The 72,089-nt window shown below is 38.2% G+C and overlaps 1 protein-coding gene across 2 annotated transcripts; it reads right to left on the reverse strand.

Moving 5' to 3' along the window:
* Window positions 1-7,332: 7,332 nt before the first annotated feature.
* On the reverse strand, window positions 7,333-52,749 carry kcnh5b (potassium voltage-gated channel, subfamily H (eag-related), member 5b). 2 transcript variants are annotated; one of them, XM_051918088.1, is made up of 11 exons: window positions 52,392-52,746; window positions 51,171-51,294; window positions 50,393-50,499; window positions 49,579-49,707; window positions 45,989-46,107; window positions 41,753-42,145; window positions 34,718-35,147; window positions 28,849-29,048; window positions 28,507-28,759; window positions 23,296-23,492; window positions 7,333-9,338 (listed from the first exon to the last, which is right to left on the reverse strand). In XM_051918088.1, exons 1-11 carry the CDS (start codon window positions 52,462-52,464, stop codon window positions 8,325-8,327), a joined length of 3,039 nt encoding a protein of 1,012 aa, XP_051774048.1. In that variant the 5' UTR covers window positions 52,465-52,746; the 3' UTR covers window positions 7,333-8,324. The 2 variants fall into 2 exon arrangements, with proteins under 2 accessions (XP_051774048.1, XP_051774049.1); XM_051918089.1 differs by lacking the exon at window positions 7,333-9,338 and adding an exon at window positions 20,968-22,853 and having other exon boundaries at window positions 52,392-52,749.
* Window positions 52,750-72,089: the final 19,340 nt, after the last annotated feature.

Genomic DNA, 72,089 nt, shown 5'->3' on the forward strand with positions numbered 1-72,089 from the left:
AGCCTGTGAAGAGCCTTTGTTTGGTAGTGCTGGTGTTAAGGCGCCCTATAGCGAAGCCGTGAGCTTCCTTGAGCTATTATACAGCTCTCAACTGCTGTTTTCACAGCATTGTTTTTTGCCGTTTGGTTTGCGATTTGGGCCGGTTCCTCTGTGCGTGTGACTGTCAGGCTGCGTTGTCCTCCGCCCCTGCTAAGTCTGCAAAGCAGCATCCTACACTCGCCAGACAGCAGGGAGCCGGTCGCGGACACGGCGCCCAGCCCGCTCAGACCCCAGCCGAGCCAGGTGGCAAGAGAATGAGGAAGCGGTCCTGAGACGGGCGACCTGGAGAAGAGGATGTCAGCTCATCAGGAGATGATGCCCGCATCTCCCCCTCCCCTGGAGGGCCAGGGGGAATTTGTGTGTCCTGTTGTCCCACCGCTGGCTCTCCGGAGTCCAGCGGTACCCACCTTTTCACAAAAAGAGCTGTTTCCGAATCCTCCAGGTCCCAAGAGGGCGCGGCTGGCAGTGTGCCGTCGCCCCATGTCTTTACCAAGGTTGCGGAGGCGGTCATTGTTCCGCTCAAGGAACAGGGCGTTCGCATTCTCAACTACCTCGACGACTGGCTCATTCTGGCCAGCTCGCAAGAGCAGTTGTGCGAACACAGGGACTTGGTGTTAGCTCACCTCAGCCGGTTGGGTCTTCGGGTCAACTGGGACAAGAGCAAACTCGCCTCCGGGCAGAGGATCTCTTATCTCGGTATGGAACTGGACTCGGTCGCCTGGACAGCACGCCTCACTGAGGAGCGTGTCCAGTCATTGTTGAACTGCCTGAGTTCGCTCAAGCGCAGGACAGCGGCCCCACTGAAACTTTTTCAGAGGCTCCTGGGGCATATGGCATCCGCAGCCGCAGTCACGCCACTTGGATTGCTTCATATGAGGCCGCTTCAGCACTGGCTTCACGGCCGGGTCCCGAGATAGGCGTGGTAACGCGGTACGTTCCGTGTCCCTGTGACACCGAGCCGCCGTCGTACCCTCAATCAGTGGTCAGACCTTTTGTTCCTGCGGACTGGAGTTCCCCTCGAACAAGTGTCCAGGCATGCTGTGGTCTCCACAAATGCCTCTGCCACCGGGTGGGGAGCCACGTACAATGGGCATGCAGTGTCGGGTCTGTGGACGGGGCCCCAACTGCATTGGCATATCAATTGCCCCAAATATGCGTTTCCCCCAGTGAGCCTTCTCGCACAGCTCCTGTGCAAAGTCAGGGAGGACGAGGAGCAGGTCTTGCTTGTGGCTACGTATCGGTCCACTCGGACCTGGTTTTCGGAACTGACGCTCCTTGCGACAGCACCTCCTTGGCCCATTCCTCTGAGGAAGGACCTTCTGACTCAGAGATGGGGCACCCTCTGGCACCCGCATCCCGACCTCTGGAAACTCCATGTCTGGTCCCTGGACGGGACGCGGAGGTTCTAAGTGATCTCTCCCAGTCGGTTGTAGACACTATCACTTCCGCTAGAGCTCCTTCTACGAGGAACCTCTATGCGTTGAAGTGGAACCTGTTCATCGAATGGTGTTCCTCTCACCGAGAGGACCCCCGATCATGTTCGGTCGGGTCAGTGCTTTCCTTCCTGCAAGAGGGCTTGGAGCGAAGGCTGTCTCCTTCCACCCTCAAGGTGTATGTTGCCGCTATTGCCGCACATCACAATGCAGTCGATGGTAAGTCTTTGGGGAAGCACGACCTGATCGTCAGGTTCCTGAGGGGGGCGAGGAGACTGAATCCGCCTCGCCCTTTCTCTATACTCTCTTGGCATCTCTCCCTGGTACTTACATCTCTCCGGGGTCATCCCTTCGAGCCTTTGCAGTCAGTAGATTTAAAAGTACTGTCCCTTAAGACCGTCCTCCTGGTTGCATTGGCCTCGGTGAAGAGGGTAGGGGCCCTGCATGCATTTTCGGTCGACGAATCGTGCCTGGAATTCGGGCCCGGTGACTCTCACGTTATCCTGAGACCCAGGCCTGGATATGTGCCCAAGGTTCCTACCACTCCCTTCAGAGATCAGGTAGTGAACCTGCAAGCGCTGCCTTCGGAGGAGGCAGACCCAGCCCTGGCTTTGCTCTGTCCCATCTGCGCTCTGCGCCTGTACGTGGATAGAACGCGAAGCTTTAGGACCTCAGATCAGCTCTTTGTCTGTTACGGAGGCCAGCAGAAGGGAAAGGCTGTCTCCAAGCAGAGGATGGCCCACTGGATAGTGGACGCCATCGATTTGGCTTATCAGTCCCAAGGCGTGCCTTGCCCGCTCGGGTTAAGAGCTCACTCCACTAGAGGAGTTGCCTCTTCCTGGGCGCTGGCGCACAGTGCCTCGCTGACAGATATCTGTAGAGCTGCGGGCTGGGCGACACCCAACACGTTCGCTAGATTCTATAGCCTTTGCGTGGAACCGGTATCTTCCCGTGTACTCGCTTCCAGTAGCCGGTAACACAAAGAACCCGTTCTAGTGTCGGCTAGCTATGCCACTCCCGGCCCCTGGGCCGCATACGTGTATCCATTGCTCAAGTAGAGTTCCCCGCTTGGTAAACCCTGTCGAGCTCCTCCACCTCCCCTTGCGGCTCGGACATTGCGGAGCGTCTGATGCCAGGCCAAACGTCCGTCTCCGATGTTGATGTTTGGCTGGGTGCCATATGTTGTGACCCCTCCACGTGAGTGGTCCCATATGTGTATTGTCCATGGTCAAACTCCCTTCGGTGAGCCCATGTCTTTCCCTTAGCAGAGTCAGTTCTGCTGTCACCTGTCAGATGAATCTCCCCCTATCTCTAGGCTGGAGCCATCCCAGGGACTCCATATGCGTACTGCCCACAGCCAGTCCATATGTGCATTTCCACGTAATTCCTCCCCTGCAGGGTAGGTTGTGGCCTCCGCAGTGTCCCCTATGGGTTTGCTTCCCCAGTGTTGTCTAAGTCTTACTGTTGTGGGTCTTGCGGAACAGCAGTAGACTCTCTCAGTGTAAGCTAGCCCCCTTCTCCGCCCCCCAGGTGCGCCGGGTGGCTGGAGCTTACGCTGGGCGCTGGAAGGGGTCAGTAACTGTGGCGTTTTATTTGGGATCCCAATTCGTCAGTCACTACTGACGTACATCGAACGTGACTGACTGAAAGGGAACGTCTCGGTTACGTATGTAACCCTCGTTCCCTGAGGGAGGGAATGGAGACGTACGTCCCGTCGCCACAGTTCCTATGCGTTCGCTGTAGTGCAGACTCAAGGTTGTCTCCTCAGTGAAAAACAGAGTGCGATTGCATCCGCTTCCCTATTTATACCCACCTGGCGGGGGCGGTGCGCATTATGCAAATATCGCACGCCAATTCCATTGGCTTGTTTAGTCTCACTCGAAGCTGATAGGGCTCTCTGGCGATATCCCAATTCGTCGGTCACTACTGACGTATGTTTCCGTTCACTCCCTCGGGGAACGAGGGTTACATACGTAACCGAGACGATTTCAGTTATTTTGACAATTACAAGATACACTGTAAAAAATTTAATCCGTAAAATAATGGAAAAAGTACCGGCAGCTCATTACCTGGACATTATCCAGTAATTTTACGGACATTTCCCTAAAACACAACTCAATGAGGTGCAAAATTCTAAATACAGGTAAAACACCTGTAAAAAATAAATACGGAAAATTCTGTTAAATTAATATAGTACATTGTACCCTATTTTTACAGATTTTTTTTTAGAGTGTACCATTTTTCCCTTTTTTAACTCCCTGGCAAAAACCGTGTGTGGGGTTACAAGAGGGGGCCTAAAAAGAGGCTGGTGCCCCGGGGCCTGGTAGGACCATAATCCGTCCTTGCTTTTGATCAATGCTGTTCCCACTGATTTTGTTGCTACGGTAATGTTGGCATGCACTGTATGCAGCATTCCCAGAAATGTCAAACCTCCCCCAAAGCTGCCTTTGTTCCAGATTAATTACGAAAATTACCCTTCTGTCAAATCACTTCCATTCAATTAACTGTCACATAAACAAACTCTAAATCTGGCCCAACTCATGGACAAGACAGGCTCTTTCAAATGGCTCGAGGCGTCTGAGCTGACAGGTACAGATCCAACCCAATGAGGTTCTAAATATAAGCAAGAGAAAATTATAGGAGACACTGTTCAATCTTCTTACATAACTCACTCTCTCACCTTTATGTTCATTTTTGGTCTTTTTAGATACTAGTATTTATATCTGCACTATAAGGTCACTAATCTACGATAGCTTGTTTCAGTCATGGAAAATAAATGTAAAAGATAATTGCAAATTTTTTTCTCAAAGTTTATAGGCTAAAAAGTTGCAGAAGTTTTTGTATTGTGAGAAAAAAAAAATCAGAATTGTGAGATAAAAAGTCACAATTACAGTAAATTTTTTATTTTTATTCAGTGGCAGAAACAAGCTTCCATACATACTAATGCAATAAGTAAATCTTATGGGGGGGAAAAAAAAAAAATCACTGGACAATGAGATATCTTCACAATTCAAATTTAGTCCACAAAATTCTGAACTTCTATAAAACTATATAACCAGGGTCAAATGAAAGGGTCATGATTTTATCATTACTTTTCTATACTTGATGCTCTCTAAGGTTATGCTGATCACGCAGTTTCAGTACGCTCTTTCAAAAGGTATAGAGATTGACAGAAACAAAGTAATAAGAAAGAGAGAGTTAGGTCACGTGATCTTGTAATATTAGCTCGTGTGAAATTCGCTACAGAGAACTGTCTGATTTCTGGACAGTCGGATCAATAAGAATCTGATATCATTCTCATTCATGGCTTTCAATGCAGAAAGATTGAGCAGCAGAATGATGTGACTGTATTTTCCAGCAGGGGCTAACAGAACCAAAAAAACCCTTGACCCCCTGGTCTTTTCCCAATTAAATGTGTCTAATAACCTGTAAAACGACAGCTCACTGAAACCTTAAGACCAGCTAAAAACAGGACCCATTAGTACACAAAAGGCAGACCTCGTGTTATATTTAATACAGTACCAACTTTTTGATTTTACATTCACTAACACATATTACTGCTAAAATGGACTTCTATCTGTAAAACAACATTAATATGTTTGTGCGTGTAAAGAGAATATAAAAGCACGTGCTATTGCCAAACCAAGCCAATCCCAAATCTTTAGCAAGCTCAGCAAAAAGAAAGAGTGAGAGATAAATGGATTGTAATAAAAGAATCTTGAGGGCTTAGTGCCAAACTGCAGCTCCGCTACCTGAAAATTGACTTCGGCCGAGAGCTTCATCTGTCTTTCTTTTGTAGAGAACAGGATCAAACCAGCAGGACCACAATACAGAGCTGCACTCTTAACCTGTGCAGGTCGTTTTAACTCTCTGCTGCCTGGAAACGGACAGGGAGACAGGGCAGATGAAACCTGTGATTATAAGAATTGAATTTATTAAAAACACACAATGTTACTTTTAGAAAAAAGCTGCAGAAATTCTGAACTTAAGCAACATTATTTAAACTCAATAAAATAAAATATATAATATTATTTTACTTTATTGAGTTTAAATATATATTAGCCTATATATATATATATATATATATATATATATATATATATATATATATATATATATATATATACACATATACACACACACACACAGTAGTCTGTATATGGCACACCAAAAATGAAAATCAGGGCTGCACGATATGAAAAATAACATTGAACTTAAACGCGATTTAGTGCGATTATGAAATCACAAAGGCTGCGATTATTTTTTTTTATGTGCAGCTTGTCAATGAAGTATGGCTCCAAATGCTAATCCATCTGAAAGCACTGCGCGTTTGAGTCGCTTATAATGAACATTTGAAAAAGCAACATGCGTCAAACATCTTTCCAGACATGAGAAGCATTTATTAACATCTTGTCCAACAAAAGACAACATTTAATAACATGTTTTTACTCCAAACTCACTTCATTACGACAGTTAAGCATCCTTCTGTGAGATGATGTGGCTTCTTACACAAAATAATGCAGTCGTGCGATTATTAGTCGTGTTTAATCAATTTAAAGCGTTTCAATCTTGTTTATTCAGCTACAGTGATATGACGCCTTTTATCAACTTCTGCGGCAGGGCATATTTAGAGTTTCTGCGCAAGAGCGCCCTCTGGCTTTCAGATGGAGAAGCATTTACTACTGATCACAGAGCCGTACAGCTCTGACAAGCTGCGCATAAAATAAGCGTTTAATCGCGATAAATCGTGCAGCCCTAATGAAAATTATCCCATAATTTACTCACCCACCCTCAAGCCATCCTAGGTGTTTATGACTTTCTCTTTCAGCTGAACACAATTGGAGTTATACTAAAAAATATTCTGGCTCTTCCAAGCTTTATAATGGGAGTGAATAGTAACTTAGATTTTAAAACTCAAAAAAGCGCATCCATCCATCATAAAAGTAATCCATGGGGTTAATAAATGTCTTCTCAAGCAAAGCGATGTGTTTATTCATAACTTTATAAACTTTAATCACTAGCTTCCGGTAACGTCTGTCCACGTGTCACGTGAGAGTCGAGTTCCGGCATATGACATAAGAGTAGCGTAAGCTTAGGTGAGGGTAGACATCTCTTGCATTTTAAACAGTTGTTGCTGGGCAACAAACTCAAGCTCCTCCTACATTTCTCTTTAAAAATTCTCATTTTAGATTTCTAATTCATCATCAGTGTTTTGTTTTGCTCTATCCTCTGCGCTTTCCGTCAGTACGTCATGCGTTGGGTCAGAGTTCACTCTTCAGCCGGAACTAGACATTGTGTTATACCGGAAGCCAGTGATTAAAGTTTATAAAGTTATAAATAGGATATTTTTCTTACAAAAATGCATTGCTTCGCTTCAGAAGGCCTTTATTAACCACCTGGAGCCATGTGGATTACTTTTTTGGGCTTCAAAATCTAAGTTACTATTCACTCCCATTATAAAGCTTGGAAAAGCCAGGACATTTTTTTAAAATAACGCTGATTGTGTTTGGCTGGCAGAAGAAAGTCATATACACCTAGGATGGCTTGAGGGTGAGTAAATTATGGGATAATTTTCATTTTTGGGTGAACTATCCCTTTAAGTAAGGGTACAATAATACCTTTAAATAGTCCTTATAAACAGTTTTTCAGATTTGGTTCCATTTTACTGTCATTGTGGAGTCCTGATCTACAGACTGGGCTTGATCTACTGAAGAGACGGTCAGGATGTGTTTCAGGTGTTTCAATTCGTGAGGACAACTCTGGGCATTCCAGTCCTATGATTAGGGACTTTGTTTGAGAGATCAACAAATCATAATGTTGTCTTGCATACGAGAACAAAATATTGTGGCTGATCCTTAAAACTGGAAATATTTATTTACCATTTTTTATTAAGGTTGCATATAACACAGTTGACAAATATGCAATGGTGAAGCTGCAGTCACCAAAAGCTGCTATTGGTGCAATATAAAATGAAACAAACCCCAATAACATTGAGTGGTACATAATTGAACTGCAAAAAATCCTACACCCTCCAAAATCCTTGAAAATTTGCAAAAAAATCCAAAAAATTAAAAAATGAAAGCTGACACATGATTAAAATGTACAGAACGACAGACACAAAAAAACACAGATCTGTCCTATACTGATAACCACTGCAGGTTTTTCCTCTCCAGCTTTATCTCAAGAGTGATGTTAAGGTCCTTTAAGGCAAAGTTCTTGAGTGCTGTGAAAGTCATTCATGCATACGTAACTGTTTCAAAAAAAGTCACATTCTCCCTCAGTGATTTGTCATGCTACGTGTTGTTAAAAACCTGAATGTACATTACGGTGATATCAAGACAATCAACAGTCTCTTTCATTTAGACATTGAAAATAAGCATTCTGTGAGAATAAATAGATCTGCATGCAGTTAACTGCATAATATACAAGCATTTAAATATTTCAGTTGTATAGACATCATCAGGGTTGTACATTTTTGGCAAGCCAGAACCCAGCTGGACATGCAGAATATATACAAAAAAATATGGGTGGAGAGATAGTTCCTGCATTACTTCAGTGTGCAAAAAGTGCTGATTGAACATTAAAGCACTAAAACTAAAAATCCATTTATTTTTTATTTAGCAGTACTTGCCACTGTACTCTGAGAGGGTTAGAGTTCTTGGCAGTTATTTAGACTCAAAAACCAACTCCTGCTCCCATACAGATGTTCAAGTGACAACTATATCCTCTAAAATCACAGCTCCTATTTAGGACGTTCCTCTATGAGCTGCAGGTATAGGTGCCAGATGTGGATGCACCATAAAAGTGATGCTACAAATGCTTCATCTCAAATGCTTAGTGAATTCAAAACTCTTATGGCGATCCCTCATCCTTTTCAGAATCAGGTGTAGTGAGTGTGGACACTGGGATGCTGCCCTGTGCTTTAAGTTTGGGTCTATGTGTTTTCAGATTTGAGTCTTCACTAGATGAGGCCTTTGAAGTCTCTAAAAGTAGCCTGAGAATTTGTCCAACCCGTTCTTCTAAAGTCGCCATCCTTCCGTTCAGAGCCTGGATCTCTGTCCTCAGCTCCACCCTGGCCTCCTGCAGCGAGGCCAGGAATGAGCTCTCGCTACTGGGGTAAAAATCACGGGCTGGTCCTTCTCTTCCTCCAAGTCCAGGTATAGGGCTCTGTGGTTCTGAAACCCTATCCAGTCTCTGGTCGCTGTAGGTCAGGCCGCTATCCCAAGAGTCCGTTTTGCGGAGCGAATTCTTCCTGGATTCTCCCACCACCTCAACACTCTCTATCTGAACTTTGACTTCTGGTGAAAGGCGCTCCATGGACACGGCCTTAGCTGCATTGTTTAATCCCTCTTTCCTCTCCTCCTCTGGAGGTGAACCTGGGGCAGCCATGTTGTTTTTCAGTCTCATCCAGCCACGGCCGGTTCCTGCGGGTTTGGTCCGTGCCGTGTTATTCACTTTGAGCCGGTTTGCGACTTGGTCACCGCTGGCCACAGCAGGCTTGAGTTCCATGATGTCGCGGTTGATCTGCTTGATGGAGTCGCCCGCTTTAGGATAGGCCAGACAGTTCTGGATGGGTGTGATCTGGGAGATGGTGACCACGCTGCTTGTGGACCCGTTCTGAACCGTGTGCAGCGAGTTCTGCATGAGGGAGGTGTGTGGTTTTGGCATGCGTGTGGGCTGCTGTTGATTCTTCTCCAGGTCGAGCTGGGCCGAAGCACCCTGGTTACGGAGCTCCTTCTGCTGTTTAAACTTCTGGAAAAGTTTTCGGACCGGGTGGTCCACAGGAATGGAGAGTGGGACCTCATTCTTTGAGCGCTGCCTCTCCTCTTCCTCCTTCTTCACATCGATTATTTTACGGAATATAAACTGAATATGGAGACAAGAAATACCATTAGTTTGATTGGAAATGGCATCTACAAAAATTTTGGAATTAACATCAACTTTCACTTGAAGATAAATAGACTATTGCTGCATTTTGACCAAATTCCATATTTATAAGACTTTTGATGCAAATTGAGATATTACAATTTCCATCTCTATTATTTAGAAATTATAATTATGAAAAACAGTATCAGAAAGATTTATTAATGTTTGAATACTAAACATAAAACAGCAACATCAATATCAAAAAAGAAGTGCCGCTCCTTGTATATAAATGAAACATTTACCATGTAACATCATGAATTTCAGCATAAGGGATTATCAATAATGTGTGCTGTGTTGGGAAAGAAAAATGTAAATTATACATGTTTTATCTTCCTCTAAAGCAGTCACTTCTTTTTGTGTCTTGCCATGGTCTGCCAACAGATTACCTATGCTTGGAGATTGTCTTAAATTATATCTTTTGTTCTCTTCACCCCCCACTTTGTCTCTCTCAGATCCCACTTTTTCTCCACATAATTTTTTCATCACGTTTCATCACATTCTTTACTGAAACTGATTTGTGGTGCTTGATTCATTTAGTTCAGCTGATTATATTCATTTACTTGTGTGTGTGTCTCTCTCAAGATACTGTAAAAGACACGAACAATGTCAGACTAAAGGCAAAACAGGTCAACAAAATAGCTTCTGATAACCCATTTAAGTACATGAACAGGTTTTTATTCTGTATATTATTCAATTAAATAGACCTTAATATTTTTAAATGTCTAAAATGTTCAAGCTATGTAACAGTTTAAAGTATAAATTCTGCACTACTAGCATCATGAACTGGAATTGCAAGAAAAATAATAATCACTATTGACCATTTAGAATTGCCTATGACAAAATATATTTTTACATTTTGCATAAAATGATTGTGCTAGAAAACATTTAACCCAACATATATATATATATATATATATATATATATATATATATATATATATATATATATATATACATACATACACAGTTGGTACGGAAAGTATTCAGACCCCCTTACTCACCCACTCTTTGTTATATTGCAGCCATTTGCTAAAATCATTTAAGTTCATTTTTTTTCTTCATTAATGTACACACAGCACCCCATATTGACAGAAAAACACAGAATTGTTGACATTTTTGCAGATTTATTAAAAAAAATCTGAAATATCACATGGTCCTAAGTATTCAGACCCTTTGCTGTGACACTCATATATTTAACTCAGGTGCTGTCCATTTCTTCTGATCATCCTTGAGATGGTTCTACACCTTCATTTGAGTCCAGCTGTGTTTGATTATACTGATTGGACTTGATTAGGAAAGCCACACACCTGTCTATATAAGACCTTACAGCTCACAGTGCATGTCAGAGCAAATGAGAATCATGAGGTCAAAGGAACTGCCTGAAGAGCTCAGAGACAGAATTGTGGCAAGGCACAGATCTGGCCAAGCTTACAAAAAAATTTCTGCTGCACTTAAGGTTCCTAAGAGCACAGTGGCCTCCATTATCCTTAAATGGAAGACGTTTGGGATGACCAGAACCCTTCCTAGAGCTGGCCGTCCGGCCAAACTGAGCTATCGGGGGAGAAGAGCCTTGGTGAGAGAGGTAAAGAAGAACCCAAAGATCACTGTGGCTGAGCTCCAGAGATGCAGTCGAGAGATGGGAGAAAGTTGTAGAAAGTCAACCATCACTGCAGCCCTCCACCAGTCGGGGCTTTATGGCAGAGTGGCCCGACGGAAGCCTCTCCTCAGTGCAAGACACATGAAAAAACACCTGAAGGACTCCAAGATGGTGAGAAATAAGATTCTCTGGTCTGATGAGACCAAGATAGAACTTTTTGGCCTTAATTCTAAGCGGTATGTGTGGAGAAAACCAGGCACTGCTCATCACCTGTCCAATACAGTCCCAACAGTGAAGCATGGTGGTGGCAGCATCATGCTGTGGGGCGTTTTTCAGCTGCAGGGACAGGACGACTGGTTGCAATCGAGGGAAAGATGAATGCGGCCAAGTACAGGGATATCCTGGACGAAAACCTTCTCCAGAGTGCTCAGGACCTCAGACTAGGCCGAAGGTTTACCTTCCAACAAGACAATGACCCTAAGCACACAGCTAAAATAACGAAGGAGTGGCTTCACAACAACTCCGTGACTGTTCTTGAATGGCCCAGCCAGAGCCCTGACTTAAACCCAATTGAGCATCTCTGGAGAGACCTAAAAATGGCTGTCCACCAACGTTTACCATCCAACCTGACAGAACTGGAGAGGATCTGCAAGGAGGAATGGCAGAGGATCCCCAAATCCAGGTGTGAAAAACTTGTTGCATCTTTCCCAAAAAGACTCATGGCTGTATTAGATCAAAAGGGTGCTTCTACTAAATACTGAGCAAAGGGTCTGAATACTTAGGACCATGTGATATTTCAGTTTTTAATAAATCTGCAAAAATGTCAACAATTCTGTGTTTTTCTGTCAATATGGGGTGCTGTGTGTACATTAATGAGGAAAAAAAATGAACTTAAATGATTTTAGCAAATGGCTGCAATATAACAAAGAGTGAAAAATTTAAGGGGGTCTGAATACTTTCCGTACCCACTGTGTGTGTATGTATATATATATATATATATATATATATATATATATATATATATATATATATATACATACAGTATATATATATATATATATATATATATATATATATATATTTAAACTGTTACATATATATATATATATATATATATATATATATATATACATACACACACTGTATACACAAATGTAGTTTTTTTTCACTACTATAAATATATATATATATTTCACTGAAATAATACATTAAGTGCAATGTAGTGTTGTCAAAAATATAGATTTTTCGATACTGAAATATCTGAAACGCTTCCAATACTCATTTTCCGCAGAATACCAGCTGCACTTTCTCGCTTTCCCAATAATATATATATATATATATATAAAAAGTCAAGCCAATGAGGTAGGATGGTCAAATAAATAGAGTAATGTTTTGATAGTGCCACAGTTTCAGTAGAAATCAACATACAAATGGTTAACTTGACTATTCACATTAAGCCAGGATAGGAAAAAAGACATTTTAAGATCAGCAGAATTACACACATCACCTTTTTTTCTTGATTTTCTTAAGAATCTGTTTTGAAGAATACCGAGTGCAACTAATAGATCTGAACACAAACACACAAAAATGATGGATTTGTTCAGACACTGAGCTCACAGACAGAGAAAGTCTGTCATTCTCTTTTGCCCTCTTTCTGAAAGTCAGCAAAACAAGAGCTGAACGCTGCAACATTCTCTGTTTGAACATTACAACATTTTTTTGTCCCACGGAGGCTTTATTTGAGATCACACACACACAGTTCCTGGTACAGCTTAGAGTTATTCACACAAAACCAACAGAAATTACTTAATGAGTTCCAATCACAGAGGGAGCTGCCGGCATTTGTGTTGTTTTTAATAACGTCGAGAAATGAAAGCTCATTAATAACTAATTCTTCTGACCCCTTTCAAGGCAATAATCCTTGTTCGCCTTTTCAGCACATCTACAAACAAAGTTTTATGAAGAACACTTTAAATTTGATTTCACTACCTGCAGTAAAGTCAGGGATGAACTGGCCATAGGGAGCAGAGGGATGCTGGGACCATCATTGTATAGGCTGGCTGTCAAACTTCAAACATACAAAGCAAAAACAAAGATTTAACGGGAGAAAGGTTTCCTCTGGCTAGTCCATTGTAGCCAATGTTGTGGATTTGGGCACTGGCAACATTGAAAACTGTCTAAGACTGCAATGTTCTCTAGGGCAACATGGGACACAAAGCTCAGACACACACTCCAATCTTCAGTCTTCTGCAAAAATCCAATCAATTGCACCTCTTCTACTAAGTTCATTGAAAAACTACAAATCCTTTCGAATTTAAATAGAAGACATTTGTTCTAAGTCTCCTGTCTCTTTAAATAATTATTTGAAGGAATTCATTCTAATTATATACTTCGAATTATTTAAAATGTACCATATAAATATAAATGTATCATAAAAATATAATGTATAAAAATAAAAATATATATACAATTTAATTATATTTAAGTCCCAGTCCATCCCATATTAAAGCTTATTCTTAGATTTTCTGCTTGTAGGTTCAACTGGTTTTTCTGCCTTTCTTCTCCACTGACCTCCATCACTCCCTGTGCTGTGACAAGAGTCCTCAGAGAAAGGTTAAAATTAAGGCAGAATCTCTTTCATGATGTTGTAAGAGGACATAACCTAAGCAATTAGTCCATGAAGAGTGATTAGAAGTGATTAGAAGAGAGAAGCTCTACTCAAATAAATCTGAAAAACATGAACTCAATTAATGCTGTTGTGGTCCAAAAGTAATGCAACCAAAAGCAATGGAGAAGATATACTGCAAATTCTGTAATTCTCAATAAGAAAATGATATTGAATGCTGCAAAAGATGAGATAATTGCACATTATGACATTGTAACCGTGAACCCTCTTGCATAAAGGACACGATGCAAATTTGTACTATGCATATTCAGATTTGAGGAACGCATATGCTAATATTAGAGAAATTAACATTGCCAGAAGGCATATTGTATAAACAATTACCACATAAAGAGGTGCAAGGCTGAATCATGAAAATCTGTAAATACTTTTGTGTCAGAAGAAAGAGACAGAAGAAGAAAACTCCAGCCTCATTCTAGGGCAGAGCCATTATCACATTCTTTACGGATCCTAAGCAATGATACGGTTCAGAATTTTCAAATGAACCGATTCACATTCACCTCAAAGGACTTCAGCGTCTCACTTTTTCTAAACAAGAGACAGCTGACCTGACTGTCCTTCCCTGAAGGAATACCACACAATGCACATCATAGCAATATGCATCACATTTTCATGCTTTTTCTTGGAGTATTAAAGCACTCTGAAAATATCTGTTCCATACTGTAATGGCTATGTTAAGATTCCACTTCTGATCTCAGAGCGCCGGAGTGAAGGCTCTGTGCACTAATGTGCAGTCATCTGCAACTGCCGACAGAATGAGAGATTCAAAAACTTGTGGTTGCTAAGAAAAACCAGCTGTCATGATGCATGTGAGTGCTGAGGTTTTAGGTCAGCGGAGCAATCAAAATACTGCATTTGCAACCTTAAGACAGACACCACTTGAGTAATCACACAAATGATCCAACAACAGCTAATGCATTCAATTCTATGGAGCAAAGTTCAAATCACTTCAACTTTGACCTTGTTTGCTGCTGACCTGCTGATGCTTGTGTTGAAGCCTGCTGAAAATTCAGCTTTCTTATCAAAGGAAGAAAAACCTACCACTAAATTGTAATACTATTTCACAATATTACTGTATTTTTTATTAAATTAATGCAGCCTTGGTGAGACTTTTTACATTGTTACAAAAAATTCAACTTCATCAAAGAATCCTGAAAAAATATCACAGTTTGCACAAAATCACTAAGCAGCAAAACTTCTTTCAACATTGATAATAATAAAAAAAATGTTTCTCGTGCATCAAATCAGCATTTTAGAATGATTTCTGAAGGATCATGTGACACTGAAGACTAATGATGCTGGAAATTAAGCTCTGCCATCACAGGAATAGATTAAATTTTAAAGGGGTCATGAACTGAGAAATCAACTTTTCCTTGAGCTTTTGATATATAAGAGGTCATCATACTTGAAAACTTCATTGTTAGTCCAATAAAAGCTTTTTTTGACACCAGGCCCATTGAACAACTGATCCTGGAATGTGCTTATCTAGATAGGAGTGTTAGTGAGATGAGGAGGAGAGAAGAGTGAAACATGACTAAAAATAACATTACCTTTCAAAGGATCCTAATGCTAGGAATATGGTTATTTATTTTCAATAATGTGAATGTCTCAATTGAGCATTATTTATTTGTATTCGTTATATATTCCACTATGGATTCTTTGGTAAATCAATTGCATTTTTGGCGCAGGCTTTGCAAACAGACTTGTACAATATGGACTCAACAGTAATGCAACAACATGTAAGTAACTGTTAATTCTAATGCCTGATCTGATATGTAATGATTCATGTACAATCAGATGTTCTTTGTCTATGTGTCAGTAAATCAAACCAGTTACTAAACAGTCAACTTCACGTTGTTTCTCTTAGTAGGATGAAAATAATATGTTATTTAAATGGTGATTATATATAGAAAGTGATCAAAGAACGCTCCCTTTACAGTCTCTGGAACTGTCAATCAAACAGAGCGCACTGGAGCTGTCAATCAAACAGCACGAGTTTATCAGTGACTAAGTTCTGGACTCGCGCCAAAACTCCCGTTTATTCAAAAATCTCTTAGTTACATCGCGTTTGCACTGTTAGTGATGATGAAAGCATTTGTTAGTGTGCAGAAATTGAGTTGCAATGACGAGATCACTGCTTTCATGCGCTCAACAACATGTTTGTGATCGGCTACATTGTTCATCACTGCAACATTTCATGCCACAATCTAAATATAATGCCATAGATCTAAATGTAATGCTATAATTAACACTTTTCACGATTAACCTTGAGAGTTGTAATAGTAAAAACGTGCTAAGCTTTCAAGAGAGTAATACTTAGCTATTTTATATGCAAAGATGTTAGCCAATCACAGCAGTGGGCGTTTACACTGAAGTCTCACAGCAGACACGCCTCTTAAAACAGAGCGTTCAATTCAGAGGGCTAAAATCAGGGTAGGAAAAATGACTTTTATATCTAAATTATGACAATTTTTGATGTAAAAAGGATACTAACATTATAAGTGCACCCCAGGAAACATTATAAAACAATAAAACAACGCAGTTAATGTCCCCTTTAAAATACATTAAAATAGAAAACAGTTTATTTTAAATTGTAATAGTATTTCACAATATTACAGTTTTTACAGTATTTTTTTATTAAATAAATGCAGAAAGAAATACTGATATAAAAAACAAAGAAATATGGACTCTAAATAACTAAAATATTTCAAAGTACATCTTTGGTCATTCTAAACATGTCACTTGTCAGTCCTTTTCCAGTTTTAAAGTTTATTGTGTGTGTGTGAAGCATTGAGGCTTGAGTGACTTAAAATGACAGAGAAGCCTGTTAGCAAAACAATTACATAACACATCTTGGACACACACACACGCACAAACCGCCATTCCGCAGTGGGGAAGCGTCTTCTCTCTGACGAGAGGTAATTGGCTCAAAATGTGTCCAGAACGTTTACTGCTGAGAATCACTGACAAATGCTTCAGACCCTCTTACTGTCACATTACAGTTAGAAGGAAACCAGGTGTGCTCTCTCACACAACTTCTCCTCATTATATACTAATAGACAACGTAACCCCATCTTAAATATAAGAATCCCCACACAGGTGGAGAAAAAAAATTAATTCTCTGACATTACAGGAGCAGAAATATCACAAACACAAGCTTTCAGATTTACAGCTGCCACAACACTCCAAGTCCCTTTCACATATTATTGCCAGCAAGCAAAAAAAAAAAAAAAAAAAAAAAGCAGGGCTGCTCCTCTCCACCATCAATCTCTCATTCTCTAGAATGTTCTGGAAGCACTCAAGAGAGAAGCCATTATTCCAAAGAGGAAATCGGCAGGGGAGTCTCACCATCTTGCCAAGGTGTCGCTGTGTGTATCCACGACTAAATGGGTCTGACTTTTTTTCTCTGTAAGAGCTCTTGGGGAAAATCTGCCCGAGGTGAGCGAATGGAAGCATTTTATCGTTATCCACTTGTTTTATTTTTTGTAACTTCTTTCTTTTCGTTTTCCATATATTTATCATGTAGTGTGCCTGAACTTGTATTTGTGTATCTCTGTACTCTCCTGAGGCCTGGCACTACAGAGAATAAACTTAAAAACATCACTAATTAGACCACTAAACAGACCAAATGGAGATGAAGACAGGACTGAGAGTGAAAACTAACGAGAGAGAGAGTGTCTTGGGGGGAATTCACTAAATTAATGGCACCAGTTGCTAGAATTGTTAATGTGCTTATGCTGTCCACGGTAAGCTCCCGATTCACTAAAGGAACTGCAATCAGGTAATAGTGCTAAAACTTGAAAAATATATTATATTACATTACATTAAAAATAAATGTATATATATTAATATTAATATATATTAATATTTATATTTAATATATTCATATATATATGAATATGATCAAAATACTTTTTCTTGCAACTGCATATTATATATATATATATATATATATATATATATATATATATATATATATATATATATATATATATATATATATATAAATATATATATATATAAAAAAAAATAAAATACAGGGGAAAAAATGTCTCTGTAAATATTTGTTCTCATCTCTTTCTTTCAGCTTAACCCTGTGGTGCCATTGCTCTACCGTACCTAAACCTCTCTCTCTCTCTCTCTCTCTCTCTCTCTCACACACACACACACACACACACACACACACACACACTGAGGGAGAGTGTGTCAGTCTCAGTGGGTGATTAGGTGACACATTAGGGCTGTTCAGGTAATCCAGCCTGTCACCTGCAGTCATACACACACCTCTAAGGCAGCCATGCACTGAACACACGCACTGAAAGCTGTTCTAATTCAGTGACACACAGACTGATGAGATACGAGATTCAGTCTTCTATTCAATTTACTGCTTAAGAAAATAATTCTAAACCTGTCCGTATCTCTTTGCCTAAGAAAACATGTGACTCCCGGAGGAAATAACACACCCTTCACAAACATTTGCCATTGCTGCATGGTGCCCAGAGTTCCACAATAGGGAAGAGTAAATAAAGAAAAACACTTGATATTTGAGACTATGTAGACACAGTCAGGAGTGCTTTTGGCAATTTTATTACAATAAAATTATCTAAAATTATTAACTTGTATAAAAATTCACTTATTAAACTGTATTATTATTATAGTTGTTGTTGCTATTGTTGATATATGTTTATAATAATAATTATTAACAATAATAACAACAACAATAACATAATAATAATTCTATTATTGTTCATTCTATTATTATTAAAACCAATACAAATAATAATAGTAAACATATGTAACAATAATAACAATAAAGTGAGTTTTAGAATATTATTATTATTTTAAAACAGTAATATAACAGCGATGCAGTGCCTCCAGAAAATCACATGATCTCTGAGGCTATGTATACACAGTCGGGAGTGCTTTGGTCATTTTATTAACAATAAATATTTATTTAAAATTATTAACTTGTTAAAACTGTATTAGTATTATTATTAGTAGTGTATATATATATATATATATATATATATATATATATATATATATATATATATATATATAATTAATAATAATAATAGTAATATTAATAATAAAGTGAATATTAGAATATTATTGTACAATTATTTTTATGTCAATTTTTTTTCTATTTCACGGGGCAGTGCAAAATGATCTGCTTAACTAATACGTGTATGATTCTCATTGTCATTATGTCATTAGAATTGATGTTTGCTTGTAATGCTAAGATAGAACTTGTGAAAATTTGATGTGGTTTGGCAGTAGTACTGTTGTAGTTTAGGCAAACAACCAGTCTCAGAATTTGAAAGTTAGTGCCAGACACACTCTTATTCTGGGTCACATCATTAATGCAAAAGCCTTCTGTAAGAAGTGTGTCTGTGTGTTGTGTGTCTGCCTGAAGGCCCACAAGTTGACTTTCCATAGACATATGGATTTTTATACTGTACAAACTGTATATTTTATCCCCTAACCCTAAACACAACCCTCATAGAAAATGTTCAGCATTTTTAGATTTTCAAAAAAAAAAAAAAACAAAAAAACAATTTAGTATGATTTATAAGCTGTTTTCATCATGGGGACCAAAAAATGCACCCACAAGGTCAAAAATTACTGGTATTACTACACGCATGCATGCACAGGTCAGCCATCAAACACAACATACATGTGAGAATATTCTACAAACCTTCTTAAAATACCATGAAATAATCATCTCACACTTCTGCCCTACACACACAATCAAAAACATCAGTAAGTCTCTTTTCACTCTTTCCTTCTCCAGAGTGATGCCATCCTTGCCTCTCTCTCTCTGTCCTCTTTTAAATGGCAGATGCTTGAAATCTAAATCTTTCATTCTGTTGAGACCCTCAGGCTCATAAAGACACTAAACAAGACTGGTCTTTCATTTGACCACAGAAGACATCTGAATTCACTATGCTGCCGTTTTGTTTCGATATCATATATACTATAAGGATTAATTGCTGTTAAATGAAGAGAATTATTAAATTTTTCTCATTAACCATTAAAAACTTTTTGGCTGTTGAGTCATGGTGATCATGAACTCAAGCTTGCATGAATGATCCTGATCATATTCCACTAATTATCCTTTTCACTTCATTTCCTATTCCCTAAATTTGTCTGTCCTCTATTCACTATTTATACAGTAGAGAAAAGACTAAGAATAACATTTAAAAAATCTAAAATATATTGAAACTGTTTAAAACAGTGCTGATGTGAATTTTTGTTTTGCTTCAGCATAAATGTAAGACTCTTTGACAGGGTAAAAGCAGGCTGGGAACAATCAGGGTGGAAAAAAGGAATAACATTAGGGAAAGAGGGAGAGAGAGAGAGAAAGTGATAAAGGGTAAGTATGTATGAGAAGAGCTTTTTCTGTGTGTTTTGATTTATTCATATCTGGCCATTAGCCTAAAAATGTTGTTTGTAGGTTTAAATGTGTGTGTGTGTGTGTTTTTTGTGTGTGTGTGAGAGAATGAGTGTGTGTGGGTTAGTAATTGTTTAGAAAATATCGAGGGAAGCAGCAAATAATGAGCTTATAGTCAAATTCAAGGCTGGTGATAAAGGAAACAAAAGTGGAAATGAAGACTGAGTAACAACGAGAAGAAAAAAAGATAACAGTTGAACAGTAGAGGGAAAAGGACTGAACATGAGAAAGAAAGAGGAAGGAAGAGAGAGTGAAAATCTTAGCTCAAAGATACACACCAACATACTGAAAGATGTTTTCCATGGGTTTTCCCTCCTTGACACTACTGACCCAGTTCTAACCATAATTCCATGATGGCCATGACACATCTTCATACTTTGTACTGTATCCAATAAGATTAGGGGAATTGATGGCAATTCTGGCTTATATCCAATCAGAGCTCTAACAGCTTAAAGGGTTAGTTAACCTAATTATTTACCCTCATATAATTTATTTTTGTTTACACATGATGATTCCCCCCCCCCCCCCCCATAAATTCCAAGTCTCAACGGATCAAAATTGATCTTTCCCCTCCGCATGGCTCTTATCTAATCACTTATAAAGAAACTTGTGGACTACTTTGATGATAACACTTATATTGCATTTTTCCCAGTAAAAATATCCATCCACTTTCATAGTATAAAAAAGAGCAGCTCAGACACACACAAAACAAAGAAGTCATAGTCTACATGTTTGGAACGACATGAGGGCCAAATAACAGAATTTTCATTTTTAGGTGAACATTGTCACGGTTTGGCTGTGTAGTATGATTCAAAGAATGATGTGTGACGCAGAATGAATAAAGATATACTTTAATGAAAGCCAAGAGATAAACGCATACAACACTACTAACATAACTTCAACACAAGACAATGAACCGAGGAGAGCTAAAAGGCATAAATACAAAGAGAATGATGATTAACAGAATGGGGAACAGGTGAGGACTAATCACAAACCAGAGTAACAAACAAGAACTCAGGCAATGATAATGACAATGAAACTAAACAAGACTGATATTAAACACAATCTTGTTTAGCATGCATCCTCGTCCTGCCAAACAGTCCAATGGGAGGGAGGAGGGAGGAGGGAAGGAGGGAGGGAGGGTGGTGGCTCTGGAGGAGGATGAGATGCAGGCAGAGGAAAACACCATTGAGACGACGACCAGGGAGGAGATAAAGGTGGAAGGAGTCAGGGCGGAGACAGGAAGGACCAGAGCATAGACAGGAGAAGCAGAAGGATGACCCAGAGCCATAACATGAAGGACCACGGTGGAGACGCTGGAGGGAGGAGCCATGGTGGAGCCTTAGTAGAAGTGGCAGGCGGAACCAGGGAGACGACTGACTGAGGTGGAGAGTGTGGATGTGAAGTTGAAAGCGGAGCTGAAGAGCGGGCATGACAGAGTTAGACACGTTGTCTTGACAGATGAGGGCGGAGACAGTGGGAGTGAGGACAATGATTGACCTGAAGGGAAGGAGGAGCCCGGCGGAGCCAGAAGGGTGGAGGGACGAGGCAAAGCTGCTGACTCAGAAGTCCGTGGTGGAGCCAGAGCGATGATAGACCAAGGTGGAGCCAGAGGGACGAGGGAGCCCGACAGAGCCTGAGGGATGGCAATCCATGGTAGAGCTGAGAGAGCATTGAGCCAAAGTGGAGCCAGTGGTTTGGAGAGCCAAGGTGGAGCCGATGGTTTAGAGGGGCAAGGTGAAGTCCGAGGCTTGCAGGTTTGAGGTGGAGCTGAGGGATCTAGGAAGCCCCTGGTGGATCTGTGAAGCATAGCAGAACCTCTGGAAAAGCTGAGAGGCTGAAGGGAGACAGTGGAGATGAGGTAGAGAAACTGGATGGCTTTAGCAGTTGAGGAGGGAGAAGGAGGCTGGGCGGGACCATCCGCAATGAAGGAGACTTAATACTGGGCATAATCAGCTATGAATTGGAGCTGGGCTTAACCAGTGATGAACTGGAGCTGGGCTTAACCAGCAACGAATTGGACATATCCAATGATAACTGAGAAAATATGGCACTGGCTGGGACCAGCGGTGACTGAAATGCAGAAAAAACCTTATCCAGCTCATCATATTCCATATCCAGTGATGACTGAGACAATATGGAACTGGATGGGAACACCAGTGACTGAAGTGCAACAAAAGCCTCCTAATCCAGCTCATTACACAATATAATTCACCCAGCTTTGCTTATCTACCTTAGCCATGGAAGGGTGGGTGGTGCTCCAAACCAAACCATTTCCACAAACTCCACTAAAATGCCCTTGACAACGGTCATTGTTTCCGGCTCACACAGCCTATGGCAATCACTCTGGCTCGATCTTCGTGGTAGGCTCTGGCCCATCCGAGGTGGGCATGGCTGACTGCTGGCTGGGCTCTGGGTCTGGAGTGAGGCTGGCGATGCTCTCGTCAGCAAGGCAGATGGTAAACAGAGTCATTTTGGACAAGCACCCATTCCACAAACTAGGCCAATGACCCTTTAGGACCACCTCTGGACAGGCGTGCCATGGTACGCTCATTCAAGCTGGCTTGAAAAAACACAGAGGGAGTGATCCGGGGAGTGGGTAAGGCACACCAGGTCTAAAAAGTCTCTTTGTGTGGTCCTCGAGGGAACTGTTTTCCTGCTCTAGGCAGGGCATTTGCTGATCAAAATCTTCTTATGGTCTCGTGTTCTGTCACAGGTTGGCTGTGTAGTATGATCCAAAGACGATGATGTGTAAAGCAGAATGAATAAAGATATACTTTAATGAACACCAAGAGATAAACGCATACAACACCACTAACATAACTTCAACATGAGACAATGAACTGAGGAGAACTAAAGGCATAAATACAAAAAGGATGATGATTAACAAAATGGGGAACAGGTGAGAACAGGTGAGTTAACGTTGTAATAAATGAACAAAGAACAGAGCTCAGAAATGGACAGGGCAAACAATAAAGAGCCTCCTGACTGACATGGGAAAGCACAATATTTCAGCATTAAGAAAAAATAGGACAAGTAATTTGACTGAATTAAGCTGAACACGGACAAACAAAGGAGTCTGAAATGTTGGTCTATGGAAACACTGACAACCCTATCAAAAATAAAGAGATATACGAGAAGTGTACTTGCTAATGTTTCTCACCCTTTTGCGTAGGTTGCAGGTGAGAATGAGGTTTCGGGAAAAGGAGTTGGCAAACGCTGTGTAAAAGTCCAACACCTTCAACAGGGCTTCTCTCTTTATGATGTGAAGATCACAGTATGTTAACGCTCGAACATTAGCACATGAATGGGCCAAAGTCGTCTCCTTCCAAAACACATCACCAAACACGTCCCCTTTACCTGAGAGACAAAAGGACAAAAGGATCAGAGAATATGCAAAGGGAAGATTATAAAGATATTTAAGAGAGCAGAGAGTTACTGTGAGATCAGACTGCTTTAATTGGTGCCAATCAAATGAATCATCTCGCAGCAGGGATAAGCAGCAGAATGATCAAATCTGACATTTCAATTAAAATTTTCTTCATAGATCGAGAGACAGGCACCGACCTGAGCAGGAGAATTACTTGACTGTACTGGGAAAAGTTTAGCTTACTCCACTTAAAATGGGTAATTAACCTAAAAAAATGACAGTTTTGGATTACTCACTTTCCTTTCATTCTGAACTCATATGCATTTATTTCTTGAGTGGAGCTGAATAGAGCCAAATAATAACTTTGCTTGATGAACAGACTAATAGTTACTAACTAATAGTTCCCTCAAAATTCTGTTATCATTTACACCCTCATGTCATTACAAATCTGCATGACATTCTTTCTTCTGCAAAAGTAAAAAAAATACCAACTTTTGTTAAATTAAAAAGAGCAGCTCAGACATTCTTTAAAACATCTTTTGTGTTCTACAGAAGAAAGAAAATCGAATGAGTTTGGAACAACATGAGGGCAAGTAAATGACTGAATTTTCATTTTCTGGTGAATGGATTAAAGTAACGGAATTAGCGTCAGATCTTTTCATCCATTTTGTGACGTATATCTGAGTGAAATGGATTATCGCAGTGTGTGGGCTTGGTTCAGTTCATCAGCTGTTGACTGGATGGAGGCAGATTTGAATGTGGGCTTGCAATCGATTGTAAGAAAGGGACTGGGTTTTTGAAGAAGTCCAGCATACGTCACCAGAGAGAAGAAAATTACAACCTCAAAAAAAAAAAAAAAAACCATGATCAATCGCTCACAATAAGATCAATAACATGCATTTAGAAAATAAATGGGGTGGATTACCATTTCATGCCAACTTCAAATTTTAAGGCCAAAAGGAAATTAAAACTATTCAGAAAGGCAATAAATGTGAAGCACGAAAGTCAATAAACTTAAGGCTTAAGTATCATTCTTTAATTATCTTTTATCTTCAAAACTGACAGAGACTGAGTAAAAGAGCCAAGAATCATTGAGAGAGTAAGAAAGCATGGATAATTGCTGCATTAGATGAATGTGGTATTATCAGAGAGGAGTGTAACTGTCTCTACTCGTTTGAGATGCCGAAGATCAATGGCACACTGATCTCTCCCATCACTTTCCACAGATCCTCGGCGCCAGAGACCCAAAATAGACCTTCAACCTTCAAGTGCCAACCCTGCACTGATTCCATAGGACGCAGCAGTGCTGAACATGCAGTTGCCACAAGAAATCTGGGCAAATCAAAAACCTTTTTGGCTGGTTCAAAAAGAAGTTTCTTGTTTTCAGGATAATATTTTTGATGCTGAGCTCAGCATAATCTCACCACTGAGATCATCTGTCACAGGTGTTTGTCCTGCCAATTAAAGACTTATTTCTAGTAGCAAAAAACATATTTAATTGGCTGCACATGCCAGACCAATTAAACCACAATTAGCAGCTGCTTGGAATGCATGCACACATGCGCTCTAATTAACCTTTCAAAGCAAAACTGAAAAATCCTCTTTTGCTGAATATCATTGTTCTGGTGTCATCTTTATAACAAAGAAAAACACTCATGTCAACCCTAATAACAAGTTGTAGATTGCATGCACAAGAGCTGATAAGTTGCATTTAGTACAATTATATATATATATATATATATATATATATATATTTTACATATATAAAACTTAATTTCTACCTAACTTATTCCAAATTGATTCATGTAAACAATATTATGGTACAAAAAATAAGTGGTGTTTCACATGGACAGGGTGTTTATTTTGATTCAAACATACTGTGTGCAGCAGACCTGGTCTGCAGAGACTGTCAAGGGCTCTACTGAGAGTTTGAAGACAGTCATAGTACCCTGAAGAAGCTGTGGGGATTCACAGTTTATCTCAGACAGAAGCCACCAAACATGGTCTCCAAGGAGTCATTTGTTACCATGGCACTCTGTTGCCGCATGGGGACAGTTAAACCCATACCTTTATGATCTGTACTGTAATATTCTATAATACTTTTAAAGTATGTGTAGAGGTTGAGAATGTTACAGTAGGTGGAATATGCAAATAGGCAAATATGCAGCGGACAATGAGGCTCTGAAACCAAACAAAATTTAAAGGGATAGTTTACCCAAAAGTGAAATGTGTCATCATTTACTCACCGTCATGTTGTTTCACACCAGTATGACTTTCGATAGTTCACTTTAGACATTCTAATAATTATAAGTAATTTTGCAACTACGTGTCAACTAACTCTCATTAGATTATTAATAGACTGTTAGGTTAGAATTAGAGTTAGGGTTAGTAGAATAAGTTGACCTGTACTTGCAAAGTTACTTATAGTCAGTAGAATGTCTGTTGGGGACTGTCAAGATAAAGTGTTAGCAGATATTAAGCTCTACTCTAATTACTCTAATGAGTTGCAAAGTACACCTAGAGTACATTAATCCAGATACATTTGAAAACACTTTATTTCTACGTTTTGGCCTTCCATCCACACTGAGATGGCATCCTGCGAAAACAAAGCCATTTGAAGAGGCTCTCTGAAGTGGATAAATTTGAAAACCCTGTTTTTATGATGTAGTGTGGACTGTGAAAACAGAGGTATTTGAAAACAATGACACATGTTTAGTCAAGTGACGTATGTTGCACCCATAGGTATCTATGGTTATATACCAGCATTGTTGTGCCTGCTATTCATTTTCATAGCGTTTTTAGAAATAAATGTTACTTGTGCAATCTTCACTGCTACAAAGATTCCAGAAAATAGAGTGGTGGAACTATGACGCATTTTTGTAGGCCAAAACCCTGAAGCGAGTTAGCATTTTAGCACTTCCGGTTGCTCCAATGTTTTTTTTTTAATGGGTTATTGGTTAAATGGCTGAAATAAGGTCCGTGATTAACACAAGCTTAAGATACTTTCACGTTTTATTCTATGACATAAAATACATCAGTTTTAACTGCCTGTGACTTTTTTAAAGCTGTCTTAAAAATGACGGTTACTAAGAAGTGGCTAAATCAGACTACAGAGGCTGTCAGTGACATTAAACGTCATTACACCGAACAGGTAAGCTCAGTCCACTTTTACAGCCTCATTATGCTTCTAATTGCAAATTATTCTAACTCAAACTTTCAGAGAAAATGTTTTTAGATCAAGACTGAAAGAGTTGTCGGAAGCTTAGTGGTGGTGACGTTCGTGCAACCGTGAAGGCGTGTGATCGTGGTGTAGTTCGGTTATAGCCTATCTATACCTTTTTGCTTCTGGCGACTGCATTTAGGCTTCAAAATTCATAAAAGTTGTGTTCATCTGTAAAAATTATTTTGATGGACAAAACCTGTAAGTATCAAACTTTTGTTGATGAAAGAGCTTTTTTTTTTGCGATAATCTAAAAGCCTATGAGAAAATCCTATTGTTTTTTTTTTTTTTTTTCGAGGGAACCAGCATGATGGCCTAAAACGTGACGTCATAGTTCTACCGCTCTACTGCTGTCCTGTGGAAAAACATGAGAGAAATTGCATGGAATAGTGATTTTAAGTGCGACCTGGACGCACCAGTACAGTAAGTTGTGGGATATTTCGCTAATAAAATGATCATCCCAGAAGAATAGCGCGAGATCTTTATTATGTCTGGTCTCTCAGCATCATCTTAGTGATCTTTTATTACATTTACACATATGCAGTAAGATAATTTAAACGTTATCTGATATTTCAGTGTGGAAGAGCAACTGTTGGAAAACACTTGAAAACACTAGTGTGGACGGAGAGCGTTTCTAAATGAAAACGTTGTTTTCAAATGTATCCAGATTAATGTAGACAGATACTTATTGAAATATCTTCTTTTGTGTTCCACAGAAGAAAGAAAATGTTGATGGTGAGTAAATGACGCCAGAATCTCCATTTTGGGAGAAGAATCCATTTAAGTAAACAAGTGACTCTTGGGTATGTTTTTCCTTTATTACGCACGTGTTGAAGACGGTCCAGCGAAAATTGTTTTGGATAAATGTGACTAATGACTTAATTTCTTCTCATTCGTCTCCTGTAGAGTCGCACAGCTCCACACCTCGCTAACTCAGCTCCCCAGGAGCCCATCCTCCTCTGCCCAGACACCCACCACCCTCCTGGGCACACAGAGACACTGTACGGTCCAGGCCTCCTGCCGAGCTGGAGGAGAGACAAGGCCTCAACTTAGCTGCCATTAGAGATTAATGATTAATGGCACTGTATGGTTCCGTTGCTGTGACGACTCAAGGGAGACTGAAAATGCGATAATGTGACCGTCTAATGCGATTTCAGTGAAGCAGCTGATTGAAAGTTTGAAAGTGAGATGGAGTTTGTAATGGTAGTCAGTCTGATAGCTGGAGATTCAATCAAAATCAAATTAATGATGTCAAAAAGATATCATTTCATCTCTGAGAAGCATATGCTGGTTTTGTTCTGTGGTGTCACAAATCACTGTTCCTGCTTTTTAAAATAGTTTCTCATCACCATGACAACCAGAATGCATTTCTAATCTAGAAGTCAAACTCTGACAGCAAGAAATAACAGATACTGAGAGATGTTAATACATGGACAAGCATGTATTAAACCGGGTACATGCTGTATGATATATAATAGTCCTTTAGGACTGTTGTGTGTCAGACTGTACGAACATGATCCCCGCTGTAAGCCATGTCACACTGTAGGATCTCAGTAGTTATTAATGTCAGACTGTACGGTAGTCAAGACGTGTTAAAAATGGACGCACACAAAAAGACTCGTCCGGGGTTTTATATCATCAATCCGTGACACATTCGATGACTGTGAGCTGCATTTATATGAGTAAATCTTTTAGGATTCACAAAATGTATCAAATCATGGTCAAAATTGTACAGTGTGAACCCGGCTTAAATCAGTGCTTTTAAAAACAGTTACCAAACTAACCCAGTATAGCGATGACCTCGTCATCCTGGATGACCTCCAGTGATCCTGACACCACAAAGCAGAGCAGGTCCACGCTTTCACCCGCATGGAAGATGAGGTCACCGGGGGCGGAGTGTATCATTTGGAACTCCACAGCCAATGAGCGCAAACATCCGTCACTGGCCAATCGGAACGCTGGGTGCTCGTTGAACACCTTCCTGTTCAGGTGCACGCAGATATCCGCCCGCATGTCTTTAGGGCAGATGGAGAGCACCTGTGCACAGATGAATTCCAATGTAGAATTTTCCAAGAATAATATCAAAAACTTCAATCATGCAACTGTCCTATCTGTTTCAGTCTCACCTTCTCTGTGTCGATGCCTTTGGACATGGACCACGTGGAGACGATGTAGTCCATCACTCTCTCACTGAGGCCTTTGGGCACCTGGTAGAGCTTGAGGAAATCCCGCACGTTATTCAGCATTTCGTGGTAACGGTTGGTGTTTGCATACATCTGCTGGAAAATGGTTGTCACATTACCGAAGATGGTGGCGTAAAGGAGAGCTACAGGACAAGAGGAGAGAAAAAGACAAATAGATATTGAAATGGAAAAAGAAAAATGAAATATACTTTATTGTCCCTGGTAGGGAAATTTGGAGTAGATTAAAAAACAAACATTCCAACATCACCTGGTACACCTAAAAATATTAAAAATACTATACATACAATAGACATTCATATCCATATACACCATCACAAATACCAGTTGGTCAAGGCTGCTTTGGAACAAGAAACCATAGTTGGCTTTGGGAAGCGCAACTCAGACCAATTTGATATGAGAGAGCATATTAACTCTGGTCAAGTTGTAAGAATATTACACAAAATTGTTCATCTTTGGGGGTCTGAATATGTGGCAGACTTAAGTACCTAAATCAATCCTTCAATCAAGCAAAAATTGTATAAATAAATCAAATAAATAAATTTAAATAAACTGTTAAATATACAAATACAGTTCATTTGATATCCTCTTTTGTCTTCCACAGAAGAAAGAAATACATACAGGTTTGGAACGACATGAGGGTTCATGAGGGAAATTTTGACAGAATTTTCATTTGACAGAAGTTACATTTTGGGTACACTACCCCTTTCAATCAATCAATAGTCAATCAATCAAAAATTATTTGTACAAATTAATTTTTTAACATTTAAATAAACTGTTAAAATGTAACAAAATGTATATTTTGCTTTAACTGAAACACAGTAATTGTTGTTTCAAATATTTCATAATATGCACTTCTACAATTACAAAATTGAGTCTTTTCAAATGTCACTTTTAATAAGAATTCATTTCCAAATAACGCATATTGGACAAATTATGTATTTACCCAAAAAGCTTGTAATAATGGAAGGCACTGGATGTCATTTGTAAAAACATTTTTTCATTATGAACAGAAAATTACTTAAATATGGTGCTAGAACAAGTACAAACAATAATTGTTGTTTTTTTTTTTTTTATGTTTTTTTGTTTTTGAGTACTTCAATTTAACAGTGGGATGTCTTTTATAGAAGAACTGAAAGACAAACAGTGCGTATCAAACCCTCTCTCCCAAAAATGAAAATTCTGTCATTAATTACTCTCCGTCATTTCATTCCATACCTGTAAGACTTTCATTTATCTTCGGAACACAAATAAAGATATTCCTGTCTCTCCATTGACAGCTTCGCAACTGACACTTTGATGCTTCAAAACATTCATAAAGAGATCGTAAAACTAACACATATAAATTGAGTGGTTTAGTCTAAATTTTCTGAAGAGACACAATCGCTTTATACACTGAACAGATTTAATTTAGTCTTTTATTCACATATAAACATTCATCAATGCACACATCTGAAGCTCAAGCATGTTTGCTTGATTTGTGAGAACCAGTGAGGTTCATTCACGTGTGTTATGAAGCACGTTTGAGCCTCCGCAAGAGGTTTGCTCTCAAACGTCAGGTTCGGTTAAACTTCTGTTTATGTTCGCTGATCAATGTTTGTTTATATGTGAATAAAAGTCTAAATTAAATCTGTTCATCATATGAAATTAGAGTCTCTTCAGAAAATTTGGACTAAATTTATATGGATTAGTTTTACGATCTCTTTATGAATGTTTTGAAGCATCAAAGTGGTAGTTGTGTAGCTGTCAATGGAGGGACAGGAATTTCTCAGATTTTAATAAAAAAGGTCTTCATTTGTGTTCTGAAGATGAACGTAAGACTTATGGATTTGGAACGACATGAGGGTGAGTAAATGATGACAGAATTTTCATTTTTGGGTAAACTATCCCTTTAAGTGCTAATCAAAAGCACTTGAATTAGTTAATTCAGAATGATACCTTGATTATATTTAGACTAGTTATGACATTGGTGTTCTGTAAATCCTTCAAGACAGAAGTCGGACATTTCTCTGTATGTACACAATTGTAAACTTCTGCTCCTGTTTTTATTGCCTTTCTCATGTGTTACCACGGTATCTCCGCTCCTCATCTCTATGGCAACCTTCCCTGAAATAGCTTTCCAAATACTTCCACTCACAACCAATAAGAGAAGAGCGGGAACAGAGAAGAAAGCGAAATAGATGGAATATGATGAGATAAAAATGGATGATGAAAAGCCAAAGAAGTGGCCAAGTTAGAAGAGGAGAAGACAGATAGAGAGAAAGAGGGAAAACAAGAGGGAGTCAGAAGGCTGAAGAGAGTGAGTTGAAGGGGGATTTCTTCTCTTAGTGTCTTTTCTGACCAAAATATTAACCTCATAAATACACAAAACATATTTTAAAAGAAAGAATTACACATTAACACATTAAAGATGAATTTCCATGCATGTGAGCGGATCGTTGAATCAGTAATTGTATGAATCAGTTCGGTGAAACAAGATGTTTGAACTGACTCGCGGAACTGAACTGAACTTAGCAACTCGAATGGCATTTTTGCTACTGAATTTTTAAATTAATGCTATGCTATTAAAGCATATCTTAACACTGTCATACAAGAAACGCACTGAAAAAAGTTGAATAACTCTTTAATGGCCAATCTAATGTGCAGTAAAATCATTACCTTAACTCGCCTGCAAGATATCATGAATATTTGATATATTTTCCAGCCCTAACTGGATGTGACAGTTCCTCACAATGACTTCAGCATCAGTCAGAGATGAGGACTAAGAACTTGTGATCATCAAAATCTGCTTGTTTTGAACAGTTTGGCATAAATAAATACATTAAAAACTAATCAGGGATTTATCTGATATTTTTGAGTACAATACAACCATATTCCACCTCACATCACCCAGTGAGATTTGAAACTTTTTATCCAGGTGTAACTTTGGGGCAGGAATAGAGAAAGTTGTAGAGCAAATGGCACGGATGGTGCATGAGGAAGAGTCTCAGGGGAGCCTGTAGAAACCACCACACATAATGAGGCCTTATAGGACCTCACCACCACAGAGACAGACAGAGATGTGGGCAAGACAGGAATAAAGAAAGATAAAGGAAGACAGGAGATTAAGATCTTTAGCGAAACACGGAAACAAAAGAAAAAAAAATCTTGACTGAAGGATCTGGAGATGAGAACAATGCGTTCAGATAATTACAGATGGAGAAAGAGAGAATGGGGCTCTGCAAAAGAGCCTCATCAAAGAGTCATCAGAACAGCTAACTACAATTATTCTCTCCATTAATTGTGTACTGCTGTTTTTATTGGGCGTGTGTGATCGTCTCCCCTGGATCAAACCAAAGTGTTCTGAAGACCTTTCAACATCATGAGCAGATCAACAGAGCCCTGTTAAAATGCTCTAGGCCCAAAACATACTCGTTTCTGGCCTTACTCTGGCATTAATGTCATTACAGGGAAAATCCCTTGTTCTTATGTCATTCTGACATAAGTATTTGCTTGTATCACACTGCTTGTGTCACACTGAAAGCTGTGTCTTGCTGTTCCTACATTTCATGCGTCAGAAACCAAACTGGCATCAACAGAGCTCATTTGAGCATCCTCTTAAAGGTTCACAATGACCCATTAGTGTAATGAGCTTTTAAAATGATTTCTCCACCTGAGTGATGTTGTTAGTGAATATTACAGGTCAGGGAAACCGCTAGGTCAAAAGCAATAAAATACCTTTTGACTCACAGATCTAAGGGGGGTTTTTACAAAAAGGCAGAGGAAATGAAGATGATGAGTGGGAGGCAAGTCATATTTGAGTCAAAAATGCATTGTAAGCCACAAGTTATCATATTTATGCACATAATATAAAATAATATAATATAATATAAAAATAATTATAACTCTATTATAAAATATACACACATTAGCATTCAAAAGTTTAGTTATTATTTTATTTTTATATTTATTTTAGTTTTTAAGTCTCTTACGCTCACCAAGGCTGCATTTATTTGATCAAAAACAATAGTAAGTAAAACAATATTGTGAAATATTACAATTTAAAATAACTTTTCTAATTTTTAACATTTTAAAATGTAATTCATTTCTGAGATTCAAAGCTGAATTTTCAGCATCATTACTCCAGTCATAAGTGTCACATGATCCTTCAGAAATCATTCTAATATGCTGATTTGGTGTTCAAGAATAACTTATTATTGTCATTGTTGAAAACAGTTGTGCTTAGTATTTTGTGGAAATTGTGATCCTTTATTTTCAGGATTCTTTGATGATTAGAAGGTCCGTATATAGTCAAACCAAGATTTATTCAGACTCCTTGAACATTTCATTCATTAATTCAGTTTATTCAATCTAGTTTAAAAAAATGGTAATAAAATATGACAAGATCTCAGAGATAAACTGTGTCAGAAAAAAAAAAAAAAAAAAAACTTAATTACGTCAGATAACACTTGAGCAAAACATGGTCAGGTCAAAGTGTCTGAATAATTTTTGGTTCCAAATTTTTATCAGTTTTACTGGTAGTCCACTATATGAAGAATTTTTGGGTATAATGTGTCACAGTTTACTTTATTTTGTTATCCTCACTTACAGTACATAAATGAACTATAGTGTCCTGCACCCTCTAGTAAAAATATATCAAAAATATAAAAAAATTTATATATGGTCTGTCTGAATACTCGATTCTGATTGGCTGAAAAAAAGTGCAATAAGAGTTTAATGCACAGGTAGTTCAAAGTCAGTTTAATCACCGTTCTGTATTAATGCGCTGTTTTCATTGAAGCACACACGCGTCACTTGCACACAGAGATCGGAGATTGAGCTGCGCACACATACAAACATTCAGAAGCACAGAAACTTGTTGTCAATGCTGCCCCGTGACTTATAAATGTAATCTTATGCACACTACTTTATGTCTGTGTCCGATTTTTTGACCCTTCCAGTCAAATATTACACTGCAAACATCAATCACAGCTTTAACTTGTCAATGCTGGCAAATAACCATGATATAAGTGGGATAATCCAGGGCTAGCTGTGCATTAAACAATCTGAAGAGGGAACCACCCACTTCGCATCGGACAGTACTTTGTCTCTGAGGAGTGCAATCAAATTGTTTAATGCACAGATAGCCGTGGACTCTCCCTTACATATGTATGCATGAGTGCGATTTGAATGCACTTCATGGAAGCAACCACCCGCTTCACGTCGGGCGATTATGTGTGTTTTGAACCTAGGTTTTCTTGCACACTAAAGAAAAAATGTAAACTTAAAAAAGCCTGCTGAAAACATGTTTGCATGAGGCCCCCCAAGAGTCAGTGCATGCAGGGGTCAGTGAGTAGGTTTTCTATATGTGTGTTTGTGCGGTTCAGCAATCACACATGCTGATAATTATGACTGCATATCTGTTTAGTCTCCAGAGTGACTCCCCACTGCACACACAGATCTAGAGAAGGACATTAACAATGACTGGCCTGGTTCCTTCATTCTGGCCTGTTATATGTCCCTCTCTCCACCAATCTCTCTCTATTACTGTCTCTGAGTTTTTTCTGAAGGAGATGTACTAGAAGCAAAGCACTGCTGTCTGGAGGATAGAGGGGCCAGATGAGATTAGTCTGAGTAACTCTGACAGAGGAGAGAATAAACAAAAAAGGAGTAAAGAAGAAAGAAAAGAAAAGAAAAGAGACCCTGTTTAACCTGGTATTGATATTTACTTCGGGAGATCTGATTTATCAGGTAATTTATCTCACCTGATCATTTTGTTCTGAAAAAGAAGACATTAAAGAAGACAATCACTCACATCCGACCATCATCATGGCCACAGAGAAGATCTTCTCTCCGTCTGTAGTTGGCGCAATGTTTCCAAAGCCAATGGTGGTCAGGCTGGTCATGGTGAAATATAGTGACGTTATATACAGAGAGTCTTTCCCAGGACCGCCCTCCCATTGGCCAGTTCCACTGGCATTGTACCGGTACGGGGATCCAATGCTGGTGGCTAATTGGTAGAGCCAGCTGTCAGTCTTGATGGTGTTGGTTTGTTCATCGATGACCTCATAATCTCCAATGCTGTACCATATGCAGGCAAGCCAGTGGGCCACCAATCCAAACACACAGACCAGTAATACGAGCACAGCTGCGCCGTACTCCAGATAGTGGTCCAGTTTACGTGCAACACGACCCAATCGAAGCAGTCGAACGACCTTCAGAGAACTGAACAAGCTGCTGATGCCCTGGGAAAAAAGCAAAATAAAGATAGTTTATAATATACTATGGTTACACTTTATTTTGATAGTCCACTTTATACATTTTACTAACTTTGCTACCACATGTCAACTAACTCTCATTAGAGTGTTAGTAGACTGTTAGGTTAGGGTTAGACATATACTTGCAAAGTTTCTTTTAGTGGGTAGAATGTCTGTTGGGGGAGCATCAAAATAAAGTATTAGCAGATATAGAGTAGTGCAGGAATTACGTCAAAACTCGGAAGTCTAATTTGCCGCTGGTTCCCTTGAGATTTTCCTATGGGGTTTTATAATGACGATACTTTGACGTTTTGTTCTACAATGTAAATCACACACACATCCATATGAAAAGCAAATTTTAAAGCAGTTATGTTTATTTTTGAAAATATATGTTTCTAATAAGTAACTTTATAAGAATGTCTGGGGTGTGAGTGTGTGCAGTTTACACTGTAGAACAAAATGTCAAAGTATCATCAAGCTATGTTTACCACAGGCTTTATTTTACTCATAAATTGAAAAAAAAAAAAAAAAAACATTATAAACCCCCATAGGAAAATCGAAGAAACCAGTAGAGAATTAATCTTCCAGATGTTGACATCATCCCTGCACCACTGTATTAAGCAGACAGTCTACTAATACTCTAATGAGAGTTAGTTGACATGTAGATGCAAAGTTACTTATAGTTAGCAGAATGTCTAAAGTAGACTTTTGAAATAAAGTGTTACATATAATATAATATAATATGATATAATATTTTATAATATAATATAATACAATATAAATTATTTTTGGTATTGGTACTGTATATTACTTGTATTTTACTGCATATTTGTCATATGTAAATGTTAAATCGAAAATGTTTATCTTCAGATTTGTACAAAAAAATACAGAAGAAATGTTTTTATATATATATATATATATATATATATATATATATATATATATATATATACACACACACACACACACATATACATATACAGTTGTGGTCAGAATTATTGGCACCCTTGATAAATATGATCAAAGATGACTGTAAAAATAAATCTGCCTTGTTTATCCTTTTGATCTTTATTTCATAAAATTAGCAAAAAACTAACCTTTCATTGAAGGAAAAGAATTGAAAGTGGGGGGAAAAAAATCATATTATAAAATAAATGTTTTTCTGGTCACAATTATTGGCACCCTTTTTTATTCAATACTTTTTGCAACCTCCTTTTGTCAAGATAACAGCTCTGAGTCTTCACCTATAATGCCTGATGAGTTTGGAGAACACCTGACAAGAGATCAGAGACCATTTCTCCATACAGAATCTCTCCAGGTCCTTCAGATTCCCAGCTCCATGTTGGTGCTTCTTCTCTTCAGTTCACTCCACTCATTTTCTATAGGGTTCAGGTCAGGGGACTGGGATGGCCATGGCAGAAGCTTCATTTTGTGCTCAGTGACACATTTTTGTGTTGATTTTGATGTTTGTTTTGGATCATTGTCCTGATGGAAGATCCAACCAGCAACCACGGCCCATTATTGGATTTCTAGCAGAAGCGGTCAGGTTTTGATTTTTTATCTGTTGGTATTTGATAGAATCCGTAATACCATGTATCTGAACAAGATGTCCAGGACCTCCAGCAGAAAAATAGGCCCACAACATTAAAGATCCAGTGTTATATTTAACCGTGGGCATGGGGTACTTTTTATCCATGTGTGCACCAAACCCATCTGGTGAGTTTGCTGCCAAAAAGCTCTTTTTTTAGTTTCATCTGCAAGAAGCCGGTCCCGTATGAAGTTCCAGTCGTGTCTGACAACTGAATATGCTGCAGATTGTTTCTGGATGAGAGCAGAGGATTTTTCTTGAAACCCTCCCGAACAACTTGTGGGGATGTAGGTGCTGTTTGATAATTTTTTTAGGCTTTCTGAGACTGAAGATTCAACTAATCTCTGCAATTCTCCAGCTATGATCCTTGAAGAGTCTTTGTCCACTCAAACTTTCCTCCTCATCGTGCATTAGGACGATTTAAACACACGTCCTCTTCCAGGCAGATTTGTAACATCTTTAGTTGATTGGAATTTCTTAATTATTGCCCTGATGGTGGAAATGGGGATTTTCAATGCTTTAGCTATTTTCTTACAGCCACTTTCTATTTTGTGAAGCTTAATCTTTTGCTGCACATCAGAACTAAGTTCTTTGGTTTTACTCATTGTGAAGAATGATTACGGGAATTTGGCCTTTGTGTTTCCTCATGTTTATTCTCCCGTGGAACAGGAAATCATGACTGGACAATTTCATGTTCATGATATGAATGGGAATATACTTCAGGGATATTTTACTTATAAAAAAATTCTAGGGGTGTCAATAATTGTGGCCAACGTGTTTTGGAGAAAAACATTTATTTCATAATGTGATTTTCTAACCACTTTCAATTCTTTTCCTTCAATGAAAGGCTAGATTTATATATATATATAAACACTGTTTTAACAACATAAGATCATTTATCAAAAGGCTTTTAAACAGACCACTGAGTTATTTTATACTATTTGGCACAAAGCATTGTTAATTTATTCAAATTCTTCAGTCTTCACACTCTTTACAGTCCTAATTGCACAAAATATAATTCTGCAAGCAGTTTTGTTCTAAATTTGGAGCAGGTGAGCTGAGCCAAGATGACAGAAAAAAGGTGCGAAAGCGATTGGACATCAGAATCACTTTGTGAGGAGAACGCTCTGTTCTCTCACATGATCGTCCAACATTAAAATTCCTCTGAAAATTTAATGTCAGGCAGCACTTTAGTCCTGTGTAAAAACATTGCAGTTCAGGCCAGCCTGAAGTATATCATACTGAAGTAGATCTGAAGCATATCCCTTCCTTTAGTGCAAATTCAGTTCCAGACAGATTCATGAAAGTAAGAAACAACTTTAATCACAGGGAATGACAAATACCAGCAAAGTGACACTAAAACTATAAACATTTGTTGTCATAAACATTCACATAAATAACTATGAAAAATGGAGACACTAAAGCCTGAAGTCATATGTGCTCTTCATGTTTATTTCTCTGATGCTGGCCTGCCTGAGATTAAACTTCACGAGAATAACATAATGTTTACAGCAAAATCTTAAATATAAAATTCTCTTTCATGTGATAAGAAATCCACATGAAAGATAACATAGAGAATTTGCGCTATGGGATTTTACTGAAAGCTTGTCCATAAATAACTGTGTATTTTGTTTGAGGTGTTTATCAGAGCTATTTATCAGAGACAACATGCAATACTGTGTTCAATTCCAACACAGAATTGAGTTCTGTTATCAAGGAAAATGGCGAAGAGTGGACCTGAACTAGTCAAGATGCACAATGCAACTGTGAGGGATTTTAAACCCTCATTCAGATACACATTACAGTCTTAAAAATAAGGATTCTTTATTGGAATCAAATGGTTCCATGAAGAACCTTTAACATCCATGGAACCTTTCCATTGCACCTTTATAGTGGAAAAAGGTTATTTAGATTTTGAAAATGTTCTTCATATACTAAGAAAAAAAAACGGTTTGGGGAACCAAAAATGGTTCTTCTGTGGCATTGCAGAGAAAACCCCTTAGATAATGAAAAATAGATGATATTCCAGCTGAGCTACTTTATGCATCACTACTTTCTTAAGCCATATCGAATTTGTTGTCATAAATGAAAAATGCAATGAAAAACAAAGAGGACAGTCATACAGAATTATGGGAAAGCGTCAACATAATCAATCACCCATGGTGGATTGGATTTAACATCACACCCTTGATAGTTAAAATGAGTTTTAAAGATGCATTCACTGCAGTGGATTAGATGCATCAGGGGGTTAATTACGACAATTATGGTAATTACGTCTTTGACACAAGAAACCTTGATTAAGTGGACTTAATAAAATACTCCAACGTGTAGAAAATAAAATTCTGTGTGCTTGGCTCATGTTAATTCTCCAGCTTTTGAAATACAAGCTTCTGAGCTTGTGGGCCAGTTCAATTCTACTGGGGCAGGACATTTCTACTAATTCTACTGGGGCAGAACAATTTTACTGCCGCCGCTGTACTCTCTCAGAGTGGAGGGCGCCTCCTTAGTGCACCTCCGCAGGGACAGTAGATTACAGGGTCCACACTGAGGCATCTGGGATCCTACTTAGCACTTACATCATGGTATTAAGGCTTTCTCAGAAGGTTTCTGGTTCAGTGAGCAGCTCTCTTAGGTAAAACTTGTACATTAAACTTACATCATGTATGCAGTGGGTTGTGGGCTGGAAATAACACACGCCAACTTTAAAGGGCCATTAACACTTATATTGTGCATGATGGAAAACAATGCCAGCATGCATTATTTAAAAAAAATGGTTATTTAAAGGTGGGTGGTTAGTTTTTTTCCCCTCCAGTTCTAAAATCAACATCGAGTAAACATTACATGAACATACCAAGGCTTTATTTTTGGTCTCAAACTGGTAGTCTAGGTACTACAAATAGCAACCATACTGTGAGAGTATTGATACATTAGCTGAATTCTATGAGTGAATCAACATGAAATAACAGTATCCACAGACACAAAATCACATTTGTGTATTTTCAAAGCTGAGCACAAATGCAATGCATTAAATTAAAGATATATAATGATCTGTGTGTGTTGGATTGTGCTTACGAAACAGCATATATTTTAGTTTTTTGTTGCATGCAAATTTACTGAGAGCTACATTAATGACCACTTTTGATACTGTTCATAATTTGTAAATTGGCAAATTGTTTTTTTCTTGTTTTAAGCATTAACCTTACTAAATTTTGTTAGATTTATGCATGAAACAAGAAAATACGGTAACACTTTACAATAAGGTTTCATTTGTTAACATTAGTTAACCTCATTTGTTAACAGGAACTAACAATGAACAATAATTCTACAGCATTTAATAGTCAGAGATAACGTTAATTTCAACATTTACTATAGATAGATAGATAGATAGATAGATAGACAGACAGACAGTATTTTGTACTATAAAATACTTCATAGGTGGTTTAAAACTAATTAATTGAAAAAACAAAAATAAATTAAAAAAAATAATAATAATAAAAAACTTTTTATAATGTAAAACTCCAGAAATCAGGGGGATAAAAAAACAAACAAAAAAAAATGTTATGAATGAAAGCATGCTAGCGTTCAGTGAAACCTTACAGGTGTGTGTCTGGGGTTCAGCTCACTGCACTGACTTCCTGCGTGAAAGAGAAAATGATCCACTCTGCACCAATCAATATCTATCCTAAAGCACATAACCAGAAGAGAGACTCCATGGATATATAACATAAACCAGGAGAGGATGCAAAGGACGAAATGACTTTGTAAACGGTTCAGTTTTCAAGAGGAAGAACTTTACAAATCATCACAAATGATTGGCTAAGTATTTGACCAATCAATACATTTATTGGTATATTTAGTTTGTATATACTAGTGTGTGTGTATATATATTAGTATATACAGACTTTATATTAGTATATGCAGTCTCAGAAGGCACACCCACAGACCGCATACAGTCCATTCACTGGGCATACTGTGCATGACAAGAGCTGCAAAGATACTTTAACTTCTCTGAGTAAGTAGAAGTGATGGAAGTTGATCAAATGAGAGCTTCTGAGTAAAAACTAATTTGTCAGAACTTAATTTGGTAACACTTTAATGGTCCATCATTAATAGGTAACTATGCAGGAAGTAATGCAGAACAAATTAGCAAAAAAGACAATTGCTTACGTCTCAGACACACATTAAAGTTGTGATTACATTAATTGGTAATTCTTTATAATTTATCATAGGTAATAGTTCTTAATGAGGCTAATCTCATTCAGTAATTATTGATTACATAATAGGGCCTATCTCATTCCTAAATTTGATATAACTTAATGATTAGTTAAACTTGTTTCCATATTAGTTATCAGTAGTAGCTGAAGTGTTAATGTAGTACTACTCATTTGTCTTGCATTACTTCCTGCATAGATAGTTACCTATTAATGGCAGACCATTATTCTAAAGTGTTACCCTTATTTTCACAATGTAAAAGTTTTTCGTTTGAGGCGCTTAATAGCACATACACTTAAAATCCACAAGAATTGTGGTATTTGGCCAAAATAAGTTGCAAAATGGACCAGACTTCATGCCGTCAATAAAAAGTATGTATGTGTGACACTACCTTTCACTACCTGAGGTTTCTTTCTAATAAAACTCCTACATTTTCACAAAGGGAAAAATATTTCTGCCAGTTCAGCTTTTCTGTTTTTCTGTCCCAAAACTATCAAGCTCTTCAAAAGTTTAAATGAATTTGAACAAGAACCCTAAAGCATTATCCTCAGAAGAGTACCTGTGAGAAGCCCTGACATTGGAAACAATTGTTCAATCTTTCATCTTTGTTTGGTTGACAGGTTAAAAAAAAACAAGTGTTTGAAGCACTGCTGAGTTATACTTGAAAAGCCAACTACAGCTTCTCTTATAACAATAAAGTGTCAAAAGTTCTCAGAATCTAAGAACAATCTAAGAACATTTCCTTACTATGTGTCCTAACCAGGAGCAGAGTGACGGCTATATTGTTTCTCACCTCATCCACGTTTTCAAAAGCGTTGATGATGTCATAGGGCAGACAGGACAGCAGGTCTATGACAAACCAGGTCTTCAGGTAATTCATCCTGATCAGCTTCGGATCCGAGATCACCTCCCCTCCAGGCCCGACAAACGTGGTGTGGAAGTTGAGCACGATGTCCACAAGGAAAATGACATCTACAACACTGTCCAGAACTAGCCAGGTGACGTTGTTCTGTTTGGTCTTGAAGGAGACGTTGTAAGGAACCATGATGGCAGTGTAGAACGTCAAGATGAGGATGACCCAGTCCCAGGTGGTCTTAAAGGTGCAGTAGTGTAAGATGATGTGAGGCGGGGTCTTAGGAGCTTCCTGCTTATACTGCGGAAGGATGTCAGAACCCAGTTGAAGCACCTGAAAAAGATGAATGAGACAAAAAAGATAAAGGGATTGAAGGATCTGAGATAAAGAGGAAAAGAAAAATACTAATATTGGAGAAGTAAAAAAAAAAAAAAAAATTGTTTTTGAAAATTATTATTTCTTTTGATTTTAATAGAAGGAAAATGCAAGATCAAGTTACCTTTATACACTGAACAAAATTATAAACGCAACACTTTTGTTTTTGCCCCCATTTTTCATGAGCTGAACTATGTACACAAAAGGCCTATTTCTCTCAAATATTGTTCACAAATCTGTCTAAATCTGTGTTAGTGAGCACTTCTCCTTTGCCGAGATAATCCATCCACCTCACAGGTGTGGCATATCAAGATGCTTATTAGACAGCATGATTACTCTACAGGTGTGCCTTAGGCTGGCCACAATAAAAGGCCACTCTAAAATGTGCAGTTTTATCACACAGCACAATGCCACAGATGTCGCAAGTTTTGAGGGAGCGTGCAATTGGCATGCTGACTGCAGGAATGTCCACCAGAGCTGTTGCCTGTGAATTGAATGTTCATTTCTCTACCATAAGCTGTCTCCAAAGGTGTTTCAGAGAATTTGGCAGTACATCCAACCGGCCTCACAACCGCAGACCACGTGTGACCACACCAGCCCAGGACCTCCACATCCAGCATCTTCACCTCCAAGATCGTCTGAGACCAGCCACCCGGACAGCTGCTGCAACAATCGGTTTGCATAACCAAAGAATTTCTGCACAAACTGTCAGAAACCGTCTCAGAGAAGCTCATCTGCATGCTTGTCGTCCTACAAATTACTACAAATCGTAACCGACTTGAGTGGGCAGATGCTCACATTCGATGGCGTCTGGCACTTTGGAGAGGTGTTCTCTTCACGGATGAATCTGTGAAGGTTTCTGGGGTTATGGTATGGGCAGGCGTATGTTATGGACAACGAACACGGGTGCATTTTATTGATGGCATTTTGAATGCACAGAGATACCGTGACGAGATCCTGAGGCCCATTGTTGTGCCATTCATCCACGACCATCACCTCATGTTGCAGCATGATAATGCACGGCCCCATGTTGCAAGAATCTGTACACAATTCCTGGAAGCTGAAAACATTCCCAGTGCTTGCATGGCCAGCATACTCACCGGACATGTCACCCATTGAGCATGTTTGGGATGCTCTGGATCGGCATATATACGACAGCATGTTCCAGTTCCATCTTGATATGCCACACCTGTGAGGTGGATGGATTATCTCGGCAAAGGAGAAGTGCTCACTAACGGAGATTTAGACAGATTTGTGAACAATATTTGAGAGAATAGGCCTTTTGTGTACATAGAAAAAGTCTTAGATCTTTGAGTTCAGCTCATGAAAAATGGGGGCAAAAACAAAAGTGTTGCGTTTATAATTTTGTTCAGTGTATTTATAGTTTTACAATAATTTATACATATTTTATAATTAAAGTGTTAGTTCACCCAAAAATTAAAATTCTTTTAATTAATTTAATTAATTACTCACTCTCCTGTTGTTCCACACCCGTAAGACCTTCGTTCATCTCTGGAACACAAATTAATATATTTTTGATGAAATCCAAGAGGGTTTTTTATCCCCCATAAAGCAACGTAATTACCACATTCAAGGTCCAGAAAGGTAGTAAAAACATTGTTAAAATAGTCCATGTGACTACAGTGGTTCAACCTTAAATGTTATGAAGCGACGAGAATACTTTTTGTGCTCAAAAACAAAACAAAAATAATGACTTTATTCAACTATATTGTCAATTCTCGTCGCTTCATAACATTAAGGTTGAGCCACTGTAGTCACATGGACTATTTTAACGATGTCTTTACTGCTTTTCTGGACCTTGAATTAATTACGTTGCTTTAAGGATAAAAAAACCTCTCGGATTTCATCAAAAATATCTTAATTTGTGTTCAGAAGATGAACGAAGGTCTTACAGGTGTGGAACAACATGAGGGTGAGTAATTAATGACAAATTTAATTTTTTTTGGGTGAACTAACCCTTTAAGATCAATTGACAGCCTTTTATTCTTTTCAGTACACTGAAAAAAAAATTGGTGTAGGATTTGAAAAATTTTTATACAAAGAATTTTTATTCAGAAATTACTAGTAAATTTCACAAGTACTTACAAAGAAATGTAACATTTCAAGTAACACGCTGAATTAAATTTGAATGTTTTTAAGTAGAAATACTGAAATAGTATTTTCTTGTAAAACATACTCCAAACATACTCCACTCTCATTGTTTACAACTTTGAAAAATAATTTTTACATTGTACTTTTGACATCCCTAATAAAAAGATTATCTTAAGGGACAAAAGAGAAAGTGAAAATGAAATTAAATATAGAGGGCCCTCAGGAAAGTGTGTTTGTTTCAATATTAATTCTAGCTCCGGCTAATTTCTGTTCTTCCCTGGACAATACACTGTTTGCTGTATATTATGCATGTTTGTATAAACAGAACATGAAGTTTACTCAGAGATTTAACAGAAGTTCCTCTCAAAGAGACAATAAAGAACATAAGATGATGGAGGGAGAAAGATTGTTTGAGATCATCTATCAATCTGCACTACTTAAATTGTTGATTGTAAAAATAGGCAAGAAAAAAAGACCAAAAATGAATGCTAAGAATTCTGTCAGTGTAGGTCATAAGGAGACCTTTAATCTTAAATTTAAACAAGAAAAAATATGTTTACAAAAAAAAAATCATAAAGAATTTAATGCAAATCAAAGGCTCAGTACAAGAAGGTTCAATCAACAGCATCTATTAAATTTGTGGCAAAAATGACTAGTCCCTTATTTTCTTTATAATAACGGGGCAAAAATCAAGGTCACATTGAGGCACTTACTGAAAAAGGGACGTGAAAGGGGCCAATTTTTGGGGATTTAAAAGCAGAAATGTGCAACATATTTTATGACAGCATTTACATTATTGTTCTGATAAAACTTGTGTATTATTTGAGCTGTACATGTGTACTCATCATTTTTACAGTTGTTTGGGGTTTAGGCAATTTAATTTGATATAATTTCACAAAGAATCACTAAAATCACAATAAAATTATATTAAAGTGTAATTTTACTTTCGAAACTGTTTTTAACATTTACAGATCACTTCCATTATAGTGCCTCACTGTAACCCAGATATCAGTACTTGTCGATTGAGTTTAACTTATACTGTACCCAGAATGATTCAGGCTGAATGAATTGCAGAAATGTAATACTTAAGGGTTAATGAATAAGAACAAACCTTAACCAGTGTAATGCTGCCTTGCGAACACTGTAACAACACACATTCAGCATGAATCAGAGACATTAAACCACGATAAAAGCAACCAGCCTCGCAAAACTATCCCATCTTTGAATGTTCCCCTCATCAAAAACTCTTCAGTGCCGAAGATTTAAACACAATATGGTACGTAAAGATTGTCCTGACAATCTTTAATAGCACACACACAAAAATATTAACTGACACACAAAAAATAACACATTTCCCTCCTCTTTAACATCATCACATAACAGTGACAGAGCAGTAAATGACAGATGAGAAGAGCAGAAAAGCGAACTGGGGTTATGACACACACACACACACACACACACTCCTCATCAGTGTTAATTATTAATAGCAGCTTCTGGCAGTCAACTGTAGACTTCTTCTGTCCAACAGACACGTGTGAGATTGCGTTACAGCAGCGTCCTGTGTGTGTGTGATTCTATTACAAGTTTGTCCTCCGTGAGATGAAGTTTTGCATAACCTTGTACTATGCAGTCAAGGATGTAAGCAAATGCTGCCTCTGTGTGTGTGTGTGTGTGTGTGTGTGTGCTCACCTCTGCGAGTCTGGACTGTTTGTGCGAAGTGACGTCAGTTCTGCTCACGGGCGTGAGTTGCTGAATGGTGCTTTTGCTGTTCGTCAATGCTCGAGTCAAACGTGCAAACTTGGTCCAACCTACAAGACAAATTTAATATGTTTAATGAAAACCGCTACACAACTGAATTGAATTCACATGCAATGTGTTCATTCAGGAATACACATTACAAATGTCTTTCAGTTCAATTCAGTTCAGTTGTGCAGTGCTCTTATAAAATAATTTGCACTCGATTCAATATTTTGCTTTCATAAAGGTTCTGCACAACTGAACTGAATTAAACATGTTTCAAAGAGCATATTGTGCCTTATTGTGAACAAGAATCGGATATTTTGAACAAAAAAAGTTCAGCTCATTGAAGTACAGCTCATTGTCACAAGTTTGTTGATTTGATTAATCACCAAAAAGTGGAGAGTTTTTGAAAGAAGTTTCTTACAGTCACCAAGGATGCATTAATACAGTAATATAGTAAAATATAATTACAGTTTAAAATAGCACCTTTTCACTTTAATGTATTTTACAATATAATTTATTCCTGTGATCAAAGCTGATTTTTCAGCATCATTACTCCAGTCTTCAGTGTCACATGATCCTTCAGAAATCATTCAAATATGCTGATTTGGTGATCAAGACACATTTCTTATTATTACTATTATTATTATCAATAGGGGTGTAACAGTATATGTATTCGTCCCGAACCGTATGGTACGGTTGTCACGGTTCGTTTCATACAGTCAGATGACGAATACAGTCAGTCACAGGCGATTCACACTCCAATCCAGTAGTGGGGCGCACACGGTAATGCAACGCTGTTTGCAAACCACCACAACAGGAAAAAGCACAGAAGAAGAAGAACACACAATCTAGGGCTGCATCCGAAAACTTAGGCAGCTGACTTGTTGCCTCGATGCCTTATCAGGCAATGACTCAGCATGCAGCTTTTGTGCATGAAGGAACCTCACGAAACTGATTTCGGACAGACTTCTGAGGCAGCGTAACAGTTTATTAATGATAATGAGCAAAATAGAGAGAGCTTTAGTGAGAACTAAACAGATATTTAATTACTACAGTAGTAATTTTTTTGCTAGAAATTACATCAGAAGTGGACAACGTTGGTCAAAAATGTACATTTACACACAAACTGACCAGAAACCGCAACTTTCAGACGCCATCTTTCTTTTTCTAGCTCAACTGTCACAAATGGAACACACAGGATTGTGGGATATCAAAGGCACCAAAGGACACATCTATGCTGCCTTCAAAAATCGATCAGATGATGGAATCTCAGGAGACAGGAAGTGAAACTAACTTTGGATTGTGACGTGCCTTGATGCCTTCCTTCCTTGAAATGCGTCCTCCGAAGGCAGCATTTTTAACTTTTTGGATGCAGCCTAGATATGCGTGTAATATCTCAACCAGTGTTTCAACCACGGAAAGACATCAATAAAACAGCTTGAGAATAATATCTCACGTAGCATTACATTTACCTCAGGCAAGTCATTTAGTCCACAGCATGTTAGTTGACTAGAGAAATGAACTCAAGAGAGGAGCATTTCACTAAATATATGCACTTTATTAGCTTATATATTCATTATATATGTTCATTACTATATATTAGTAAATATATTCATTATATGTACTTTACCTGTTAGTAATATCTTAAAGCCCCCCTGTGGTGAAAATCAAGTTTTTAATGTTGTTCATATGTCTATGTGGTGTTTTTAACATGCTTTAAGACAAACCATGTGCAAATTCATAAGTCAACACCATTTCTGAATATTTTCTCTTTAAAACTGCAGTGAACCAAAGACAGTCTCAAACCCGCGGTTTGAAATTGCTTGTGTTTCTGATGTCACAAACTACCTAGTAACCAATCACGTCAATGTGCCGGATCTTGTCTGAGCTTGTGCATGGAGGCGGGGCTAATTATCATTTTCATAGATCCATGTATATTAAATGAGGCAAGGGTGTAGGTTTTTTTTCCACAGGAAAAAACGTTTAAATATGTAATTTTGGTGATCAAAGATGAGTTTTAAGGGATAAAATTATTGACTACAGGGGGACTTTAATTATTTAATATGTTTAAATAAATTTGTCATGAAAACAAGTTATGGCAAAATGAATTGGAGTAATAATTTTATAATTATATTTAGAAGTTAATGCAAAACCTGCCTTATGTGCAATTTACATTTTTTTATTTGAGTGTTGATTATTATAAATAATTATTATAAATATTATAAATAGCAACTGAATTTAATAGTTTGGGCTCTGTTAATTGTAACCTTTAAAATTATAGTAATGTGCAAGAAAGGGCTCCCTGTTTATAGTTTACAGCATTAGAAGAGATTTTTTATCCTTAAGAAAAATGTTAATTATAATTGAATTTATTTAATTAGAGAATTTGTTTAATAAACCACTGCTTAATAAAAAAAGAAGAAAAAAGAAGCAATTTTATGCTTAGTTTATGTTTAGTTTTCTCCTCCTATAATTTTATGTTTAGTTTTCTTGTCATGTTTGTGTACCGTTACACCCCTACTACTTAATATTTTAGCCCAAACCATGATACTTTTTTTCAGGATTTTTTGTTAAACTATTCATATGTATATGAACACATCCAAAACATAAGTCCTCTGTGGCTCAGATATGATTCAGCAAAGTTCTTTATGTTGTGTAAAATTGGAACAAATGTTTTTGCTGTCACTCCTGTAATGATCCTGCAATGAAATATAACTGCTGAAACACTGTCTGGAGCCGTTTCAAATCTCTCTCACTCTCTCTCTCTTTGATTCTTGTGTGATTAAAGCTCATCTCACACACACTGGTGAATCTGATGCAAACATGCTCAAGTCACACTTCACCCTACAATCATTTAGTATAAAGAAAACTAAGCCTATTTTTAGGACCATTAAAATTTTTGCACTATAACGTTATTTTCATGACAGTTAAGCACATTTTACCTCAAAATCCTCATTACTGTAACAATCCCATTTATTCCCAAAAGTGATTCTCATTACTGTAACAGTAATTGTCTAATTGTAAAGAATAATTGTCATTAAAAAAATAGGCTTCACTAGTTTCTACAGGAAAAATATAATTTCTGATTTCTTTCTTTTGATTTTGAGGTGAAAACTGACCTGGAATTGTTTGAAACGGGTTTTGTGAAATTCACCCACACACACACGAAAGCAGAACGACTATGTCAGCACTATTGGAAGATTTGGAAACAGACTCTATATAACATTTTTCAGCTCAATAAACAGGCCACCAGCAGACACACACACACACACACACGCTTGAAAATAACACTTGTGAGTGAGTGCCAAAGGAAAAATCTAGCAATGCTTGCCAATCATAAACAAATATTTATTTATGTGACATAAGCACATTAGAGGAAGTGTTTATCTGTCAGAACAAACCCAAGTCCAACAAGTACTATGGGCACGTCTGTGTCTGTGACTTTCAGACAAGTATCTATTTTGAATGCATCACTGACACTACAAGTGTACTACTGTACAGTACATGTGTATACAGTATATGAGTGTAAAACTCACCTCTAGTGCTTTCGTCTTCAATAGGCTGTTTGAAGACAGTGATGTCCTTAAATGTACACAGGAACAGAACCACTTTGTCATTTTCATTTCGGATTGGTGCAATCTGCATGTAGAACCACACCGGAGTTCCTGTACAAGGTCAGAGGTCAAAGTCAGCATCATCACACACAATTTCTGACAGCACCATGCATTAAATCTTTAGTTCAGAGCCTTTTCATATTAAGTCTTCAAACCAATGTTGATGAAAATATGCTCCTGTATTTATTAAATAAAACAGTATAGTAGGCTATGTAGTATATATACACCATAGTATATTTTGTGTTTTAATGTATGACAATAAATTCATATAAGCACATCCTGGATCACAAAAAGTATCACAGTTTCCACAACAATATTTTAAGCAGTAAACACTATTATAAGTAACTAAATTACTAATAGTTGAGCACCAAATCAGCATATTAGAATGATTTCTGAGAATTCAGCTTTGCCATCACAGGAATAAATTACATTTTAAAATATATTAAAATAGAAAAAAGTTATTCTAAATTGTAATAATATTTTACAGTATTACTGTTTTTACTGTAATAAGAGACTTCTTTCAAAAACATGAAAAAAACTGTAATTATTCCAAACTTGACCAGTAGTGTACATGGAAAAGTTTAATATTGTTTGTTCAGATATTTAATTTTATGTAATATCTAGTAGTTCTTTTAGTCAACAAGATTGTTTTATTGTTTATAACACCTCAACTAGACACTCTAAGAAACTTTAGAGATGTTAGTCAGTGTATATGATTGTTTTAAGTTTCACTTACTGTTCTTTCTGTACAGCAGCACTTCAAAGCAGTTGGACTCATAGTTGTCAAAGGCCTGTCTCACCTTTTCTATGGTCTTCTTGTCTGTCAGCTCCCCATACATAAAACTACAAACAGAGATTATTCACACAGTGCATGGTTTTTAAGTAATTATCCCTCTCTGAATTCATTTTCACATTTTGCCAACATAAGTGGCTCATGGTCATATATTATAACAAAGATTAAAAGATTACAGAGATTTTCTGAAATTTATGTGCACCTCACCCCTTAAGCAAAGTGTGACCGATTATGGCATCTTAACCTGTTCATTTCTGTTGCAGTCACAGATAAAATCTTAATGACTTAAAAAAAATAGTCTGTTGTTAGCATGGCAGGAATATGCTCTAAAGTGTGGTCTCAGTGCTCTCAGCACTTTATGAAAGCCACTTATCGAAATTAGATTTTTATATATATATATATATATAAGAAATTTAAATAGATGAGAGTATCTTTTTGGCCCAGCCATGATCTGGCAGTGCAGTGGCGTACTGTGATTATATATATATATATATATATATATATATATATATATATATATATATATATATATATATATATATATATCACTTGGTTTTATTGCAATGTGTCCACATGGAGCCACAACAAATCATTTAAAGCTTCCGTCTTAAATTGTAATATAAAACAGGCCCCTTAAGGTACTGCAACACGAGAGATCTTCAATACAGTATGAGCTGTGTAACATCGACAGATTTCTGTTGTCACGTGTACATCCCCTCACCTGCATGTGCTGCTTTTCTGCATGACCTCTGCTCTGTGGTATCCAGACAGCTTGCAGAAGCCGTCATTACTGTAAACTACAGGCCAGTCCACAATCTGAGCGTTCCCCAGCAAGAAACTTGTCTCTGAATGTTCAGAGAAGATGATAAAGTATAAAAGAGAGAGTAGGAATTAGTAATCTGACACACACAGTATTACTCTCACTACTGTAACATGTGGTGTACTCTCTATAAAATGTAGACTTTTAAAACCTCATAAAATAAAACAATTACAAAATGTAGACCTTCTGACCACAAAATGTGTCTTATAATTCTCAGATTCTGTTTGTTTCTGATGCAGACAGCAAACCAGACACAAACAGCATTACTGTGACAGGAACTAGGAGATGTTGCCCCCTCTAGTGTTCATAAACGCAACAGTCCGCAATATGCAACAGTTCTCTCAAAACCACCAGGCCGACTTCATGCGAGTCCTGATGTGCTGCTGGCGCAGAGATGTGGAGTGAAATTACTGTATATTGAGAGCATTTTTAATCAAATGAACGAGAAATGCGTAATTATATTAAATTAGTAATAATTAGTACTACACAATGATTTAGTAAATTGCGGCTGCTCAACGATTTATTGTCTAATTAATACATTTCTCTAGATGTTGAAAATGCTGTACTCATATATATATATATATATAAAATAAACATAATAAATACTGTCTGTAAACAAAGTCTGCAGCGCAGTAAGAAATTAATGTTTCGTTTAAATTACAAAGTGAATTTGCAATGACGACTGCTTTTTCAGATGTAAGAGATCTTAATACATGAATACCGACGAATGGAGTTTATTTATTTTACTTGTATTTAAGTTAATATCTTCCAAAACACCTCATCAAGAACAAATATCATTGTGTATATTATGCATTTAAAAACTATGCCCAGCTCAGAGAGCTGCAGTTATTAAAATATAAAGAAAATTTATGATCAAATAAAAGAAAAAAATTACGAAGTTAAATCATTAAACATGACATTATAGCGTCCATGTTTCACATCTTAAATGTAGGCTAATATGAATAGCTAATTACAATATGAATAACTACACAAAAGCAGCTCCACATTAATTACATGTATTTAGTTTGAATTACTGACTACTCAGTATGTAAATGCAGAGTAACATGGACACTAACTGTAAGTGACCTAATGCATTTCAGAAACCATAAGCGTGCTCCTCACCACTCGAGCGTCTGACGATATTCTCCAGGAAAGTGTTTTGCGGTGCCACCAGCCCTCTCTTTCCCCCGGGCATCGTGCGTCTGTGGCTCTCGCGCTGCTCTCGTCAGGTGGGCACTCTCTGCGCGTGGAGTCTCTGCCGGCGGAGCGGGGAGGCTCATGGTAACGTCGCGCGCTGGCTGGCCGGGAGCTTCTGTGTGCCACCCGCGCGCGCTCTGAGCTCAAAGCGACAAGTCGGTGGGCACGGGGAGCTCCCCGCGCATGCGCAGCTGCACCAAAGCGCGCAGGCAGAAGCTGGGGATCTCCAACTCCAACGTCGAGCGCGTGCCCAGCAACTCCACTGCAGAGGAAAAACAAAAGCGTTATCAAATCTCTTAAGCGTTGTACTACAATACGATACTTTTTACAGTAAAGTCGAGTAAGCAGGAGGAAGGGTAGCTTATGATACATTTTTCCCCACAATAACCAAAACAAGCAAGTGCAACCTCCCAATATTTATACCATGGTTAATGGAAACATAATCAGGCTATTAATTTATTAAAAATCCAGCTTTTCTCAGTGCGTTCTCAGCTTTTATTACTTCGCGTATGAACTGAACGAACCAATTATCTGCGCAATAAAACTGAAGCCCAATTGTTTAATTTTGCATGAGTGGCGCGCGAATCACCGTAGGCGCGTTCACCAGCGCTCCAAAAGTGTGGTAAGATTTGCGCGAGCCGTTCCTATCGCGACGCTGATGATAAAATGTGCAACCCATTTGAATTCTATTGTAAATGTAACACTTTAAAACACTATGGATAAGTCAAACATGATCTAAACAGCCACATAATAAACTAAAAAAAGACTGATGAAAAGAGGAGAAAACATCATCCTGCACCAAAATAAATTAGACCAACTTTACTTGTGGTAAATTCTGACTAACTTGTTATTTATAACAAATAAACTGTAAAAGCAATATATTTTTCACTAAAGATTTATATTACAACTCTGGCATGTTGAGGTTGTTTCTAAATGTGTAGGTTGCTATTTTTCATAACAAATGCTATAGATAAAAAAGAAAGAAAAAAAAAGTTAACATTGGCCTAAGCATGGTAATGAGGAGCCATCAATAGTCTTACCTGTAATTATATCCTTATTGTAACAAATGCTATAGTTAAACAATTAGAAGAGCTATGTTACTTTTTCATAAGGTTAGACAAGAGCTAGAATCAAGAGCTTTAAATTCTGGACCTTTTTGAATTATTGACTAAACAACTGGTTTTCCCCATGTGTAAAATGTGTTCTGCTAATAATGACAGATATTAGGAAAAACCTGGCTTTCAGATATTCCAAGAGATGAGGAAATTAACATTTTCAGGATAAGAAAATTAGTTAGAAGTAAAGTTAGTTTGACCTATACACTTTGATTTAGAAAATTCTGTCAAACTGATAAGATTTTAGGTGCTTAAATAATATAAAATGCACATCCTAAGTAAACAAGTATAATTGTTAACTATTACTTTATTGCAGTTATATTATTAACCAACTTTGTGTGGATGATACCACAAAAGACCATTTTGCAAAAATAAACAAACAAACAAATAAATCTCACAAGGGAGCATTACCTTTGGTCCTTGAATCCTTGAATATTTAGTTCCTTGTCTCCTTGTCACAAGGCCCAAGACAATGTTCCCAGTTGTCCTTTCCTAAAACAGTCCTGTCAAGACCCATTTGTACATGGGCTTACGCAACAGATGACAGCAAGCACAAAAATCAACCAAACTCTGAGTATAGGTGCTTCTTTAAGACCCCCCATAATCTGCTTCAATGCTGTCAGCTTGTGTCCTTTAATTTCTATCAAGCTTTAATCACTGAAGACTCTCGCTCGGATGGGCCCCTCACAAAAACACCTGTTCTGCCCTCAGCCACCTGCCTACAGAGAGACATGATGAATGGGTTGATAGAGTAGAGGTTCATACTGAGTTTAAATGAACATATTCCATCAGTTTTTTTTTTTTTTTTTTTTTTTAAATAAGCAATCAGTTTTGAGGCCTTATAGGAACATAACTCAGATAAAAGACCGATCAAAGGAGGGGACGGTGTAGTTTTAGAGTCAGGCATTGCATAATCCACACTTTGGCACTACAGGGGTATAACAGCAGTCCATTCCTGTTTTTAACCCCCTGAAGATCATGCCGACATGCAGAAGCGCCATATAACCTCCTTTTCTAACATACTGGTGAATAGCGCACTTATGTAAGCAACATAACAGCATGTTATTAGGGGAAATCTCAAGAAAACATGTCTAGGTTGATATTTTACCTTAACAAAAATAAAAATAATTAAGAAATAATTTGTTGTATAAAGAAAATGTTTAGGAACAGGAACATTAATATTTGCAATATTTGTATATTAATAAATACACAAATCAAAAAGCTAATTTTAACGACTGGACCGATCAAACACACCATTGTCACATTTAATCTTCACAAACCCTCACCCATGCAGACTCCGTGATGTCTGGTTTCCCACTGAGAACTATACCTTTTGCTCTCCTCACACACTTCAAAGACACTTGGGAGATAGTGCCTGCTCAGAAAAGTACATGCAAGAAACAGACATGCAGTTCCATAGAAATGGAATTCTCTCCACTAATTCATTGACAAATCTGTCTAATGAATAACCATGCATTTCCCAAGACATTTTGTGTATTATTACTGTTTGTATATTTTATATTGTATAGTGTTAAACATGCCTGATGATAGAACTACAAGTTAATGTAGCCCTATCTATGTGGTGGCTCCTATCCTCTTTTAATGACTCACACTTTGGTGGACATCACCTTCTCATAGAATGCAGTGTGTGTTTGTTTTATTAATCAGAGCATAAATGGACTCAAACTGCCAGCTTATTCCATTAATGCGAATGAGTCAGCTTCCAAAACAAAGGAACTTTCCCACTTGAAAATTGCACCTTTCTCATTGGTCAAGCCAAAATGAACTCTGTGGAACTTAAAAGCCAACACAAAGTTCCCTCCTGGCTCTCTCTCTTGCTTTTCTCCCGATTGCTGTGCGCGTTGGGACCGGAAACCCGGCCCGAGGTTGCGGGCTGGCAGGCCTCAACACATCAAGCCATGAGCAACTTCCTCGACCACAAATGAGTCAAACTAACAGCGCAAGTTCATCATCATTTCTTCATTCAACGCAGAAGAAATCGATTGCAACTTCAGCACCATCAGACTGAACCATCAAGAATTTCTCCTGAGACTTCATATCTGGACACTCGTTCCATAGCTAAAACAATGCAAGTATTGTACAATAACTGAACAGTAATTTAGTATTAAGATGTGAACCCCTTTGTTAACAAAGGCGCTTTGAAGTAAGAAACTGATGGTTCTTTCATATGGTTAAATGACTCTTTTCCATAGCTTCATTCCTTGTTTATGTTCCGGTTTCATTCACTTTCACTTTCCATTTCCCATGTAGCCTATGCGTGATTTGTGTGTATGCATCAGTTAAGATTAGTTATGTGTTTGTGATTTAGATAAATAAAACTTTTTTACACTTTCTTGCGAGTTGATTTTGGTCTGCTTACAAATCAATGTCAATTTAACGATTGTGATCACAACTACATGCTAAGAAAGAGTTGAAAGATGATCAATACTGAGTGTTCATTGGACGAAAAGATTGATTGTAATATTAATTCAGCTACTTCAAGTTAATTTGATTAACTGATCCAAATATTTATAATTATAACTAGTTATAGTTATTCTTATTTCCTTTTTAAACTAATTTGCTACATCATATATACATAAAATGAAGATTTGTTATATTTTTAATGGGTTTAATGATTTTTCTGAATTCTCATTCCAGTAATGTGTCCAGATATCTTTATTTTGAGTGTTTGTAAATCTCACTATTCTCAATAATGACTCTAACTATTCATATTAATTTAATACAATATTGAAAAACATCCTGTCCAACCACATATATATACACAATTAAAATATATAAAAGGTTTTCAAATTCAACCAGTTCATATCCTACAGTACTACACAGCAAAGAAAAGAATGCACAAGAGAAGGTTCCAGAACTATGAAATCCGTCAACGTTCATTCAATCACTCACCCTAACCAGCCAACTCACACACTTTGTCTTTGCAGTTAGAACAACATGAGAGGCATAAAGTACATATATAATTATGACGGAGAGACAGAAATAAAATGCAAAAGAACCCGGAATGGAGGACTAGGGGGAAAGGAGAATGGTGAAGGAGGAGAGATAAAATCGCCCCAGCTGGGAACTTTAAAGGAGGCCAAAACTCATTCCTTAAGACATAATCTGATTATTACAGCTCTGTTGGTTCTTTAATGAGCTACACAGTTTAGGCTTGACAGGATGAACCTCAAGTGATCGATATATTCCCAGATGTTTAATAATTCAAGTTTCACTGTAAATGTCAGAGACAGAACACAGCAGGGTTGTGACCTTATTCTACCTCTAGAGACGGTGACCTGCTGTGTAATTGAAAATGTACTCATTTATTTACACTAATACATATACACATACTCTCTACTGTATTCACTGACACACATTTGCTTAATCTCCCAATCTTGCTCACACACACCACAATAAGCCTGGCACGTCTCCATTCCTCTATATCGATTGTGACTGTTAATTAGCCCCTGAGCCTATCTCAGTCTTCCTTTTTCTCTCTCTGTGATGCCCATATACAGTCAGATATAAAAAATTCTTCCTAACTAGAATCTTTTTGAACATCACTAAAAATATCCTGTCGATAAGTCAATAGCCTCTGAATCTGAAAGCAGAGAGGTTTCCCTAAGCAACTGTAACAGGGTCAAGAGAACAAATGATAACTTCACAGACATGATAGATTTTCCTTTGTCATTACACCATTAGCAGTCTCTGTAGCACTGCCGGATTTCCTATAGAGGGCTGAATTACAGTAATGGTCTTTCCATTAAGTGAGCTATAGATAAAAATCAACATTTTACTTCTGTACTGAGACATATTTCAGAGCAAAATCCGATATTCAACAAAAAAGTAGGACAGGACTTTCATCCATCAGGACTTGATTAGAAAATGTGAAGTAGGCGTCCCATACCAGAATGGAACTAAACAGAATGTCAATTGCGAAGAACTTCCAGAGGCGTACACTTTTGAACCACAATATAGAGGCTCAATGTCAAGTTCATATCACAATGGTTACACTTCTTTTTCTAATATATCGTTATTTGCTTTTATTTCCACAACCTTTTTTTACATTGATGTTAAAGGATTAGTTCACTTTCAAATGAAAATTCAAGCTTTATTCACCCTCAAGCCATCCTAGATGTAAATGACTTTCTTCTTTCTGATGAACACAATCGGAGATATATTAATAAATATCCTGACGTATCCGAGCTTTATAATGGCAGTGAATGGGATCAACGGGTATGAGCTGAAGAAAGTGCCTCCATCCACATCCATCCATCATAAATATACTCCACAGGGGGATTAATAAAGGCCTGCTGAAGCGAAGCGATAAGTTTGTGTAAGAAAATATATCCATATTTAACAAGTTATGAAGTAAACTAGCTTCCGCCAGACCGCCTTCCGTATTCAACTTAAGAAAAAAACGGAACTTGCGTCACGTAAGTTAAGCATTTTTTGTAAGTTGAATAGGGAAGGCGTAGGACGTAGCATAAGCTTTTTTGAACTTTTACAATTTCTTCGTAAGTTGAATAAATCTCACAAGTTGGCGGTCTGGCGGAAGCTAGATATTTCACTTCATAACTTGTTATATATGGATTTTTTTTTTTTTTTTTTTTTAACACAAACGTAACGCATCGCTTCACTTCAGAAGGCCTTTATTAACCTCCTGGAGCCTTGTGGAGTACACGTTTATGATGGATGGATGTGGATGGAAGCACTTTCTTCAGCTCATATTCGTTGATCCCGCTCACTGCCATTATAAAGCTCGGATGCGTCAGGATATTTATTAATATATCTCCGATTGTGTTCATCAGAAAGAAGAAAGTCATATACACCTATGGCTTGAGGGTGAGTAAAGCTTGGGGTAATTTTTATTTGAAAGTGAACTAATCCTTTAACAGGGATTTATTTACTATGGTATTGGTAAATCTTTTAATTTTATTTGCCACTAGCAGTACCAAACTACTGTTTGAACAGAACCAATAGTGTGAGTTTGGGACAGCACTACTGTTTCTAAATAATAGAAGATGAGGGAGTGTTTGAAACTCATTGGCATTAATTTTGCAGATCCGTTTGTTGCTGCCAGCGGCATAGAAATTACACACTTCACCTTTAAATATTGCACGGTTTTAGAAAAGTTTCATTACTCGCAAAGAAAGCTTTCACTGTTGGTTAACATTAACCAATAACCCATGCGGCCCAAGCAAAGTCAGTTGAAAAGGTGAAATTTAAGAGGTGGAGCAATCAAATTATAAACAATGAATTGATTAATTAATTAATCAATCATGTACAATAAGAGCAGGAACATTAAGAAAAGTAGTCAGTTTTGATTTGACAATGTTGACCTTGCTTTTAGAAGATTTACAGATTAAATACACACTGATGCAAATAACCTGATAAATTCACTGAATGCACATTTGATTTTCAAAAGAATAACAGTTCAAGAGATGAAAGTATTGTGTAACGTGAGTGCTAATACAATGGACATAATTGTCCCTCTTTCTGAGGCATTTTCTTCCTTCATCAGAGCAGTCAGGTGAGAAGTTTTCTCGTGTGGCCAGTACAGCTCACAGAATATGGCTCGAGTGAATCACAGCAGGACTCCAGCATCTGAAACGGACACACTGGCCTATTCCCAGCAGGGAATGAAATGAGAAATAACAGGCAACAATCAAAGAGCAGAAGTGAAGATTTCGAAATGCAGTAGCATGATTTTTTTCCACAGCACGATACACATTTGTCTTTATACGAGTTAAGATTTAGGTATCAGACTGCTTCTATTTTTAAGCACATCATCAGCAGCAGTATGTCCCAGAACTGGCAGTGCTGTCACTCAAAGGAATAGTCTTCCTGGAACCAATAAGATTAGACGCCATCCTCCTACTAAGTTGTAATATTTGTTCCCTGAAGTCACAGAGTACATGAATCTGTTTAAACGCAGCCAGATAAATACACGTCGTGCTGCTGCCTGTGATGTCGAGCGCAAACCGTCCTGATCTCTTTTGTCTCCATGCTTGGGCTAATTACAGCTCTGCCCACGATTACTGTCCGCATTCTCAGATTCAAAGCCACATAAACATTTAAGAACAGGAAGCCCTTTTGCTCTTAGAACCATAAAAAGCATTTGTTCCCATATATTAGCACCATAGCTGAAAAGAATATCAGCTTATGGTGCTAATGGAGTTGTGGAAGGCTGTTTTATGGAGGGATGTGACCAAACTGGAACTTTTTGGACCCATGGATCAGCGGTATGTTTGGTGCAAAAAAAGCAAAGCTTATGAGCAGGAGAACACCATCTCCATGGTCAAACATGGAGGTGATTCAGTCTTGTTATGAGGGTTCTTTGCTGTTGCAGAAAGTAGAAATCTTAATTGTATGAAGGACATCATGAATTCTTTGAAGTGTCAAGCCATTTTGGAAAAGATGGTGATGCCTTTGGTGCAGAGACTGAAGCTTGATGATCAATGGACTTTCCTGCAGGACAGCCATCCCAAAGTACATCCAAATCTACTTAAGCTTGGTTCAGGGATCCGTTGTGAATGTTCTTGAGTGGCCTGTACAGTCTTCAGATTGAAATCTCATTGAAAATATTTGGTGGAATTCGTAGAAAGCAGTGGTAACATGGAAACCAAAGACTATCAGTGATCTGGAAGCTTATTCAAGTGAGGAATGGGCCAAGATTACAGTAGGTGACAAAGGCTTCTAAGCACTTACAGGCAGCGTTTATTGGAGGTTATAAAGAATAAAAGATTCTGCACAAAATTTGATTTTTGGGGGTTGAATAAATTTGTACATGTTTGTTTAGAGCCAGTTTGATTTTTTTTTTTTTTTTTTCTTCATCAACTTTACATTCTCGGAATCACTCAAATGTTTATTAATAAACTTTGTAAATGATAAGTTTATTGCAATATATGCACATATATTCAAATGTTTAAGGTTTTTTAATTCAATGCCACAAGAACAAAAAGAGTAGAAAGACGGTTCACTCCTATTAGTTACGAATGGGAGAAACTGCAATGCGCAATATGGCGGAATACGTCCCGCCTTCTAAGTAAAAGAGCCAATAGGTTGTTTGCAATCACGTGGTTCTGGTGACGCGCGAAATTAATGTGGAGGGCAAGCTGTGAAAATTAGAATGGAAGAGATGGAGAACAGTCCGTACTGTGCTGGTTTAGAAAGGTATAAACAGAAAATCACAACATATTTTGGACATGAACCTTATGTTATGAAGAGGAACGATTTTTCTACTGAATTGAAAGGCTTGACTGCCACCGAGGAGGTAGATATAGAGAATGTGAAGCTGCCGTCACACCGCGTTCAGTTCTAGTCTGGTTTGTTTATATCGCGCTGCCTTTCTGCTAGTAAAGTTAAGGGCAGTATTTGTGATTTTCTGTCGTGATTGTGAAAAATGTCACCATTGTAGGTCATTTATGCTGAATCGAGAATTGCAACAGGAGCTCACATCATCGTTCAGGGAAAAAAAATGGACAATGTAATACAATTTTCGCCTTTTCTACGTGTAAAAACACACTAAGGGAAGCAGGTTGAAGAGGTGACGGGAAGACGCCTTATATCAAATCTAATAATGTCACTGATTGAACCCACTCCCTATCACTCAAAATAATCACATAGCGTGAGTGTTTTTGAAAGTGTTGATTTTGTTTGGTTTAATAATTAACATTGCAAGTATGACTCTCACTCGGCTTGTGAATGATAACTTGCACACTTCAAAACTGTTCACAAGCTTCTATGGGTTTGATTTTGGTTGTCATTTGTTAAAAAAAAAAAAAAAAAAAAATACAGTGTGTGTCGGTGTCTGTCATAGACTGTAAAAAACGGGTGTCTGTCCGCTGAATGCCCCTCCGATTCTCCTCCGTGGTCATATGGGAAAGTGAATATTTACAAAGAAAACATTAAAACTACAGTTACATTTACACCCTTTCCAACAAAGAAATGGATCGACTTCTGTTTGAGAGGTGAACACATTTTTTTTATTTGGACATTTTGTACCATATGATGGCTGAAGCAGCAGCGCGTGACACTGTTTTCACGGTAACCAGATCAACATTGTGAACGCCTTTTTACAAAACTGAAGTGAAAACACCAAATGATCATGCAATGGGATAAAATATCTTCTCTTCCCTGCAAACGATACCATGAAGAATGTGAATAATTAACCAAGTCAAAAACAAAAAAGGTAAGCAGGTATCCATATTCATTTCAGCATCGGCAGACACAAAACGCTATAAAAGGTGACAACTTTTAAAGTTAAAAAACAATATAAGTTACGTAAACGATAAAAGCTCATTGTGGTTTCTCGGTTTGATAGATTTGAGCAACCATAAACGACGCAAAACAGGAATTTTGAGTTTGTGATAGGATTCCTATATAGAAAAATCACTCCTTGCCCTCCAGCCGCATTTCGCGCTGCAGCAATGACGTCATGTGCAAACAAGTCACTGCGTCACTGCAGCTGTTAGCGGCTCCGGTTCCCATAGAAACCTGAGACTCGCGCAAAGACTGCACATGCGCATTGGCTCGTCTAGCCTGAAAAATAGGCTTTTTAATGCTATTTTAGCATAAGAAACAACATTTATGGGACGGTTCATGTCAGATTTTGTTGCTGATTTGAAATATGTAATTTAATTGGGAATTCGTCTAGCAGTTTTTAAGACTTCAGGATTCCCCCATTCAAATAGATAGGATGCCCGAAATAGCTGACCGGAGGCGTTGCAAATATGGCCGCAGAGTGAACAGACTTTCCTTGAAAGGGACTTTGGTATTACATATGTTTAAGTATTTTGAGAGAGAAGGGAGACCGGCTTAATTACGTCATGATTTATGATTTATGGTGCTTCATTGGAGTAGGCGGAGTTAAATAGTTATTTTGGTGCGTTTTGCTTGTTTTGCTTGTTTATTTTCTGTACAGGTAATGTACAGGTGCTGGTCATATAATTAGAATATCATCAAAAAGTTGATTTATTTCACTAATTCCATTCAAAAAGTGAAACTTGTATATTATATTCATTCATTACACACAGACTGATATATTTCAAATGTTTATTTCTTTTAATTTTGATGATTATAACTGACAACTAAGGAAAATCCAAAATTCAGTAACTCAGAAAATTAGAATATTGTGAAAAGGTTCAATATTGAAGACACCTGGTGCCACACTCTAATCAGCTAATTAACTCAAAACACCTGCAAAGGCCTTTAAATGGTCTCTCAGTCTAGTTCTGTAGGCTACACAATCATGGGGAAGACTGCTGACTTGACAGTTGTCCAAAAGACGACCATTGACACCTTGCACAAGGAGGGCAAGACACAAAAGGTCATTGCAAAAGAGGCTGGCTGTTCACAGAGGTCTGTGTCCAAGCACATTAATAGAGAGGCGAAGGGAAGGAAAAGATGTGGTAGAAAAAAAGTGTACAAGCAATAGGGATAACCGCACCCTGGAGAGGATTGTGAAACAAAACCCATTCAAAAATGTGGGGGAGATTCACAAAGAGTGGACTGCAGCTGGAGTCAGTGCTTCAAGAACCACTACGCACAGACGTATGCAAGACATGGGTTTCAGCTATCGCATTCCTTGTGTCAAGCCACTCTTGAACAACAGACAGTGTCAGAAGCGTCTCGCCTGGGCTAAAGACAAAAAGGACTGGACTGCTGCTGAGTGGTCCAAAGTTATGTTCTCTGATGAAAGTAAATTTTGCATTTCCTTTGGAAATCAGGGTCCCAGAGTCTGGAGGAAGAGAGGAGAGGCACACAATCCACGTTGCTTGAGGTCCAGTGTAAAGTATCCACAGTCAGTGATGGTTTGGGGTGCCATGTCATCTGCTGGTGTTGGTCCACTGTGTTTTCTGAGGTCCAAGGTCAACGCAGCCGTATACCAGGAAGTTTTAGAGCACTTCATGCTTCCTGCTGCTGACCAACTTTATGGAGATGCAGATTTCATTTTCCAACAGGACTTGGCACCTGCACACAGTGCCAAAGCTACCAGTACCTGGTTTAAGGACCATGGTATCCCTGTTCTTAATTGGCCAGCAAACTCGCCTGACCTTAACCCCATAGAAAATCTATGGGGTATTGTGAAGAGGAAGATGTGATATGCCAGACCCAACAATGCAGAAGAGCTGAAGGCCACTATCAGAGCAACCTGGGCTCTTATAACACCTGAGCAGTGCCACAGACTGATTGATTCCATGCCATGCCACATTGCTGCAGTAATTTAGGCAAAAGGGGCCCCAACTAAGTATTGAGTGCTGTACATGCTCATACTTTTCATGTTCATACTTTTCATGTTCATACTTTTCATGTTCATACTTTTCAGTTGGCCAAGATTTCTAAAAATCCTTTCTTTGTATTGGTCTTAAGTAATATTCTAATTTTCTGAGATACTGAATTTGGGATTTTCCTTAGTTGTCAGTTATAATCATCAAAATGAAAAGAAATAAACATTTGAAATATATCAGTCTGTGTGTAATGAATGAATATAATATACAAGTTTCACTTTTTGAATGGAATTAGTGAAATAAATCAACTTTTTGATGATATTCTAATTATATGACCAGCACCTGTTTTTTTTCACCAGGAATTCTGCTGTAAAACACTTAAAACTAAGTTGAAATAATGTGGGCAACCGGCTTCAATAAAAGCAAATACTATTGATTAACAACCTCGTAGCTCACATTAAGGCTGTCTTTAAATGTTTATAAGATACTGTTAAAAATCAATTTCCCTATGGAGAAAATGAATGAATTTTGCTTCGGAACTTGACTGTTGCACTCTATTACATTTGTTTGCTTGGCAGTAAAGCAGCGTCTGCAATACAATATTGTGACAAAAATAGCCATGTGTCGTTTCGTCACGCTACTTCATACCGCCATTCACTAGAAAAATAGAGTTTTTCTGGAAAATCATCACTGTTTAGGTAGTTGCTCCCCAACACTCAAGACAGAGACTGAGAATGTGGGGGAGAAAAAGAGAGAAGAGAGCTCATGAGAGAAAGGAATCCTGATGTGATATGACTCACTGACATTCAGTCAGGACCTCATTAAATTAGTTAAAACACTCCTGCATTATCCAGGGCTGAAATGTGTTTAATAGTCTCAAATGCTCCCTAATTACAATGAGCCAGCCTCACAGGCACAGAAGTTCAGCAGTTCAAATCATTTTTTACTGTTATCTGCTCATTATAGTCCAAGTATAAGGAATAGAAGGGATATAGCTCCTCAACGGACAGCCACAATGAACAGGTGATGATAATACTGCAGATGCTGCCTATAATGATACCACAGGAAACAGAAAATAAACAGTTCATATTTAACATTGCAGTGACAAGGCACAGTCTATCTTATGTTTGTGTTCATGCAGTGTTATTGAAGAGATAGTTCAGCCAATTTTTTTTACTCATTTACTCACCACCCACTTTGACCCATCCTATATTATTTGTGAAAAAGAACAGGATAGGTAAGGAATTACAAAACAACTAATTTTGTTATCAGTTACAGTAAAAGTTAGTTGAAAAGTTTTTTTTTTTTTTTGCATCTGATGTTACTATGTTGAGTATCTTAGCACAACTGGAAAGCTGTGTCAACTAGGCTACTAAGCTTCCAGAACCAGCTCTATCCGTTTAATAATTTGGATTTTGTTTCTTTTTGAAGGCCTGTCACTTCAACAATTATAGTTACACCAGTAAAAAGAAAAGAATAAAACAGTCCTCTTAATCAGTATAATCTATTCGATCTCAAAATGTCTGTATCAAAATGTCTCATGGCACCACGCTGATGCATTTTAACTGCACTGAAACACTCTGATCTGTCAGACAGTTTTAGATCCGGCTCACTAAACATCTTCAGAAGAACATTAAGACTGATTAAATATTCAGAAGCAAATGGAGAAAAAGAGAGAGAAACGAAAATAGAAGGAAAGCTTGTGTTTATGTGGGAGAAAGTGAGAGACTTAAAAATCCCATCGACCTGATCTCAAGTTAATTCCGGCACATTATTAATGCATAAAATAAACCAATATAAACATCTAATAACCCCCCATAATTCAGCACTATGGTCTGAAGATGATGTAAGTATGTGTTATTTAGTTAAGAAAGGGCCCAAAGTGTGCCAAGTAAATATCCCCAACACCATTACACCACAAGCAGCCTGAACTGTTGATACAAAGCAGGATGAATCCATGCTTTCAAGTTGTTTATGCCAAATTCTGACCCTACCATTTGAATGTTGCAGCAGAAATCGAGACTCATCAGACTAGGCAACACTTTTCCAATTTTCTATTGTCCAATTTTGGTGAGCCCATGCGAATTGTACCCTCAGTTCTCTTTCATCATCTTGTGTTCGAGATCAACCTATGGAAAGGGCATCAGTACCTGACCTCTGCAGAAGCATCCAATTGCCTGACAGACAGGAGTCTGGCTTGACAGACATGAGCGCATGCTCAATGACAGGTAAGGGACTGCCCCTTACCAAAATGTATAACACACCTGCACGCACTACCTTTTCTCAGTTGACATTTGCTTCTCGCAACCTGTGTATTGTTTTTCTTACAACTTGTTGGGGTTCTTGGACATTTACATTACATCTTCAGGAGGACATATCTTTCAGATCAGCCTCCGCCGGATGTGATTGATATGATTCATATATCTGACTGCTTGCATTAATTGACGAAAATGTAGCCATGTGCAGTAATATTAAAAAAAGGAGGATGCAAAGCATCAAGATGCATTGTGAAATCGAATTGAATCGTTGACATGATAATCAAATCGACGATTTAGTGACGATTCACACCCCTATCGGCTGCGTGCGGCGCTCTCATCGCCGCTAGGGATTCACTGCCTTTCTGCATAGTCTGCATGGGCCTCAAGCACGTGGAGGAAGCTCTAGAATTCACCTGAGAATAGTAGGCACTGCCTGGCACTACCCAAGCTCTGGCGCCGCAGGCATAAGGTGGCCCCTACTCAAAGCATGGACTTTGAGCAGTCGTACCTTGACGGGGACATGTCTTTCACATCAAGACGTATGTTACGAGTTCACAGTTCTTCCTTTCAGACTCTCTCTGAGTCCGAGAGTGTTCTGTTTGAGGATAGCGGGGCTCAAGATCCTGACATATATAGACAATTGGCTGATTATAGCCAATTCGAGAGAGAAAGTGATGCAAAACACTGCTCATGTGCTTGCTCACTTCACAGTGCTCAGCTTCAGAGTGAATGTGAGCAAAGGCAATCTGACTCCCGCTTAGAAAGCTATATTTCTGGGTTTGGAGCTGAATTTAATTACAATACGCGCACATCTTTCGCGAGAGCACATTCTCTCCTTAATGAGTTGCCTCTCGTAATTCAGGGAAGGAGCGAGGGTAAAAGCACCATGGCTTGCAGAGATCATCCCTCTGCTGTATGCCCAGCCGTGGCCCCTCCCACTACGCACGGACTTCTTGTCCCAAGCGAACAGGGAAATTTACCACCCTCATCCAAACAGGGTTGCCTTCTGGGCCTGGCCCATGAGAGGGCAAACTTAAAACATTGGTGCTCCCCCCACGTGTTATTGCCACTATTCTGAATGCGGTCCCTTTATGACTGTAAGTGGTGTGTGTTTGAGGAGTGGTATGAAGGGTGTAAGCTAAAAATCATATCATTGCTCAGTTTCTGATATTTTGGTTTTTCTGCAAGACCTTGTGGAAAATCTTTTTCTTCTATTAAGGTCTATTTAACAGCCTCATGTTGGGTTTGATGGGACTATGGTGGGGCAACACCCCCTTATTCATAGATTTATGAAGGGCGCTCACCATTTTCTTCCAGTCACTTGAAGATCGGTTCCAGAGTGGGACCTCACCATGGTGCAGGAGGCTTTGTCTCAACAGCCTTTTGAGCCACTGGGAAATATCTCCCTTAAGCTTCTGTCTTTCAAGTCAGCTCTGCTCCTGGCCTTGGCATCAGCTAAGCATTGAGCTTTCCGCTTTTCATCCACCTCTTATCTCCTTCATAGAGGATCAGAGGTTGAATGCTCCGTGTCCTGTACGTGCCTTGTGGATTTACTTAGACAGGACCAGCTCTTTCAGGAGGAAGGACCAGCTCAGGACATCATTCCTTTCATTGCTGATGTTGCAGCCTCACTTTTTGTGTGGTTTGCTACTTTGTGGCATGTCTTGCACTGCTTTCCCAGGTGACCGTCCTGTGGTTTTCGGGGCCTCACTGTGAGTATATTGGGCAACCGGGGAGCTGTCCATATCTCGAACACGAGATGATGAAAGAGAACAGGTTACTGTTTTGTAACCCTGGTTCTTTAAAACATTGAGTGGAGAGATCCACCAAGCTTGCCGCACTTGCTGCACGAGAAGCAAATATGCTCGCTGAGGAAAGGAAGTGTGTTAGCTAAAACAATTCACTTTCAATGAGATTGGTTCATATTTGGCCTCATATTTGGTCTGACCAGTACAATTCCTCATAAAGATTTCTGTCATCTCTTTTGAATACCTATCATCTGTCAAAGCTAAACACACATTTGCGTTTTCTAACAATCTTTAAGAAATTATGGTTGTTTTAACAGGGTTCCTCCGGGGAGAAATCACAACCCCACACACAAATCCTCATCACCAGGAAGATTACGTAAGTCTAATGAAGGGGAGATGAGCTCAGGAGAAGAAGAACGTTTTTTGTTATCGGCCAATAGCAAGACAGATAATTAGGGATTGTCGACCGGACATGCATTCAGAAGTTTTGCCCAAGACTAGTCATGCAATGTTTCATCATGTTAATAAGAGTGTTATTTCATGACATGACATCACAATGGTGTTGTACATCAGTTGACTGAAGGTTTTGTTCTGCCTGTGATCACAACAGAAAGCAAGCCATGCAGAGATAAAAGAAAGAAAAAAATGAATGAAAAAAAAAAAAACATACAAAGAGAGAGAGACAAGAAACAGTCTCAGAAAAAAAAGAAAAAAAAGACAGAAAGAGAGAGACATTGTGGATGTGTGTGGGCCAGCATTGTATTTTATTTTAGAAACAGGAGTGGGTGGATCTCGCAATGTACATCACCATATTTCATTCAAAAACAAACATTTTAAAATAGCAGACCCTCAGAAAAAGACAAGGTGAGAAAAAGACCTTGATCAGACATTTTTATTAAAAATGACCTATATATTTTTTAATATTGCATATAAAAGTTCAATACCACCTGATACATAAGTGAGGTGTCCTCAGATATCTCATCTCTTAAAAGGATAGTCCATCCAAAAATCACCATTAGCCGTTTTTCCACTGTCGGGCCAGTGCGAGCTAGGGCTAACAATGGACCTCAGACCTCGAACCACGAGACCAAAATCAAGCTGTGTTTCCAATGTCAGGCCAGTAGCCCCACAGTGCTACCCTAAAACCCCTAGAACGTCACACAACCCCACAGTTTCATCAGCATGGGGCTAGCTGATTGAAAATTAGCCTTTAACATCGCATATAAATATATTTCTGCCTCATACGGTGATTTGAATCCCCATTGGATTGCAGTCGGAAGTTATTTCAGACACTTGTTGGTGTCTGAAAGTGAGTTTTGAGCTGAAAATTGTAAAATGTCTTAAATGTTGAGGTTAGTAGCCCAATATGAAAACATGAGAAATAAGCAGCGGTGTTGACCCTCTCCTGACTCAGATAAACTCTTTTATTCAAGTGTGGGTACCTGCAAGTTAGAGTAATGGGTGTGACGAAAGGTTGGGGTTTCCCGAAAGGTAGGGATGTGGAGAAAGATCTTTATCATTGGTTGCAAAAGCTGTCTGTTAGGGTATGGGGTAGGGTTAGGGGTTAGTTTCTGTTGTAGCAATTCAACTTTCGGCGTGCCTATTACTTTGACCTGCAGCTATCCCAGTCTCCCTTTGTTCACGACCACTCCTCAAGCCTCAGTTGGCCCGCTTTGGACCAAGGTATTCGGTGAGCCAAAAAACCCTGGCTGTTGGCCCAGAGGAAGCACCGAGGAGGCCTGATCAACCCCTGGAAGTGACGGTAGAAACGTGACTGGCCCTGGCAAATGTGGAAATGCGGCTATTTACTCAGCTTCATGTCGTTCCAAACCTGTATGCATTTTTTTCTCCTGCAGAACACATTTTGAAGAATGTTGGGAACCAAACAGTTTTGGTTCCCATGGATGTATGTATTTTTTGTGCATACAATGGGAGACAATGGGAACGGAAACTATTTGGTTACCAAGATTCTTCAAAATATTGTCTTTTGTGTTCTGCAGGAGGGAATGCATACAGGTTGGTAATGACATGTGGGTAAGTAACAGAATTTTCATTTAGGGGTGGACTATCTCTTTAAGCTCTGTAAAACAGCAAAATAAAGTGTCATGGAGTGTCCTGCCCTTTATTAGCCAATCACAAAACTAGCCAATCAGAAACCTTCAGTCTTAGAGGGTGTGTATTTGAGAAAAGACATGTGGTTGATGGGATGGGGTTAGGGTTAGGTCAAACACAAACACATAATGAAGTCTATTAAAGGGGTCAAATTTTCCTTGATCTTTAGACATATAAGAGGTCACTGTACTATAAAATATCATGCAAGTTTTAGGACTCAAAACTTCGTTAGCCCAAAAGCTTTTATTGAAACCAAGCTCCCAAAACGACTCGTTTCAGATTTTGTCACATTATGATGACATAGTGGGACGAAAGACTGCCTCTGCAGAAGAAAATCAATGCCTATTTCTAAATCATTGCCTCTTTAGCCCCACCCACTGATTTGCACTTCATGTAATAAATAGGAGACAGAAGCAAACAGGATTACTCCAGCAACAAAATGATAGAGATGCCTCTGAGGATTACAAGATGTTTTTCAGTGCCAATTTGTGGGAAAAGTCTTTGCAGTGCAATCCTTGTGATCCTAACATTAAGAAAGCGTGGATGAATTTTATTTTTAACATAGTCAGTCAGATGGTGTCAGTAAGACACTGTTCACTTCATTTTACTGCAGATTAGTTTTTAAACAAGACAGTTTGACGCAAGCTTTTCAGAGAGACTGAAAATAAATAAAGTGCCTACTATATTGAATCAGACTATTGTTGCAACACACAAGTGTGAACAACAGTGAACAGTGTTTTACCATGTGTAATTATAGTTTTGTCTGATACAGATCGTTTGACACTCACTTTACTAAAAATGATGAACGATGAATACAAGAATGACAGTGCGACAAATAATTGTACATTCATTAATAATTTGTTTACATGAAACAACAATTAAAAAAAACAAAAATATAGTAGGGCCTACTTCAACTTGATTTGCCTTTATCTGATTCAGGATCAGACAATTCCACAAGTGTTATGGCAGGATGATTTGATGTAAAAAAAAAAAACTTGCTAAAATAAGTGGACCTCAAATAACATTATAATTAAAAAAAAAAAATGCAGTTCATGACCCCTGGGATCAGCTGAGAAATAAGAATTTATTGAAGAATGCAAAAAGAAACCCCCCCCCACCTTGACTCACCTGTTAAGGGACATGTTTTGTGATTTTACTGTGACGTTCCTGGATCAACGTCCTTATTGGCCCTGAAACAAAAGTACTGTCAATCAGATTTTAGGACCATTTTGGACCATGTTTGTTTGGCAAGTTTTTCTAGGATGAACAACAGATGCTTAATCAAAAACATGTCCTACCTGCAAATATCACAGTTACCAGAGTGACACACAGATGTTGCGATCTAGGTGCCAACTCAGTTGACCTTTAGGATATTAAAATAAGGCAAAAAAGCAGTAACTGTATTTTATGGTTCCAGATAAAATATTCTTGATGGTCTCCATGACACACAAACTGGGTTAAATCCTAACAGAACAGACTGAAAATGGGTGAATTAATAGAAAATACAGCAATTTCACACTCGTGAAATAGAAGATACAAGCACTGTGTGACATTTGTGACCTGATCCAGTTATCCAGTTATATCACAGGCCTAAATTTTAAAATGCACATTAAACCAGATTAAAAAGTGCATGTTTAAAGTACGATCCCAAAGTATAGATTTGATGCCACGTTAAATGAGGAATAAATTAGCAAAAATTGCAGAAACAGCAGGAAAATAAAAACAACAACAAACATTTAATTTGGAATATCCTGAATACAAATTGAGCATGAATATTCCAACAGCTGTAGTCTTTGAACATGTAACCTCTTATTTGGAATAAATGCTTCCTTAATCAGAAAATCATTTGCATAACTGATTATGAACGGATTCTCAAAGCCCTTGCCCACCTCACATTTGCTTTGTATCGCTTTCTGTTTCTTCAGAGTTGCCTCTTGAATTCGCTTTTTTTTTTTTTTTAAGGATGGCCATCCCTCCCAGGGTTAATAAATATTTTAGAGGACCTTAATCAAGCCCCAGATAACTTCATGCTGTTGCTATAAAGACTTAAAACACTCTATGGCCCAAGGTTACATCACTAGCGTGTTTGAGTAAATCAGAAAGACGCTCTCAAACCCCACTTGGTTATACTTTATTTCGATGGTCCACTTTTGAC

This window comes from Ctenopharyngodon idella, chromosome 13 (assembly GCF_019924925.1).
Source record: "Ctenopharyngodon idella isolate HZGC_01 chromosome 13, HZGC01, whole genome shotgun sequence".
NCBI lineage: Eukaryota > Metazoa > Chordata > Actinopteri > Cypriniformes > Xenocyprididae > Ctenopharyngodon > Ctenopharyngodon idella.

What these genes read in the sequence shown, in the direction of transcription:
- kcnh5b (XM_051918088.1), bottom strand. Translation starts at nt 52,464, where the DNA reads ATGCCCGGGGGAAAGAGAGGGCTGGTGGCACCGCAAAACACTTTCCTG. An exon ending in CAGAAAAGCAGCACATGCAG is followed by an intron (nt 50,500 to 51,170) that starts GTGAGGGGATGT and finishes CTCTGTTTGTAG; the next exon opens with TTTTATGTATGGGGAGCTGA. An exon ending in CTTTTGAAAACGTGGATGAG is followed by an intron (nt 35,148 to 41,752) that starts GTGAGAAACAAT and finishes CTTTTTTCCCAG; the next exon opens with GGCATCAGCAGCTTGTTCAG.